The sequence below is a fragment of the Pholcus phalangioides genome, unplaced genomic scaffold (genome assembly GCF_987345545.1).
Source record: "Pholcus phalangioides strain wild (caught in Gottingen) unplaced genomic scaffold, Ppha-v1.0 ptg000017l_1, whole genome shotgun sequence".
Taxonomy (NCBI): Eukaryota; Metazoa; Arthropoda; class Arachnida; order Araneae; family Pholcidae; genus Pholcus; species Pholcus phalangioides.
The window spans coordinates 19,314,813-19,386,901 of NW_028301610.1; the positions used below are offsets into that span (position 1 = coordinate 19,314,813).

The 72,089-nt window shown below is 36.6% G+C and overlaps 2 protein-coding genes and 1 non-coding gene across 3 annotated transcripts in view; all 3 read right to left on the bottom strand.

Annotated features, from left to right (window-relative positions):
- Positions 1–5,008: 5,008 nt before the first annotated feature.
- TRNAM-CAU (transfer RNA methionine (anticodon CAU)) lies at positions 5,009–5,081 on the bottom strand. Its single transcript has one exon. It is a non-coding gene; the product is annotated as a tRNA-Met (tRNA).
- Positions 5,082–28,580: 23,499 nt separating this feature from the next.
- On the bottom strand, positions 28,581–53,752 carry LOC149072495 (uncharacterized). Its single transcript, XM_089247210.1, has 3 exons — positions 52,790–53,752; positions 46,905–47,012; positions 28,581–28,616 (listed from the first exon to the last, which is right to left on the bottom strand). Exons 1-3 carry the CDS (start codon positions 53,750–53,752, stop codon positions 28,581–28,583), a joined length of 1,107 nt encoding a protein of 368 aa, XP_089103336.1.
- A 17,227-nt stretch (positions 53,753–70,979) lies between these two features.
- Positions 70,980–72,089, bottom strand: part of LOC149072496 (uncharacterized) — a 2,904-nt gene continuing 1,794 nt past the window's right edge. Inside the window, exon 1 of the mRNA XM_089247211.1 lies at positions 70,980–72,089. This exon is cut by the window's right edge and continues 1,794 nt beyond it. Coding sequence (XP_089103337.1) covers positions 70,980–72,089 — 1,110 coding nt within the window.

A 72,089-nucleotide genomic window follows, 5' to 3' on the forward strand; every position in this document is an offset into this window, starting at 1 on the left:
CTTGCGTTCCTGGGATATTCTAGGGGGGCCACGGGAGAAAATCAAAAGAAAGGTGATACACGACAGGTGGTGAAGGGAGTCATAGAGAGCTGTGAAGAGAAAAGCTTTAAAAGTGAAACATGGTTGAAAAATATTACTACTTTCAGAATCCATCAGATTCGTCCATAGAAGGGGGCGTCTTAACCCTTGGGTCTATGTGGGCATGACCCGGATCTTCATGTCTATAATGGAGGGAGGGGGACTGCACTATATGGGATCTGCTACTGTGATTTTCATATGTAAGATGTTACTTAAAGCTAAGTATGGAGGGCCGCCAGAACAACGGTTGATGTGTTGGTAGGGTCGATTTATCGTGCATGTTCGTTGAATCGTCCCGTATTTCACACAGACCGTATTTTACAATATAATTTGACTCCTGGGAGAGATGATAATCCACCATTTGAATCCGTGCCTAGCCAGGATTCCAGAGATTGATCTGATTTATTAAAATTTCATTCATAATAAAAAATAGAAAGTATCTCACTCTTGGATGAGGGTAGAGGGGGCCCAGGATAGGACAGGGGGCCACGAGAAAAAAGTGTGATCCATGGGGGGCCCATGAGCTGAAAAAGGTTAAGAAACACTGGTTTAGACTAGTGTTTCCCAAAGTGGGCAATATTGCCCCTGGGGGGAGCAGGACCGCATCTAGATGCTTGGTCACATATTTACATCAGCCTACTCGTCCCCATACGATAAACTAAACGACACCACAAATGAACTCCACACAGTAATAAGAAGAGCTGGCACCACACCGACCATCATCTGTGCAGACCTCAACGGCCCCCGTACGGTGCTTGGATACAAGAAAACAAAACCCAGAGGCTCAAAACTCCTGGATTTTATAAGATCTTCTAATCTAACAATACTCAATGACGGAGGAATCACATACTGTCACGATGGAAAAACAGGGTCTCCTGACGTCACCCTTATAAACGAACACACCACACTGGAACACATCGAGTGGAAAATTCACAAAGAAGCAAGCCCAGGTCTACCCCAAAACAGAATCAATAACAAAATTCTCAAACTCAAGAAGGCGGATCGAAAACTTTCTCAAAAAGCTTAAACCACAGGTGAAGGGGCTGACACAAAAATTCAACAGGGCCAATACCGAAAATGAACTCGAGAAAACCGTCGAGGGAACCTTCAAAATTCTCAAGAACATCGGGGACGAGACACTAAAGGTCTCCAGAGAGACAGAAAAAGATCGCACACCATGGTGGAGCCAAGACCTCGAGATCATGAGGAAATGATATCGGGCCGATATCGGGCCAGCAAAAAACGATACAACAAAGCCAAGGAAAAAATCAGAGCCAAGGAAACATTCCACAGAACTAGAGAAGCTTACACAAAAGCCATTAAAAAAGACAAACGAGACCAATGGAAAAAGTTTTGCACGGAAGCATCGGACCCATATGGTGCAACATATAAAGGCACAGTAAAAAGAAGAGCAAGGCCAGCCCAACTTATGATGGAGGAGGGAGAAAATCTCACGATAATGGACGCAGCAAAACGCCAACTGGAGAGGATGTTTCCCGCAAGCAACACATGCAGGGAACCTGATCTCGAACAACTTTTGAATACCCCCAGGAACAATACAATGAGGGAAAGACCGATTTCGAAACCAGAAATCTCTGGAATTATTAATTGCTTTAATGACAAGAAAGCACCGGGGCACGACCAAATCAATAATAAGCTTCTCAAATCCATTAACTGGACGTTCCCCCGATTCCTTCACGCTATGTTCAACAAATGTCTACAACTGAGTGTATTCTCTCAGCATTTCAAGTTGGGGAAAATTTTCGTAATCCTCAAGAAAGATAAGGATCTACGGGAGTGTTTCACAACCACCGGGCCGTGAGTGTGTGATTCGCAGTTTCTTTTTTTCCATTCATTTCTCGTCAGTTGTGTGTATGAACGGGCCTTTAACTTACGGTAAAGCGATTTACCGGACCGCGAGCGTCCAAAGGTTGAGAACCACTGATCTACAGTATGTACAATAGGGTAGAACATCACTCATATTATTTCTAGTTAATTAGTTCAATTTGACCTTTTCGCTCCAGAGTTCTCTTTGTTTCAATTGGTTTGTAATAATTCTTTATCAAGTATAGACCTGAGGTGCACATGTGTACCTAACTCCAATGGTCCTAGTAAGGATATCGACCCCAATTAATTAATTAGGTTTTTTTAAAAAAAAGAAACTTTTTTAATGGGCATTTTGACATACAATAAACAAAAATCAATTTTTTAATAGCCAGTTTTGGCTCACAGGTGAAGAGGTTAACTTGATGAATGTGCTTCAATGGAAATTCAGTGACTTACTCTTAAAAAGGAAAAAGGAGTAAAAAGAAAAAGTGAAAAATTTCTAAATAAATCAAGTTGCACATGAACATGGATTTTTTTTCCTTCATTTTACATGAATAAAAAAATAAATAAAAATAAAAGTTATGAAGAAGCGCTTCAGAGAAGAATTGGATTTTTCCTTGCGAGATAAAATGTACCGTATTTTCGAGCGTATTATAATACGCAGATGCGAATTTCACTACTTTAAGATTTCATAATCCACATTTGCGAGTTTTATGCATCAATAGTGAAATATTAATTTTATGAAGGTGTTATGAGCCACATTCTTGTTAAAAAAAGTCGATTTTTCAACTTGAATTTATGCGCCAACTATATATATGTGTAAAAATTTATTTTTGCCAGTCAATTTTTAAAAATACCCAATTATAAGTCAGGAAAAAAAATCTATAGATTACACGAAAAGTGTAAAATCTGCAGTAAAAAATCAAGATAGTTTTTTTTAATTTATTTTTATCATGTGTATCTCGAGCCCATCCCTCTTTCGAAGCAAATTTCACTTTGCACTTTTTTTAAATGAATTTTTAAACTGATTTGAAATATACAAAATTTTGAACTTGGGCGCTGTTACACGGACTGTGATTCAATCTTCATTTCCTGTTCTTGCTGAAAAGAGAAATTCGCAGATGGCCATGGGTCAAAGGCCAACACGAAAATTCCTGAGAACGGAAAGAGATGAGAGGACCTAGATCCCCATCATCGTCCCTTAGCTGTCCCCTGCGGTATCGGTCGCAAATAAGACGACACGAAGTAGTTTAGCCCTCGGACGGTGAAACAATAACCACCTATGTCTAGAGGGCGTGGGACTGCTGGGTCAGTGAGTGACCTAGCAAGCAAGGGAGCAGGTCAAAGAGTGACCAAAGAAACACTGGTGCAGGGGCGGCTTTTTTGGGGGCGCCGCTCTTGTAGGGCCACTAAATCAGAGTTGAAAGGGCACCGTAATAGCTTTGTCGACTAAAGAAATGGTTGGTCGCACCAAAAATGAGTCCCGCATGGCTCGAGTGTTTTCTCAAGCCGCCCCTGCACTGGCGTCCCCCATGTTCCCCACAGCCTGGACCTTGGGTATGATGTTCGACAGGCTTTGGCGTGAAAAAAGAAATGACGAGAATCTTCCCGGGGCCCCCAGTGCAGCCCTGTCAGTCTCGCATCTCTCGAAATAGCTGTAGTTCGGACACGGTAGCGCAGACAGCTTTTCGAGCGCTATTTAAAATGTGTCTGTGTCGAATATAGAGGGCAGCTCTGAAAAATTTGTATTTAAGTCTAATTGAGGAATTTATATCGGTACTTTATAGCATATGTGGTCCCAATTTATGACTACGAGTTCATTTTCGGGACTAGGGTGGTTTTACGATATTGATGAGAGAAAATTTACGTAATAAGAGGGCGAGTAACATAGTTTACTTTCAACATTTTCGTGCTGATGCGCTCTCTGAAACCGATAAGGAAAGGTCATAACGAAGAGTTTGGGGCCCCCAATATTTACAGGTATTTCATGGGAGAAAAAAATCGGTACGCGTATAAAGGCAGACAAGCTGGAAAATAACTTCTGGGATGGGGGGGGGGGGGGTCATATGGTTTAGTTTATCACATAATTAACTTATTCGCGCCCTAAGGGGGCAAGTGATGAAGCTACTTGCTTATCACATGATCAAGTTCATTATTCTGTCTGCCCACCCACTCCTCCTCTTCGAAAACTATTTCTATCTGCGACCCTGGGTAATGGGGACACTGACAGCTGGGAAACAAAAATTCACAGGTAAAGAAATAAAGAATTCAAGTTACTTAATATTGAAGGAAGAAGTGAGATAATTACTTTTAGAATCCCAGACCTACCCGTAGACGTTCCAGGTCATATCCCCGGGTAGTCTCCAAAAATTGGCATTATTCATAAAAAGCATTTAAACTATAAATTTAGTCTGAAATCAATCTATAAAGTAGAAATGTATACGCAAAAATTCCTAAACACAAAATATTCCTAAATATCTGTAGCCTTGTTAGCCGCATTCTTTTGGGGTCATGCTAATAAAATTCCCCCCGAATAGATCAAATTTTACCCCCCCCCCCAATTTTAAAATATTTTTGCGGAAGGGGGGGGGATAGATAGAACCGCTCACAACCCCGGACTGATGCGAAGCACCTTACTTTCGTTACCTCAAAAGAGGCAGAGTTGTGTCGGAAAAGTTAGCAAAGATTTATAGTGGTGACTCCCAAGTTTCGAATTACTCGCGTCGTTCTCCCCACGAAGACAGTCATCAACTCGATGCAACATACAAGCCATTTGAAGAAAATGGGTGACTGAAGCCAATGACTAGGGAGAAAAATTGCACGTGCGCCCAGTGGCACATAAGGGCCGGACACCACAGACTGGGATTTCAAAAAGAAGTGTGGAAAGGACTTGAAAAAAGAAAGAAGAAGCTGGCATATGTTCAAGTGGGAGAGAGAATGGTCCAAATATACAGTATATACACATTACATATATTCAGCGCTTCGACTGTGATGAGAAACGTGCCTCCGTCCACAGTGCTAGGCAGTTTTGTATCCCTTCCCTTTTACAGAATATGCAATATATACACACACAGAGGCTGCTCTGCGGACGGGAAAAAAAAACCGTCCCTGCCGGGAATCGAACCCGGGACCCTTGGATTATGAGTCCACCGCGCTATCCATTGCGCCACAGGGACTTAAAGAGAGTTATGTCAACATTTAAAAGCGATCTTAATACCGTATTTACAAATGGGGGTCATTCCAATATTAACGTTAGCGGATTTTCAGCCCTTTTTTGACCCCCTTGTCAACAAAATTTCGTCAGCTCTGCCCCCAGCTCCTAACGGATATTGAGATAAGACGTACCCGGAAGGAGGAAGGCATGAGCCCCCTATGTTCCCCCCCCCCCAGACGACCAAAAATTTATTTGATGCAAAAAATATCAGAAAAAATAAATTAAAATATCGGAAGGAAATATTTTTGTGTTATTACAGAGTGTAATTAATTTTTGCTGAATGCTGTTTGGAGGCTAAGAAAAATAATCAAAATTTCTCTTGAAAAGAAATTCATTGCGATCAGTGATGGTAACTCGTGGGAAAAATTGCCCAAAATTTACCCAATTGGGAAATTTCTTAGCATTTCTGGGAAATTTTGAGAGTTCATTAAACCAAATATTTTTTCTTGAAAAAATAAAGAAAAATGAATGCCATGCAATACTTTTCTATTGTAAAATACTTTGCGTATTTTCCCCGCTAGATGGCAGCACATTTTTCATAATGCCTGGGAAAAATTTAGTCAAAAAGGAAATTTTTTGCTGGAATAGGTCACCATCACTGATTGCGATCCACTTCCTAAGCCTTTTGTGCCTCCTCGATCCTGCGTACGCATCAGATTGGGTTTTCTCTCCGAGAAAATGCATAGTGGGGTCATTCAAGTATTTCGTCAGCATCGATGGGGGGTTTCCGATTTGCTGATTATTGATGACAAGGGGGGGGGGGGTTTGAATATGATGCTTACGTCATCAACCACCCTTCATAAAAATATGAAATATTCTTAATGGAACTTACTGTGTGTACCAAAAACGAGAAAACCCTTTCCCTAGTTTGTGGGGGGGGGGGGGGGGCACCTGAACTAACAGTTATAGAATTAATTACCTATAATATTAATTGTTGTTAAATGTGTCAGGTGCCCGAACCGCTCAAGTGTTCTAGAAATATGTAGCGGGACGTTCAAATGCTCTGGAACTGTGCTGAGCATGTGTCCCCCCCCCCCCCACACACACATACATCCCGGAGCAGCGCCCCCTTCACGGGCCTCTTTAAAGTGAATTTATAGCGTGAAAAAACAAAAATGATAAGAATCATCCCGGGCCCTGTCATCCCCACCCTTATGAGGGCCATGGTGCCGCGCGTCACTCAAATTATCTGTAAGTATGCCACGGATCAGGGCCGGTCTTAGACCTAGTGGCGCCCAGTGCAAAACAAATTGTCAGCGCCCCGCCCCCCAGGCGATAATACAGAGTGATGAGTCGGAGGAGGCAATTTTTGCTAGTCATCACCGTCCCGTAAAATACGGGACAATTCATTCTACCATATTAACAGACTCTCGGTGTGGTGATCGTCCCCATCGCCCCCACCTCTTGGTTGGATATTAAGGGACGAAGTCAGAAAAGCTTTCTTCCTAGAATGGGATTACTGCTATTTAACTTGTAAACAAACATAAAAACCCAACTTGTTTGATTTAATTAAGAGATTTAAAAACATTAAAAAAAGCAAAAGTCACACATTTAGGCAGGGTACTTATCACAAAAAGGATCTATCTTCTTCATACTTATTTTAATTAAATTTTATGGTAAACTTCATGTAGTACACGTATTACGTACGGGCTAAGCTGATAATAAAAATGGTTAAATTAAAGTGATATTTCCGTATGATTTCTTCCATATTTATAAAATTCATGAACTTCACTTAAAATTATCCCTTTCAGACCCAGTTCTAAGAAACAGAAGGGGCAGGCAACAAAGCTGCATTAAGAGTTCGACATTAAGAGAGAACTTTCAAGCGGCTTTGGGCAGGCAAACACCAGCTAAAGCACCAGGCCCTGCAACTTGGGCAGGCCCGTAACTATTCTAAGGCAACTTGGGCGGTACCCCGAGCCGAATGGGGGCGGGGCGCTTGTAACTCCTCCTTTTTCTGAGCATACCCATTTGAAGGAGATTCCAAGAAAAGACTGCCCCCGAGAAAGCACGCTACGTCCCTGGGGGAAGGGCAGGACCATAGACTAAAGATATAAATTATTATATAATTATTATTCTTACTCTGTGGGCCGGACCGTCTGAAGACCATCATGGGTCAACGGGCCAAGTGGTTTCCCTGAAGCCCTACCTAGTAAATTCTAGAAAATTTCAACTAGATCTCATTTTCGTGAGGACCCTCTACTCTTGAGGCTTCCGGGCCTCGCCTGGGTGGGCCCATGCGTTAAGACGACACTGGAAAGGGATTGTCTTTTTCTCCCTGTAGATTTTTTTTTTAACCTGAGAGACATTGGCTTTAATTTAAATGTACAATTCTTGAAGTTTGGGCTGAATATCCCTGAGGGTAAATAAAGAGTATCTAAAGTGAAAACAAGCAACCCGGGTCTAAAAGGATTATGCATAATCTCCGGTAAAAGTGATAAATGTAGCGAAATTTATCCAACTTACCGAGACGATTGGTGGTTATGCATTACGGATGCTTTACCGATTCAACGCATTTACCGTATCATACATTTCATCAGCTTCAACAAACCTCATTTCAAATATACGACGATATATATCCGAAATTTCTCTTATTCGAAATGCTGTCACCTCAGACTCGGCACCTTTCCTACAGCGGGCACAAATAATTTTTCCTAAATTTTTTTTGCCCTTTCACTCCGGCCTTTTCCCCGGCCTCGGGGAGCTGCCCCTGTGTTTTTGTTTCTCCTCGTTGGGAACGAGTCCCAAGTGCAGGATCCCTATTTAAAATGGTCAGCAAATCATAGGTTTTGATTGATACTCCCCACAACACAAGAAAACACTTTGGCTCTCGTTAGTAGAAAAAGTGGGTGACCGAGGGCGATTATTGCAATATTTCTATTTTTTACAACACAACAAAAGAGAAAGAAATTGCTTCTTCCCTCCAAAATCTCCTGCATTGTAGTAAACTAAAATAGCTCGAGAGAGAGAGTGTGTGTATTTTTATGTGATTAAAACCGCTATGTTCTGTAAATAGGGCCTATATAGACGCACTGCCCATTGATCCTTTCCTTTTCGCAAAATAACCGTAATATTATAAACACTGAAACCTCCAATTTTTTTCCTCATCTGTCATTTTTTGTGTATATTTTAGTTATTTTTTTAAATACATATACATTACTAGAAAAATATCTTAGATATTTTTGTAGTAATGTATATCTAACGTGATTCGGCGCCCTTTCTTATTTGGTGCCCGGTGCAATTGCACCGGTCGCACTGCCCTAAGACCGCCCCTGCCACGGATCACTTAAATAATCTGGAAATCTCCCATGAAATGCAACGGGTCACTCAAGTGGTCTCTGAATGTGCCACTTTCCTACTGGAGTGATCTGAAAATGTGCCACAGGCCACTCAAATGCTCTGGAATTGTGCTATGGGTCACTTAAGCAATCTGTAAATTTCCCGCTTAGTTCATTTTTACAAAATTAGGTTTGAGGTGGCGAGCCACATCAGATAACCTCGAGGACTACATTTGGCCCTTGGGCCATAGGTTTAACATATACGGCTTAGTGGGATGGGTCGCAATGAATTTCTTAAAGGAAAATTTTAAGTTCTTAGCCTTCAAATAGCATTGAAATCAACAGAAAAAAATGATTATAATATATAACATATATAAAAAGATATTTTCTTCCGAAATTTTTTAATTTGTTAATATTTTTTGCATCGAGGGTGCATAGCGGGGCTCGTGGTCCCCCCCCCCCCCCCGTGTACATCTCTGATCCCAATATGCGTTAGGAGGTGGGGAAAGTGCTGACGAAGTAGATGATTTCCCCCCCCCCCCGATCACCATACACATTTTCGGTGAACCACACCCCCCACCCCCATTAGAAGAGCTTGTATCCACTTATTTACGGGAGTCCAAAATCACATTCAAGGACAACACATGCGACAGACTGAGTGGACACCAAAATGTTCAGCCAACCCCCTCCCCCTCCCCCCATAAGCGAGACAGGAGGACATGGGAAGACATGTCCTGTCACACACCTTCTCTAGTAGACACTATACTAGTTCAGTGCAGAAGGATTCATGAAAACGAGATATAGTTGAAATTTCCGATAAGCATGTGAATTGATGAGTAGGAATTTCTAGTCAAGTATAAGAGCCTCAGACAAATCTTTTTTGCCCGGTCACCCACGATGATCGTAAGACGGTCCTGGATCGCCCCCTCTCAAAAGCCGGATAATTTGGGGGAAATCAGTTTGTTCCACAAAATACGGGATGATACTATGAACCTGCATAGTTAGGCCCCTCTGTTTGGAAGATACTGAGCCTTTCAAACGAGCAGAAATTCGCCCGCATCTTCGGGGTCCGGACGTCGCAGTGGTGCGTTTTGTGTAAAACGTGGTCAAAACTCTTTACTCGCCTTGAAATTTGTTGCATATCCTTGAAAACTGTTTGGAACAATAAATATTGCGTTTTTAACGGCAAAGCGCAGATTACATGATTAAAGGATTTTAAGGATATGAAATGGATAAAATATATGTTTCTATTATGGCTATTGATAGAATTGCGATAAAAAACATAGCACGGATTTATTCATGATATCTCATCATCATATATATGACATTTGAATTGTAGTAACATGTAAGAATATTGCTGAGATGCATTAAAAAAACTTATAATAACATAGAAATGCTGCATAAAAAAATTGATTAAGAATTCAAAAACAGGAAGTTAAAAAAAAGCATAAAACGTAATTTAAACACAGAAATTTATAATAAAAAGTTTGTAATGGATGAGAAAATATTTCTGATCGTAGTCTGGGTGTAAAATCTTATGATCACTTCTATATATTAATTGTGTATCATATTATAATCATAATTATGATTTATTAACAACTAGCTATAATAGCCGGTGTTGCCCAGGTTTTCTCAACATACTGGGAGCATTGAAGAAGTCCCAAACCACCATTGTAAAGGAATAAACATGTCTGAGGTGCATTGTTAAGGAACCGCGGTGAACAAAGTAAGCATTCCGAAAATCATTGCTGAAGCCCAAGAACCATTGTGGTCCGACAATTTCGGCCATTTGACCTGTTTCGACGAACTTCTACAGGAGCCTATCGTTCAAGTCGGGTCCTGTTTCGTTTACGAGTATATGTAAAATTTGGTAACGATCGATCTAAAATTGTGGATTTGTTAGAGAAAACACATATACAGAAGCATAGAAAATCAATTTTATACATATATAGATATCGCTCAAATAGTCAAAAATAGTTTTGGGTTATTGTGAAGACGTTTTGTGGCAATACTAAATATTTTTTTCGTTGTTTCCCCTATGCTATATATGAATGGATGAGAAAAGTTCGCGCATCACATCTTCAGAATTTTTGCAAGAAACGTTTTCGAATTTATTTAAGTTTTTGATGTATTTGCGCTGTTTCCTTAATGAATCAGTTGTTGTCCTTCTCTTTGTTCTTTTATTAGTTTCAGCAAATTCTGATATGTGTTCACCGCCGATTCTTTGTGTGTACTTCGCAGAAAATGAGAACGTTTGTTAAGACCAATCAAGATTTGCAATTCTTTTTTTTCATAATTTGTTTTGTTTTGTTTTCTGTACACACTTCAAATTTCACTAAATTTAAGCATTTAAAACGTGATTCTCTGTGTTCATTTTTTTAAGCGATTTTCTAAATCGGTGCATTGCTGCCTAAAATTTGAGCTATGATCTTTTGAAAGTGTTTCGTTCAAAATCTAAATTTTTTTCAGAGTGGAGCACCCTGAGTTTGAAACTAAACAAGACAAAAAAAAAAAAAAAAACCAATCTGAAGCATGTTTTGCAGCTTTCAATGTTAAAGCTCAAATAATCTGCAGTTATCAGAGCAATAATCTCTGCCATTTTTAAAGAAATTTTCTCAAATTCAAATCTATTCCGCCTTTGTATAGGCAAGCCTCAGCTATGGCGTGTTGAAGAAAAGTCGCCGGGGTCAGCGGAGTAGCAGATATTAGCAGCTGATTTCACCTTTTTCATAAACTAAACATGTTAAAGTAAGTTGAGAAATAAATTTCAGGAGGTCACATAACAGGTCATTTTTTTCTACCGCCACTCACAAAAATTAACATTTTAAAAAATGACACTGTGTATTAAAAATAATTTATTTTTTAATAAAAATATCAAAAACAATTCAAAAAATGTATTTCTGAATTGCTAACACACTTGAAAGAAAAGAAATAACTGCCTAAAATTCCCTGGAGGGCTACGAAATTTCTGAACGATAGCGGCTTTGTAAAAGGTTTAGATTGATGTGCGGTGTACTGTTACTTTAATCTCCATATTGGAGCTCCTTCTGGGCGAAAACTAATAGGTGATGAACGAAAAAATACATCGAGAAGCCAAGGGTTATTCACTCTCCATCTGTGAAAAAATCAGGGTCGAACGGCCACTGCGTCGTCCGCATGTGTCAAAACCTAAGTGCGGGCCCCTTATCCGCACATACAAGTTTTGACAATTAGGTTTTCGGAGCTATTCACACGATGCGGAGCGAATTCGGCCGCATTCTTGGCTACTTTTTAAAGGTGATTTTGCACGGACTTATTTAATTATTTGCCATAAATACCCTTAAAAACACCACACGAAGGTCCCTGTTCATCAATGTTATGTACCCACATACGTCTATCCCTCCGTTTCCTTCCAAGATGGAGATATAGCAACTTTAACTGCCTTTTGTCCATATTTCACAATTTTATACAATAAAACCTGCCACTGACGGGACCAAAATTATAAGATGTTCTGTTTATTACGAATATTTTATTGATTACATACTTTAATAACTTGTAAATTTAAAAATTTATTTTCTTTTTAAAAATGTTTAAAATTAAAAAAAAAATATTTAAAATAATTTTAAATATTTTATTTTTAAATACTTTATTAAATATAATAAATAATTGTAATTACTTTTAAAAAAAGTACTTTTATTAAATACGTTATCCACGTACGGCGTTCACTCAGAGCCGGATTAAGACGTTTGAAGGCCCTAAGCACTTGAATAGTTTTGGTTTTTCCCCCGATACCTGCAAGTATGTTTTACTCGATATTGAGTCTAATAAACTAAAAAAAAAGTAAAATTTTATATTCCAGAAGTGAGAGACTAATCTAAGGCCGGTATTACACTATAAAAGTTTGATAAAATCCATTTTATAAAACTTGAAAAATCTAACCAATAAGGTCATTGGTTACATTCTAGAAAATGCAACCGTTGACCTTATTGACTGTATATTTCAAGTTTTATAATAGTATTTTCATCAAACTTTTATAGTGTAATACCGGCCTAAGGATGGGACTTCACTCTAAAGGGTTTATGAAAGTTATTTTACAAAACTTGAAAAAAGCAACCAATAAATTTATCGGTTGCATTCGAGCAAATGCAACCGATCAGCTTATTGGTTGCATTTTTAAAAGAATTATTGTTTGTAAATGTTTATAGTGTAATCCGGGCTTAAGGCCGGATTACGTACTTTTTACACTATAAAGTTTTAAAAAAGATCTTTCATAAAAGTTGAAAAATTCAACCAATAGGCACATCGGTCGCATTCAAGCAAATGCAACCGGTGATCTTAATAGCTAAATTTTTCACGTTTTATCAAAGATCTTTTACAAAACTTTTATAGTGTAATCCCGGCCTAAGAATTGTGATACGAATATTTCTAAGCAGACATTTTGAAAACATCCAACCTCCCCTTTTTTTCTACTTGTAAAGTCTGTGATATCTCCCGATATTTTTTTTTAACATCGATGTTTTGGAATTTTTCTTTCGTATTTTTTCCGAAAAGATAAAATATTTTCAAATGATTTTGAAAAAAAAAATTCCAAGATATTTTCCCCCATCGACTACTTGTGAGGATCGGAATGAAGGCATCTTTATATCCATATTCTATGGGGCTCTAGGCTGCCTATGGGCATTGAATCAGGAGCGAAGGAGAAATAATAGTTTTTATGCACGAATTTCAAACTAATGATGCGGGAGTTTTGTCCTGGTTTTACTGCTTACGCGAACGAGAAGCCTTCCAGCTATTGGATGGCTTCATTTGATGCAATCATGGCGGAAGAATTAATCAAGAACGTGATTACTGAGTATTGATTTAAAATACCTTAGTGAATTAATTACGCTGACTGAAAAACTATTATATACTTTGAGTTATTTATTTTATTTTGTAAAATATCGCTTTTACATTATTTCCATAAAAAAACGTTTCATTTTACTTAAATATTCGAAGCAATAACCATACTTTTAACGTTTACAAACAGCTCGATAGATGGCGCTTTAAAAATAAAGCATACGTACTCAAATCAAATTTGGCCATCGGAATCATCTTCTGTGGCCCGCGACCTCAAAACTTATTTTAATGAAGATAAACTAAGCGACACATTAGCATTTTAGTGACCCACGGTGTGATTCCACGTCATTTAAGTAACCCGCGGCACATTCCCGGATGCTTTGAGTGACCTAGGGAGCTCTTGCAGATCACTTAAGTGGCCCACGGTACATTTCCACCTCACTTAAGTAGCCCGCGGCTCGTTCTTACTTTACTTGAGTGGCCTAAGGAACATTTCCAGATCACTTACCTGATGTGGAATTCTGTGCGATCACAGAATGTGGGTCAACTAACTTGAGTGACCCACGCTACATTCTCACTTCACTTTCGTGCCCCGCGGCATAGTTTCTGGTCACTCAAGTGACCCGCGGTGCAATTCCACATCACTTACGTAGTCCACGGCACATTCCCAGATCACTTAAGTGAACCATGGTGTGATTCCACATCGCTCAAGTGAGCGGTTCCCAACCGGGGGTACGCGAAAAGAAAATGGTAATGGCGGCCATCCATCTAAAAAAAGAACAAAATAATTAAAAAAGATTAAAAGGAAATTTTAAAAGTAGGTAGAGGTTTTTACTAATATTGTCAGTTGTAATATATTGACCTTTCCCTATCAATGAAATCGTCTATAACAGAGGGGTTGCGTCCGCTGGAAGGGGTTCGGTTTTCCCTCTTCCCGCCCGCGCCCAACCTATGATCGGAATTTGTGAACTCCTTCCTTCCGGCTCACTTTTCTCCGGCGTTTTAGATTTGATTGTTGACACATGCCGGGCTGAGCATAAAAGTGAACAATTAATTCGCGTTGTGTTTAACTTTTGCTGTGGGAGTTTGCATTGAGGCGTGTGCGTGTTAATCCCACAATTTTCTACGTAAACTTTTCTACCAACTACTACTCGAATGATTTGCGCTATGGATTAGTGACTAAATTCTAGATCTGCGCGGAAGCGGACTGAAACACAAAAATAAAATACCTTGCACCCGTAAACGTGAAAACATATTTTGAATCTTCCAAAAGTGATTCTGCCAAAGGTACCGAAACCTCCTACTACATTAGCTATCGTATGGCGAGACGAGGAAAAAATCCCACTATTGGTGAAAATATGTTGTCAGATACATGTGTGCAGAACAAAGTGCTCTTATAATGAGTTTAATACCTCTGTCAAGTAATACGGTGTCTCGAAGAATATAGGACATGTCAGACGATGTTGAGAGCACAGTCATAAGCCACGTCAAAGGTTGTGAATTTTTTGTCTATCGAAGTCGACGAAAGTATCGACGTTTTGCACAATATTCTGTGCTACTTGTAATTGCTAAGTATTTGAAAGAGAAAAGTAAATCTTTTTATTTGTCACCCATCGAAGGGGTCGTGCCACTGTTAAACACTTATTTGAAGCAATTAATCATTATTTCTTTAAAAAAAGAATGCAATGGCCAAAATGCATTGGGCACACAACAGATGGAGGAAAATCCACGGAAGGTTGCTACTCAGGCCGTCGTGTACGCGTGGCAGAAGTCGTTCCCAAAATGAAATGGACTAACTGCACAGACAAATCCCTGCATCGAAACCGTTATCTTCAAATTTGCGAAACGTTCTTGATGAAGCGGTCAAGGTTGTCAACTTTGTCAAGGTGAATCCTACCAACTACAGGTTGTTTAAATTGTCTGAAGACATGGACATCCTTCACAACGCTTTACTTTTGCACACCGAAGTTAGGTGGTTGTCCCGGGGTTAAGTCCTGACGATGCTGTTTCGAACTTCGGCACAAGGTAGCCCTTTTTTAGGAAGTGTTTAAAACACTTCACGATTTCTTGTCACAAGCTGGGCTAAATTTAACAGTCGGTCACATGGAAGGATTCAAATCCTCGTTTGAAAAATATTTTTCAGAGTCGGAAATAGGTGATCGGTGGACATCTAATCCTTTCAAAGAAGAGTATTTTGAACCGGCTTCATTGTTGATTGCAGAAAAGGAGAAATTGCTAGAGCTCGCATCAGATACCCCTCTGAAGATTCTCTTCAATGGTGGAATGGTGAACCTAGTTAGTTTTTGGGCTTGCCGGGGTGACGAATACGTTGAACTTTCTAGAAAAGCCATAATGTTTTTGTTGCCGTTTATTAGCACGGAGCTTGCTGAACGGGCGTTTTCTTCGTATACTTATATAAAAATAAATATAGAAGCAAATTGAACGCAGCTCCGGATTTCAGTTTGCATTAATCCTCTTTTGAGCTTCATTTTTCAAAACTTTGTAATTCAATACAGTCTCAAACTATTTAATTAATTTTTTCCTAATCTTTGTGGTAATTTGTTTGCTTACTTCAAAAATAAAAAAAGCTGAGTAATGAATTTATTTTATTCAACATGTACCTTTTTTTGAAGTTTTTCGAAAACTGTAATGGTCGAAACAGACTGGGGGGGGGGGGGGAGTCTGGAGGATTCGGGGTTGGGGGGTACGCGGAAAGGAACCGAGCCAGTACGTGGACTGAAAAAGGTTGGGAACCACTGGCTTAAGTGTTCCGCGACACATTTCCAGATCATTTAAGTGACCCACAAAACATGAACAGACTTCTCAATTGACCTAGGGCACATTTACAGATAACCTAAGTGAACCCACGGTGAAGTTCCACATAACTCAAGTGGTCCGGGACACATTCCCAGACCACTTGAATGGCCCACTGCACGTGGCCTTAAAACTAATTTTGTAAAAATAAACTAAGCGACACATTACCAGTTAAGTGACCCCGGTGTGCAACTCCAATCACTAAAGGATTTTTACATCACTTAAGCAACATTTACAGATCACTTAAGCAACATTTACAGATCACTTAAGCAACATTTACAGATCACTTAAGCAACATTTACAGATCACTTAAGCAACATTTACAGATCACTTAAGCAACATTTACAGATCACTTAAGCAACATTTACAGATCACTTAAGCAACATTTACAGATCACTTAAGCAACATTTACAGATCACTCAAGTGACTTGCGGTGCAGTTCTAAATCACTCAAGTTGTCTGTGGTACATTCTCAGATTACAGGTGGTGCCATCTATCTAGGGTTGCAACTAGATACTTTCTCAAATGTGGCAAGCACACACATTTTGGCACCCTATTTGAACGTGACTGCCATTTAGTCTTTTTTTTTTCATGCATTCCATGCTGACTCAGTAGAGACAGATGCTCACACTTAGCCTATGGTATCAACATTACTAGTTTCTCGAAAACGGGACACCAATCGGAAAATTGTTGTCTTATTGGACACAAAACATTTGGGAATTTATTTTTGAACACTTCAATAACGGCTTCGAACAAATGAGTTGAAAAATATTGTTCAATCATAAAAATTTGCTTCTGACGAAAAACCATCTTGATCATTCAACAAACAAAGAGCTACTGAGAGTATTAGTGCACATAGAAAATTAAAAAAAAAAAATTTAGATCTTGAACAGTAGTGCTGCCGTCTATATTTAAAAAAACTTTGCATTTACAAGCAGTAGAATTAATTTTGTAATGGGTTGCGTGACTTTTGGATCACCCTGTATAAATAGTGGCTTTTAATTGACAAAAAGTATATATATTATCTGTAATCACAACGTCTGTGAAGATAATTGTTGTCCCACTTATAGTCAGGATTTAAAGTAACTTAAAAAAGGTATAATTTAGGTATTTACCAGTGGCGGCTCGCATGTAGGCACTGTGGAACTGCAGCACCTCCTATTTCCACTTGATATTATAGATAACATATAATATAATGAGTTCTTTATACTTGTACAATATATAATCCTTAAGCTTAGTGTCAGTAGACATCCCCAGTTTATGAAAAAGATACAAATACAAATACAACAATACAAAAATATTTGCATGGAACTGTACACTTCACAGTGCCAGCAGCATGGTGTTTGACTGTTGTGCACACATAGGAAGCTGCACCATCGCTCCTGCAGTGCCAACCCTGACGAGCTCTGGTGGAAAGTAGTTTTTTTTTACTCTGCGTGTGTCGTGCTTTCCTTTTACCCAATTTTAAAACAAAGGCTAAAACTTTTCTGGAGCAGCACTCCCACTAATTTTATCTACGAGCCACCACTGGTATTTACGACCCCCCCCCCCCATAGAAAGTTTAAAAAATATTTGATTTATTAGCAGGTGCTGTGTAATCTAGGACAGTGTTTCTCAACCTATGGTTCCTTTTGCAGCCCTGAGATATTACAAGGGGCCGCAGATGACAAGCTGCTGGGGAAAGGGTCATAAACCGCTATGAAAAATTCAGACATGAAGCAAAGAAATGAAACTTTAAGTGAAATATAATAGGAAGAAAATGTGACTACTTTCACAAATGAAACAAAACTGCCCAATTGAGCTAGGGTGGTCTTAACACATGTGCCCACAGCCTGGGGCTTTGATCGCATAGGGGAGGGGCCTACGATGAGATTTGATACTGTAAAATGGTGCCACTTTTTGAAGAGTATCTCCTTCAATTATGTACTTATTTGCTGAATGTTTTACTCGTTATACCTACATCCCTCACCTATTAAATGATGTGTTGGAAAAAAAAAAAATGTTTGATAAGAAGGGAGGGAGAATTTTTTCCATGTGGCACGATCCTGTACCCCTGCGGGTTACAACTTTGGGCCAGCCTTTTTCTGCCTTTAAAATGTATTATTAACTCGTATTCTTAGCATTGATGGGGGAATGGGGTTTCTAGTTTGCTGACTTATGATGAGAAGGGGGAAAACCAACAGAAAACCAACTTCAAGGCACGAATGCGAGCCGATCTCCCCGGTAAAAAGTCTCGCCACAGAGAGCAACAGACCTACAAACAGCACAAATTCAATCATAACACATCACTTCTGAAATATAGATGGCAGCACTGAAAAATCAAACAAGACACTACATATGCACTCAGACTGTTAGGTACACACACACAGTTACACCTCCGGCACAACTCACTAGGTAGTAAATTGCCCATAAATGGTGATAGACCTGAGTTGTGCTAGGTTTGAAAGAAAGATGACAAGGGGGAGGGGGGATTGGAAGATCCTTACTTCATCAACTACCCTTTATAAAAATATGAAATATTCTTAATGGCACCTTTACTGGGTGTGCCAGAAACAAGAACAACCTTTTTCCAGTTTGTTGGCAATTGAACTATTAATATGTCTTCTATAGAGCCACTTAAGTGATCTCTAAATGTTTCGCAGATCCTTTGAGTGATCCGGAAATGCGTCTGGGCTGCTTAAGTGTTCTAAAAAAAGGTTGCGAGCCACTTGAGTGCTCTGGAACTCTGCCACAAATCACTTAAGTAATCTGGCTTTATCACACATGATAAAAGGTTATTATTACCCAATAATTAAACGATTTAATTAAAGCCTAAATCTTCAAGTGATTTTTAGTGTTTATACTCTGAGAATGAAATATATAGCAGATATATTTTTCCACAGCCTGTTCCTCGTAAGTTTGGGACCTTGGCAAATGAATTTTTGAGGCACCTTAAATATAGTCTTCTTTTGCACAGGCATATGCAGGAGAAGGGGGCATGTGGGTTGTGCCTAATAGATATGGAACGAATATTCTGCTACTATTCTGTATTCAGCCAAATAATGCTTAGGTATTCGGGCGAATATCGGTGTGAATCTAAGTAAATCAGACTCATTTTAAAAAATTGTATTACTTGAAATTTTTCCCATAAATTAAAAATTTAACGATTATATTTTATTTTGTTTGGTGTCTATCCCTTTCTTTGAAAGGTTATGTCAGGGTGAATTTCTAGGATAAGGAAAACATGAAATTGAAAATAGAATCCTACTGCAATAAACCGGAAGTGAGCATGAATTACTTGAATTCACTAACTGAAGGATATACCTAGACAAGATGCCTATTGAGCTACTGAAAGAGGCAAAAGGGACAAAGAACATCTAAAGAGGAAAAATAAGAAAATAGGTCAGATTTTATGTGCATTACTAGTCGAGAGTAAATAATGGTCGAGACATTTTCTTAATTAAATGTAAAATTGTAACAAGTGTTGAAAAAAATTGATTCTGTCATTATTAAAATATAATACAGTATATCATTGTTAAATTTGATTGTCCTTATCATCGCAATAAAAATCTTTAATTATACAATTTATATTAAAATGTAATTGAAAGTTTAATATAGTTTAAAATTACCAATAATTTTATTTACGATGACAACCCCAATTTTACTTATAGTTGCGATGAATTTTAAGAAAATTTATTATTCTGCCGCTAAATATTCACTATTCATACCATTCCCTAAAACACAAAAGGCAGCAAATATTAGGACCCTGAGCACGTGCACCATTTGCCCATGTCAGAAACAGGCCCTGATCTTTTCCATGTAACATGCAATAAAGGGAAAAAAAAACATTGAACGTGGGTAAAGTGGTTTACCCATTTTTAATGCTATTTTTTCCCCCAAACTCTGCTTTATTTTTCAAATTCAAATATCTCAGCGAATATTAGTTAGAAACATGGATTTTTTTGTATCGGGAGGCAGAGCAACAACTTTGTTATTCGGTTCGTGAGCATAGGGTATCCATATAAAAAAGCTAATATTTTCATCTTAATATTTATACACCTTGCAACATGACTGACATATCTCAGTACTACACATTATTTGGATACTTCTTCTAACTGGAAATATGCCTCTGCGATCAACATTGGTTTGTCAGTAAAATACCATATGCTCTGTTACTTACGCACCCTGTATATAATTTTTTTTATCATATAAACACTTGCTTGACGTAAACAAATGAGCGAAGTACCAGCAGATGGCAAGATAAACATAGAATGAGGAATTAATAAAACTATTCTATGTATTTCCTTCACCTGCTAGTGTATTTGCTGTTGTGAAAAAAATCATCTGCTGCAACGACATACAAACCTGAGTGACTATCATTAGAACATGGCCAAATACATAGAAAGGATTCAACAGCAAAGGAATTGAATATCACACAGTGTGTGTGGAGACACTATTCTGCTGAGTACACAACCTGTCTAAAAGAACGTAATGAATCCTTGATTGCAAGTTACATCATGGTCACTGTGTGCAGCGAGATTTACAATTCAGCACAAAACAGTCCACGGCTTGGCAAATCGAAAAAAAGAATCTATGAAAAAATAGATCCAAAATAATGTTTCATTTGACTTATCCAGGTCATGTAACCCTCTTTCACGTTGGTAAAAATATGCCAATATAAATTAAAACATTTTGTGCTCTTCTCATATTCCAATTTAACCCCTATACAATCACGGATGAAATATTTCATCCACGTGCCAGTGGAATAAATTCAATTCAGTTTTGTTTTCTTTCCTCTCATCACTGTAACCCTTTACAAACCTAAGTTTTTTTTCCCTCCCTATTTTTTCTATACTCCTGTGTTGGTGCTTTTTTTTTCTCACGGATGTATCTTTTATATGTAAGAACGAAAGAACACATAGGTTGAGGGTGAAGAGAGAAATCTATTATACTTCTCTGATCTATAATACTGTTTTCATTTTCTATTTTTCCTTCCTTTTCTAACATCTGGTTAGGTTAGGACAACATTGCCAGATTTATCGTGATTTTTCAAACATATCATCCAAATTTTTTACCAAAAGCTTGTACGTGAAAATGGTTAATAACTACAGAAAGAAAATTTTAGGAGTCAATACCAATTTTTCAGTCGATCTGGCACTTGTCTAGCCCTGACTAATTAGTTCTGATTCTAATGACAGAAAAATACTCTTTTTAGTCATACAATAAAATTTACCATTGTTGTAATGATGTATCCTATATCATCAGAAAACAAAGTAAAATGAAACAATTTCTTCACCACAAGCAATTCAATTACCTTCAATAAATTATTTCTACATTTTACAATCATAAACCTAATTTCCATATTGAATGACAAAATTCAACAGAAAACATTTCTGAACAAGAAACTAAATAGATTTTTTTCACCAAGGTCTATCATTTCACCTTTCACAGTAATATTTTGTCCAGGCTAATCACTATGGCGCATTTTGATAGGTCCCAACTAGAGTTATGGACAGTGCTAGTCACACAGCAGACAAACTAACAGAAAAGCAATTCTTGAGCTGACCCAACATCCAAATACATAACATTTTTAGAATTTTTGTTAGAAATCATGACGATAGAAACATCTAGCAGCAAACATGAAGTTATACAACCAGGGCCGTCTTACGAGCATCATGGGCCCCCGGGCCAATTGATTTTTTGGAGGCCCTACTTGGCGAAATCTCGAAAATTTGAACCGGTTCCAATTTTTGTAGCCCGGGTGGGCCCCATGTGTCAAGACAGCACTGTATACAACACTGATATTTCCCTCAATCGAAGTCATCTTATCGTGTATCACGACATCGTGATAATCATCACATCTTAGACAAAGGTTCCTTAAAGAAATCTGCAGCCCTTCTACCCAAGGCAAGCCCAGGAGGGCCCATGAGTGCAAACACCAGCCAGAGGCACCCTCGATCACACCCCCCAGTGATCTGTGTCTACAATTTCCCAGGTCGCTTTATTTATATTAAAAATATGCATTCAGATCACAGTACCTGTTCGGAGCTGCTTGAGGATTGCCTCTAAGGGACGCTGCTTTCTAGTACTTGTATTTTGTCTCGCAACTCTCAGCTGGTTGGCTCTGGTGAGCCCAGGTGCTGGGACACACAAGAGAAACTGGTTTTGGAGTTGATGAGCAATCCATCTAGGCCAAAAACATCTCCACACAGATATATATCATGACAAACATGCAAATTAATATACAATCTCAGTAGTTCAAATTAAATTCAACAATACCTCAAAATGACAACATTCCAACAAAATTGGCTGATCGGCGGTTATTACAGACATGCAATCATCAGAACCAATCGTAAGTGAAACTGAAGATATTCATTCACAAAAAACAGTGACTACAAATGAGTCACCTGGATCTTCTTGCCGGGTCGGTATGGGGTAACACTCAATAAAATTGTCTCATTGCCCAATAAAAAAAAAATATCAGCATTAAACCCAAAAAGAAACACTTTAAAAGAAATTCAAATAAACACAGAAGTGTTTGAGGCTATATGACGAAACAGGGCTAGAAGAGATCTTGCAAAGGGCCAAGTCTGGTGGCAGAGTTTCAGCATTCCTGTCATTAGGGGCCGTTCAAGTATTACGTCATCATCGATGGGGGGGGGGGGGTTTGGATAATGCTTACGTCATGAACTACCCTGTATGAAAATATGAGTTAGGATTCAAAGGGGCAGAGATGAGTACAAAATTTTGCTGACAAGGGGGGGGTCAAAAATGGCTAAAAATTTGCTTACGTAATACTTGAACGGCCCCTTACCTGAAAATCTAAGTATTTATGGAAGTGAAGCTAGAGTTTAGATAAATTACACAAATACATCCAATATTCCTGAACTGGGATCCAAACACACTAACTACTGATACAATACTGATACATACTGATAAATCTGCAATTTAAAATTATGACAGTAAATGGAAGCATTATGGAGAAAGGAAAAATGACTTAGGGAAGAAACACCACGGGCCGCCGCTCGAGAAGGGGCAATAAATTAAAAGAAAATTTGAAAAAAATGTTTTGTCTGTAAAATTCAAACTGTAAATATATTTGATAAAATAATTTGAACCCACTGAACAATGATTAATAAGTAAAACACTCTCTCGCTAACACAGCACATATCAGACCAGGGTGTGCTGGATTACTGGGAGTTAATTGTAAAATCCCATTTACATAGTATAAACTTCTGCATAGACATGTTTTTCTTTCTATGCTTTCTATACTCACTTAAAAATGAGGATTACTGGATGGGCTGGACTAGCGTATGGGCAGATTATCGAGAGTCTACTGCAGTATAAAGTCGACGTTCAAGCAGAAGTCACTAAGTCCAGTTTTGAGATTTTGTTAATTTAAACTTTCAGGTTATGAAAAATCTTGAAAATAATTTTTGCTATTTTAACTCTTACAGTAGATTTACTGATGTTTAGATAAATGGTTTGTGATTTATAACTGTTCATATCATGAAATAATTAAATGAAATTTCTAAATCAACTGCTAAAGTGTCAAAAGTTTTTGTTGACTTGTTTGAATGCTGATGATAGAAACAGAAATATTTATACAAATACAACGCCACAAAAGGCAAAATGCCCAATGAGGTGGCTGAGAAAAGATACTTAATCATTTTAAAACCAGATACCAAGATGACATGATAAACATGTTGGGGTAAATCGAGAAGCTATCCATACTTAGATTAAGACAACCATAAGTATTCTTTATGGGCATTATATAATATTTTATCATGTATATATATTGTTTACAATTTTTGTTAATTGCATTTTTAATTGAGTTGCTGTATTTTTGAAATATATGACATCCGTATTTTTATGGGCATCTTTTTATCAGCCACCTTGTTGGGCATTTTGCCTCTTGTGTTGTATTTGTATTGTATTGACTCATTGAAGAGAAGGCAGCTAATTCATTGGTAATTTTAGATGGAATAGATTTTGGAATAAATAAAGTAATCTACTTATTTATAAGCAAAATACAGTGATACCACGGCTAACAAAAATATTTCATTTCCAAAATAATGTTCATTAGCCAAAACACTATTTTCTATAGAGTAGTCCTTTGTTTAATTCATTCTAAAAACTGCCCAAAATTTCAAAGTAATTTTCTTAAAACACTTAAGAAACACAGTAAAAATGACAAATACTGACCAAAGGCTGATATAAATAACTTCAAAATTTGATGGCAAATTTAAAGGAAGATCAAAACTGAACATGTTTTTATTTTACACTATGTCAGAGAATGACAAATCCCAAGTGCCAGGTCCACATAGCCGTTAAAAAATTGACATTGGCGTACCTATTTATCTATATATATGTTATTACTAGGTCTGGGAAAACAAATAAGCTTGGCTCCTAAAATATTTGGTTGGTGCCTAGATATTTCTCAAATTTGTCAAGCCCTGTACCATGCAGCTGGGTTCCTGAGCCATAGTAAAAACAGTGAGTGAGATGTAGCACTAGCGCTAGTCATGAGGCAGCATGTTTACAGGGGTGGCATATTTTATGAGACTTTTTATGACAGTCTTTTCACTCCCGCAGATATTTACACATTGGAATAATTTTGAAAGGAAAGCGTGGGTAGGTAAATAAACACAGGTGACTAAAATGCTTTTTAAATGTTATTCAATGCTCAATTGATCTCAATATAGCTCCTTTTCTGCACTTCCAAAAAGTACCGCCAGTCTCTACAGATACGTCGGACCAAATCTTTTCTTGTTGCCTCTATCCTTCGGTAAGGTTCAAAATTGCTTAAGTGATGGGAACATCTGGTTTTTTGGGTTCAGGTTTCTGATTACGTTGATAATTGCTGTCCTTTGAAATGTTTTTTTTAAATTATTCTAGAAAGCTGCTGATAAATGTCGCGGCAAGCGAGCCACAAGTGGTAAAAGTTCTACTTAAGAGAACTACTGCCTTAAATTATCAATGTGACCCCACCACTACCCAGGGGAGCCACTGTATTAACATAGAAAACGTTAAGAAAGACAACTTTTTCCAGATAATTATATCTAAAAGACAGCAAAATTTCTAGTACCGGCCCTGGTGAGGTGCAATATGTGATATAGTCAGCTCATTTCTCTCACACATGCATATGGAAAAAAATATGTTCCTAGAATGCCTAGGCTGTACAGTTCCAGCAGATGCACGAGTGCAAGATATATACGTTCTCTTTTCTTCCACTTATCTCCTGCATATGGGCTCTAGCTGGATAGTTAAAAGTCTTACCGTATACAATGAAACCATTCAAGTAGGAGACTTTCTTTTTTTTTAAGTATTTTCTCTTAGTTTAATAATTCATTTTACATAAAATGGCTCGAAATCTTTCTGAAAGAGAAAAAGGTATCTGTAAAGTGATTCAGAAATGGAAATAAATTAGTCTGGCTCGAGTGACAGACACAGTTGCCCACTTTCTCACAAGGTTCCTGTCTATAATGCACCATTTTTTGATATACACATTTCTCTAGGATTTCCTTGATCGTTCTCTGACAATAGCAACAAAGTCAAACACAAAAATACAATAAAACGGAAAAATATTTTAAAATAATGCTTGAGTAAGAGAAAAAATACAGTTCACAGACCTTTATGATGTTGCTCCTCAGATCAATTGTTGCTCCTCAGATCAATTGTTCCTCACAGAAATAAGCAGGTTGGCCGACCACCAAGCTTCAAATATCCTAGATACCAGAGATGGTCTGCAGCACATTTCAACATGGATTCTATTTCAACTAACAAACAAAAAAAATCAATTTAAAACATAAAAAAGAGAAACAACACTGTCTTTATGGGTAATGCATCATAGCAGAAGAGGGGAACTCCGAGCAATGCCTACTTATACAGGGTGCACAGGTAACACCACACACAGCATTTTACTGGCGAACCATTTGATCCTAGATATAACTTGAAATTAGAAAAGTATCAAAATAACATGTAGAACTTAGATAAGTCTTTCATGTTACAAGGGGTTGTGTATAGTTATTGAAATAAAAATGTCAAATTTTTACACGGACACCCGTGCCCAAAAAACCAATTACAAAGTTTCTCAGTCTCTCCTCAGGTCAACAAAAATATTCTTATGTTTCCAAGTGGATTATTGATATTCGCTGAGATATTTTAATTTGAAAAATAGAGGAAAGTTGGGGTAAACTGTTTGCCCCACATTTAATGCAGTTTTTCCCCCAAGTTTCCTCTATTTTTCGAATTCAAATATCTCAGCGAATGTTGCACTTAAAAATGTCAAATTTTTGTTGTTGGCATCAGAAGACACAGGGCAATGACTTCTTAATTTGGGTTTTTGGGCACTGGGTGTCTAACAACTTACGTCCAAGGGACAAAAACTTGCACTAGGCCAAAAATTAACTCCATTTTAACAAGTTTCTTAATCTAAAAATAGACTAAATATGCCTTCTGTTTCTGCTTTAGACAGTTTATCTTAAAGAGGATTACCAATAATTGAAAAAAAACATTAATTATCCACAAGACTGTTCAAAACGGTTAATAAAATATCAATAAGGTCTCGTAAAGTATCCACAAAAAGAAACCATGGTCCAAAAGTGGTCATGGGCAAAAAAGTTGGAAAAACCCCTATCTATATCTACATAGCAGCGTAGGTGCCGGAACCTAAAAGCAAGGGTAAAAGGCTTATATCCCGGGAGGGACGGAGCCTGGGTCGTGTCTGGTCTGTCGGAACCTAAAGGCCGAGGACATTTGAGCACACCCCAATAAATTTTGTAAGAGGGCTGCCCCCCCCTCCCAATAATTTCAGAAAAACAATGCAATACACCCTTTCTCTCCTGTATACAGGCTTTAGTCCTGTATATATGGGACAAACCAGCAACTTTCAGCCCCTTCCCAATCTTCATGTCGACATCTTTGCATGGCAGGTCACCTTCTACAGTACATATCTATGGACTAGTTTTTTTGTCTCGCTCGTGCTGACTCTGCCGCCACATCTATACCTGAGATAATAGCATTTGGGAAGACTGTAAATAGCACTGTGTGAGTACGATGGTTAAATAATCATGTATTTTTCAACTTTTCAGCAGTTTATTTAAAAAAAAAACAAATATGATATACTTGTTACAAGAAACGCATGAATTTCACAAAAAATCCCTTTTTCTCTTTCTCTCAAAATTTGCGACCCCCTCTGAATTTGCCACCCCAAATGGTATATTTAGTGGTCCCACAAATATACCATTACCTACAGGGGTAGCTTGTCGTAAAAGATTGAAGGTGCACACCTCTGTAGGGAATTATAAGGCATATGAAGTTTGTTATCTCAAAAAGCCGAAATGTTGATTTATACAAATACAACGTCACAACAGGCAAAATACCCAACAAGGTGGCTGAGAAAAAAAAGGCCATAACAAATATGGATGTCATATATTTCAAAAATACAGCAACCCAATTAAAATTGCAGTTAACAAAAAATGGTAAACAATATATACACATGATAAAATATTACACAATGCCCATAAAGAATACTTATGGTTGTCTTATTCTAAGTATGGAAAGCTTCTCGATTTACCCCAACATGTTTATCGTATTTCTTTTTAAACGTGTCAATTGTGTTACAATTTACTACTTCCGGGGGTAAGCTATTCCATTTATTAACAACCCTATTAGAGAAAAATTCCCTGCGACACCATAGCCTTGCATTGTCCCTCACCAATATATCCATTTACGAAAATGGATATACTGGCCAAACTAGGAGAAATCTAAATATTCGAGTTCTCGAACACCGAAAGCATGTTGAGAAGGGACGGACGGATAATTCGGCTATTGCCCAACACTGTTGGCAATGTTCACATTATTTTGATTCTGATAAAGCGTTTGTTTTTAAAAAAGCAACACAATTCTCAATTGAATTTTCTCGAGGGATACTTCATCAGAACATGACAGAATTTCCTCGTTAATGATGGAAGAAACACCCCACCTATTTCGTCAGCTTGGACAGGCTTTATCAACTTCAGTCGTGACAAAACTTTCAACACTTTGCAACAGATGGCTCCCCAATTCACATCCAAAGACCACTCGGACGCAGCAAATACAAAGGCGAACTCTTCAGACGACCAGACGTAAACATCACCCCTCCACGACTGATTCGTGTGAATTCTGACCACAAGGTCCTGATGACGGCTCTCCATTGAAGAGCTGAAACACGTCAACCATTCGACCAATTGAATTTATTTGTCTTAAAAACGTGGCAATTTTTATATAAATTAAAACCAGGCAAAATTTCTCATTTTTGTGATAAATTATAAACTGCTACTGTATCTTAATTATATTTTTGAATTACTTTGAAAAATATTTAGTAGCAAGCTTTTCAATGTAAGCTTGACTAAAGTACAAATACAAAAACACCACCACAACAGGCAAAATGCCCAACGAGGTGGCTGAGATGAACAATGCGAACACAAACTCAGACCCTGACCACTGAAAGTGGTCTATTGCTTGGAAAGCAAAATAATCCATTGATGATTCATGCCAGTGCCACCAAAGAAAGGTTGGTAACTAAAGCACAATCACTGCACAAAAACTACGGTTTTCAAGACAGATTCCTACAAAAATAGAAATAAATCTTTAAATACAGATTTCTGAATTTTCAGCAAAAACTGATAGAAAAACTAAAAAAATTAAAATGATATTTAAAAGGAGGCTAAAATTTGAATGTAAGTTGTATTGGAAAAAATGACTATCCGATAGTTGTGGAAAATGAATTTTTCTGCTACACACATATTTTATTTGTCCCTACAATTGGTGGATTGATGTGTGAAAAGGTGGATAAAATCAAACATCTGACGGGAAAAAATTCAAAAACATGCAAAAAATTGAACATCTCAATGCATTGTTGTTAATCTTTCATCCATCAGGCAAAATGAAATTGTTTCCTGCATTTGGATCTGTGGTGAAGGAAAATTTGAAAAAAAGAATATTCAAGTGACTAAAACCTAAAAAATAGAGACTGTGAAACTCCTATATAATGATATACTAAAAGAAAATTTTTATTTATTTATTTATATATACATACATATATATATATATACACATACATATATATATATATACATACATATATATACATATATATATATATAGTATCTTAGTTATTTAAAGTTATACAGAAACCAAAATTTCTCATTCTTACCACATTTTCTAACCTTTGGCTACATTCTGATGCTCTATCTTTAGCAAATTCATGAATAAGGATTGCATCACACATCTAAATGTAGTGGTGTATTATCTCACAGGGTTTCTTTTTCCCTTCACAAAGAAGCAGCAACAGTAGTGATACTATCATGCTAGGGGCAGGTGGTCCTATAACAGGGCTCAGCACAGATCATGGCCTCAAAACTAGTGAAAATAGTGACCAAAATATTTAAAAAGGTGACCAAATAGTGACCAAAATGTTTAAAAAGTGACCCAATAGTGACCAAAATAATTTTAGAAAGAGACCAAATGGACAATGAATTTTGATTATTACCAAATTGAATGAATTGAAATTGAATTTAGTTTACACTAAACTTTGTATTTCAATGGAGCTCATCGAAATTGCTTTTTTTACATATAGTAGTGTGAAATAAATCAAACTCGAATGCATTCTGCTAACCAGAAAAGTTTTGAATAACTTATCAAATTTGTCAACAACTATGTGTGAGAGAGTAACATTACATCCTTTCTAAGTAACAGTAGCAATGCCTTTCCCCCCCCCCCCATAGGGGCCGTTCAAGTATTACGTCATCATAGATGGGGGGGGGTTTCCGATTTGCTGACTTTTGATGACAAGGGGGGAGGTTGAATAACGCTTACGTCATCAACCACCCTTAATGAAAATATGAGTTAGGATTCAGGGGGGGGGGGGGCAGAGCTGATGACGAAATTTTGCTGACAAGGGGGGGGGGGGAGGGTCAAAAATGGCTAAATTGAATGGCCCCATATTGCTATCCACAACCCATCTTAAAATCAATTTAAGCCGGAAAAACTTCAAAAACTGGAAAAAATTTTCACATTCAAAGGAAGAAAAAAAAAAAAAAAAAGAAATAACACAAAATTTGATGAGAGAGAATTTGTCCCATCTACATTCTAGTGGATTTTTCATTCATGTTATGCTATGAATGACAGTATACAAAATGTACTCAAACTGTTTTTAACTAGTACAAATTGATTTACATACCTAGGTTTGTATAATATCTTCCAACAAATTTTAAGAAATTTACTATAATGATTGATTTTAAAAAAAACTAAAATTACATTTTTAACAATATTTTAAATTATTAAATTAAAATATTACTTAAACTACTGAATTAAATAAATTATTTAAATTATTAAATTAACTAAATTATTTTAATTGTTAGGGGCCATTCAAGTATTACCTCATCATCGATGGGGGGGGGGGTTTTCTGACTTGCTGACTTTTGATGACAGGGGGGGGGGGGTTTCGATAATGTTACAGGACGGATAATTCGGCTATTGCCCAACACTGTTGGCAATGTTCACATTATTTTGATTCTGATAAAGCGTTTGTTTTTAAAAAAGCAACACAATTCTCAATTGAATTTTCTCGAGGGATACTTCATCAGAACATGACAGAATTTCCTCGTTAATGATGGAAGAAACACCCCACCTATTTCGTCAGCTTGGACAGGCTTTATCAACTTCAGTCGTGACAAAACTTTCAACACTTTGCAACAGATGGCTCCCCAATTCACATCCAAAGACCACTCGGACGCAGCAAATACAAAGGCGAACTCTTCAGACGACCAGACGTAAACATCACCCCTCCACGACTGATTCGTGTGAATTCTGACCACAAGGTCCTGATGACGGCTCTCCATTGAAGAGCTGAAACACGTCAACCATTCGACCAATTGAATTTATTTGTCTTAAAAACGTGGCAATTTTTATATAAATTAAAACCAGGCAAAATTTCTCATTTTTGTGATAAATTATAAACTGCTACTGTATCTTAATTATATTTTTGAATTACTTTGAAAAATATTTAGTAGCAAGCTTTTCAATGTAAGCTAAGAAATTTACTATAATGATTGATTTTAAAAAAAACTAAAATTACATTTTTAACAATATTTTAAATTATTAAATTAAAATATTACTTAAACTACTGAATTAAATAAATTATTTAAATTATTAAATTAACTAAATTATTTTAATTGTTAGGGGCCATTCAAGTATTACCTCATCATCGATGGGGGGGGGGGGTTTTCTGACTTGCTGACTTTTGATGACAGGGGGGGGGGGTTTCGATAATGTTACGTCATCAACCACCCTTTATGAAAATATGAGTTAGGATTCAGAGGGGCAGAGCTGATGAAGAAATTTTGCTGACAAGGGGGGGGGGGTCAAAAATGGCTAAAAATTTGCTTACATAATACTTGAACGGCCCCTTATACGTTGAGGGAGGGCAATCCATCCTCCCCCCCCAACGTCAATGGCAGAGCCTACTGATGTATATCAATTGTCATCTGCCGCACCTGTAAGACCTTCAAGTCTTATCTGCACCAATGGCTGGACTGGGAAGGGTGGGTGGGTCTACTCTTTTACAGGCGGAGGGGGCTCCAAAATAATACCCTCCCTTGGGTGAGGGAGAAAATAAAATCAGTTTTGAAATTGGTTTTTGAGAGAAAAATTTGTAAATACATATTTTTCTTTTTTTTTTTACACACAACATACACCCCCAGCAAAAAAAACATTTACTACTTTACCCAGAAACAATATAATTTTGGCCCCCCCCCCCGTAATTTTTAACAGAAAAAGACTCCGCGGTCTTCCCCGGTAAATTTCCCATGAACCTTGTAAGCACCAACGTGGCGATTTTTTTCCGCGCCAACCAATCGCCGTTTTGCGGCGGTCAATTCAAGATGGCTGACAAAGGCCACATAAAATTACAAAAAAATATATAATTTATAACATGAATCAACCAAATATGCGAAAATCGATAGAAATATATCGGGAAATACGGAAAATTAGGATAAAATGAACACAAAATTCCAATCAACGACATACGGGGTTTATAAATGCGGTTGATAGAGTTTATGGATGCTGCTGTCAGGGCTACCTATTTTAACGCGAAAAAAAGTCGCCACGTTAGCTCTGACTCCTCCCGTAATTTTCAACGAACAAAAACAGTGAATTCGCCCCCACCCGGGGCACCCGATTTACCATGGCCGTAATACGATATTTTTTCTGGAGGGGAAACGTAATTTTACTGCCCCTTGACTGTGAAATTCGATAATTTTGCAAAGGAATTTATTTCCTTTTCTTAAATATACCATTCCATCAAAAATTCCATTCGAGGCATTGCCCCCCCCCCAGTTTTGGATTTGATCACGGTATGTAGCAACCCGCGCCGCAAGTACGAACGAAAATTTACTATCGCCCGGGGCCGGTATCCATTTTTTTAACGGAAAAAGAGTAAACTCGGCACCCTTCCTCGTTCAACACCCGTGGAACCAGACCCCGCCCTCTCCTATTGCGGTCATAACAGCGACTCGAGACAAAAACGTTGTAATAACTTCCGAGGTCTAAAAAGGATTTTTTTACACAACACCGAGAATGGAGCGCAATATGTCGATATTAAGTCAACAATCAGCATCGTGAAGATGCTCTAAATTAAGTTACTGCCACAGGCGGATAAAGGTCAGTTGTTGACGGCCCCGGGCATAAAAAAAAATTAATATTACGCCCCTTAAATTAGGAAAAAAGTATAAAGTAGGGGCCAAAGGCGCGGTCGCTGTACCCACCGTTAAATCCGCCTCTATGTACGGCTCGCATGCACATTAACTGAGTTTTCATCAGCCTGATGACCAATTTTCATCTTATTTGGCTCTTTAAACTAAACGTTTAATCCGAATGTTTTAACAACTGGCTGTTGCGAAGATATATTTTGGAAAGAGAAAATTCAACTGCCCCTGCGGGGAATCGAACCCACTAGACTACAGAGGCAACGAATCTCTCAATCTTTCCTTGGAGCTCGTGTACACTGAAAAGGACCGTACATGGACGGCCAGACCAGACTCAGGCCAAGCTCACAACTGCTGACGCTGCCACCAGATGGCGACTTATGGAAGGATGACGTCACTTTCCGCTACCACACGAAGGTTTTTAACAACTGGCTGTTGCGAAGATATATTTTGGAAAGAGAAAATTCAACCGGAAATGGACGTGGGTTCGATTCCCAGCAGGGGCAGTTGAATTTTCTCTTTCCAAAATATATCTTCGCAACAGCCAGTTGTTAAAACATTCGGATTTTAACAACTACTTTGTAACCAGCTACAAGAGTATTCTCCAAAGCGTACTAATAATACGCTTAATACGTATTAATAGTACGCATCTTTAATACGCGCGCTTTGGTATTCTCCCGCTGCGCGTAAGTTAGTTTCTACACGGGCTCTCTTTATAAACTCGCTCAATGTAAATGAGCCTTTAAATCGTCATTTCAAATATTAAAAAAAATTAATAAAAGTAACGATAGAACAAAAAAATGTAACTTGCTCGATGCTCCAAGAAAGGAATTCGGCCCTTAGGACTAAAACTTTTTAAAACAAAATAAAGGATCAATTTTAAAATAAGATGAAAATGAAAGAACGAGTGGGGAAATAAGAAAGAATGGTAGTAGAGGAGGGGAAAAAATTCTTTGTTGTAAATACGCCTTTTACGCTATTTTTTTCCGACCGGCTTTTCCATAAAATGACGACTCTTTAACTACAAGTATAAGGAGCTTTCTTTCCAAGCGCCTTGAAATCAAGTTATGCTGACGTCACACAATATGCTCCCGGGAAGATAAAGACGACGCCATATATATATAGGGGTTCCTTGTACGATCGTAGTTCAATGAAGGGAGGGAGAAAATTAGTGACCTTGAACCGGTAAAGTTCCTCCTTGAAGAAAAGAAAAACACTGACAGCCGAAAAGCGCGCGAGACTGAGGTTTTTTTGCTAAAAAAAGTGGAAAAAGTGACCTGGGCCCGAAAATAGGTAATAAAAGTGACCAGCTTCTAAAAAAGTGACTTTTAGGGAAAAAAGTGACCCGTGCCGAGCCCTGCTATAATCCAATAAAGACACCAGCTGTCCCTAAAGACCAAAGACTAGTGTACTAGTAGTTACATCACCTCAGACATTTTAATTTTCTTTCCCATAGGAAGTAGCACATCTCCTACTGTATATCTCCCAGTCTTAATATTCAATAGTTGTTTTTTTATACTTTCACTGTTAAGCCCAGTTAATCAAGGTTCTACTGTATAGTAGCAACAGATTTATGAAAAATAATCAGCTATATACAGGGTGATTATAATTTAAGTTTTGATTCCAAAACTATACAATAAGTACTGATCAGAATGACTTGAAAATTTGCATGGATACTCCTGAAGCAATGAAAGTTTCTTTTGCAAAAGGAAAAAAAGCACAAGTAGATGCTGTACTTGGCCAGCAGTATAATCTATTTTGTGCAACCACATCATTTCGGCACTTCTACAAGTACATCTATCAAGATGTACATTGAAATACCAACAAAACCGCTGCTGAAGACCCATTTTGACAGGATGCACCTTAACCCTTGCAACTTCTGGCTGTGGGGGTACCTCAAAATGTTATAAACAGCGGTCAGATTGCAAACCTTGGTGAATTGCAATCTCCAGCACATTCCCTATATGTTAGAAGTTCCTCGGGAATATTAACGGGGGGAGGGGGGGGGTGTTTAGTTTAATAAAGCTGAATTGCAAGCACATCCACATCATGACCATAGCATACTCTGATTCTGTTGTTGAACAAGAATTTTTGTGCTTTCAACCTCATAGCCAGAACACTGTGTACAACATATTTAACATTTCTTAAGTAAATCGTAGTTATTTGTTCAATTACTTTGTTTTTTGTGATGTTTCCATGAATTATGAAATCATGCAATACTATAATTAAGGTATCATTTTGCCATGACTGGCTATCATTTCCATTCTGCGAGCTAATTTCCCACATGTTGGAGGATGTCATTAATTTTACATTTTTAAGTATTTTTTCTCCTTTACCAAATAAAATTTATGCTTCATTAAATACATTATATTCACCTAATTTTTATTACTTTTTGCAAAATAACTTCCTAATTAAGTATACTGAAAGTAACTGAAGAAAAACCTTTATATATTATATGATTAATAATAACATTAAAAGAATTTTCAAACACACAGTAATCCATTGAGTTAAGCAAAAAATAATTAAATTGCAAAAGTTGGTTTTTGTTAAAATGTAAGAAATATTTATCGATTAATTAGTATGGGAAGAGCGTTAATTACATTAATAAACATTTTATTTTAGTTAATTATTAGAAGTTTGAATGATTTTTCAGAAATTTCATTGTTTTTAATGTTAATACTATTTAAAACAAAAAACCGGTTTAAACCAAAAAAACCTGGTTTTTTTACCAACCCTGCACTGATGACTGACTGTTCTCAACCATTTTATATATACACTAGCTATAATACCTGGTGCTGCCCAGGTTTTCTTCAATGAGGCTTTTTGGATCACGTGATCTCCCTCTTTGTTTGAGGAACATAAAAACCATGTGTAAGTTAACCAATATGGCGACTAAAGAAATAAACAAATCTAGATTTAAAGTAACGTAGAAATGAACATTTTTTTTTTTACTTTAAGGGGTGCTAAGTATTTCGCTCCCCCCCCCCCCGAACTTCAAGTTATCCATATGCCTGTTTCAGCTTCCAAAAATGCTTAATTGAAGCTGTGGAATTTCTTCGATGGACGTTATGGGCCCATAATTTTCAAAACATCCTAATCTATATGAATTTATGCAGTTGAATATCAAAGGACAGTACAGAGATAATTTTCATTCTTGAGAAGATATAAATAAAAAGTTGAAATCAATGTTATTGCATGAATATCCAACTCAAAAGTGGGTCCGGCTAATTACTTCATATTCAATTTTCTGGGCTTCGTATAAGCGAACTCAATATTTCCAAAATCCAGAATTCAATACAATTTTTTAAATTATTGAAGTGACAGAAAATCCCACAAAATTTCCGCATTTCTACAGTAAAATCTGCAGTTTTAACACTGATTTCTATGAGGATCATTTTCCGAACCCTCAAAGCGATGCTGATGATTATTATGATGTCTATTCAAAAAGCCTCATTACTGAGAGTACTGAAAATGTGGCAAACCATTATGAAGGCATAAACTATTTTACATACACTAACAGGATTAGAGAAGTGACAAACCATTGTAAAGGCATATACCCATCTGAAACACATTGCTAGGGAACCACAGTAACCAAAGTAAACATTCGGAAAGTGATTGTTGAGACTCAAAAACCATTGTTGTCCGATAGTTTTTGCCCATTTGGGGCATTTGCCCTACTCTGGCGAAATTTTAAAGTAGCCTATCGATCAAGTCGGGTCTCATTTGGTAGCCTATACAGTCAAACCTCGTTAGTGCGTCACGCGGTTAACATGTCACTCCGCTTACCGGATCACTCTTTGAAAGTCCCAATTATCCTCAGGCAGGAACTGGCACAGCTATGGCTAACTCCGTTTAACGAGTCACTCCGCTTATCAAGTCATATTGTTGCTCTCCCAAGAGTGACTCATTATCGTGGTTTGACTGTATATGCAAAATTTGGCGGCGATGAATCTAAAATTGTATAGAGAACATACACACACACAGAAAATCAATTTTATATATAGATATAATATATATGAATTGGGATTTTTTATTACTTGCTAGCAAATTTAGAAATCATCAAGGATGAATGGCTAGGTATCCCATTTTTGTTACAATAGTAAAAAGTCAGATATGTGACGACTTGATACTGTTTGGCTTTGAATATCGTAAAAAAAACCTTTATCTCCTCCCATGGAATTGATGCATGCTAGGAAGTGTTGCACAAAAACCAAAAATGTCCTTAAAATATTTATTTTTGTTTGGGTGTCATGTTACATGTCAAGTCTGTGATATCTTTAGATTTAAAAATAGTGTTTTGAATCTGCTCTCTGTGGACACACTTCTAAATGGGAGACCAGCTCATATTCATGGCTTGAAATACTAAAACCAACTTCAACTGATCAACCATTGTACCACCTGCAAGGATTAAAAACCCAGATTCTGTGAAGAGACACTGCAGATATAAATGAGAGTAGTGTGTAGGGGAGGTTCTCACCAAGTACAGGGGAAAAAGCAATCATCACATGCATCACAGGTATATTAAGTTTTAGTCATGAATAACTAGAAAGGCTAAACAAAAGACAAGGGAAAAAGTAAAAGCTCTGTTTCATAATCAAGGCATTGGTGGGGTTCGAACCCACGATCTCCCTATAGGGTGCTATAACCAACTCAGCTACGATACCAACAATTTATGAAACAGAACAGAAATCTGGTGAGAGCAAGAAAACAAGTACAAATCAGAAAAAAGAACAAAATTTCATAAAATGAAATTAAAAAGAAAAAAAAAGTGAAATGGAAGTATAGGTGCCAAGACTTTAAATTGCATAAAGGTTGCAACCTGACAAAACAGGACTGAATCGAAAGCCACTCACTGATCTGAAATTCCATACAGCAAATGCATCATGATCCAGCAATCCTCTGGTGATATCAGGACATTTACTATTGGCGCTGGATGCAAGTGAACCTATATATATTCAAATACAATACTTTATTAGTCAGAAATGAGGAATACAGAAAAAAGGGGAGAAAAAAAATTACCAAGGAGCCAAATGGCCCTTACTGGCAATCACAATTTACAATTTGATATGAAACTTATAAACATAAAAATAGATAAAAAATAATTGACAGAACATGAGTGAACAGAAAGTAAAAAGAAAACAAAAAAAAAACTAAACAATATAACATGATAGGTCATGGTGGCCGCAGGCATGTGGTGATATTTTGATTGTAGAGAAAAAAAAATAAGTAGGGGGGGGGGGAGAAGTTAATTTAAAATGTAAAGTAAATCCAAATGTAATAAGGGAAAAGAAAGAAGTTATAGGTGGGAAATTCATCCAAAAAAAAAATCTTCAATATTATTTATTGAAAACAGGTAGCATTTAAATTTTTTTTTAAAAACTAATAATGAAGTATTATTGTTAAGGAGTTGATTAGGCAAAGAGTTATAGAATTTAGGGATAAGATGAAAAATGTTTCTTACCAATTGTTTTAAAGATTCTAGGGAGTAAATAGGTGGAGTTGATTCTTGCAGAAGAACGAAAGGTGTTCAAAGGGTAAAGAATGTTGTTTTTTATATAAAATAACTATTGATTTGAAGAAATAGAGATGTCGAAGTGGTAATATGTTTAGAGAATGGAAAATTTTTAGTGAGGGAGTACAATAATCATTAATTATCACTAATTATTCTTTTGTGCAAAGTGACAAAAGGATATAAGTTAGTAATGTAGTCACTACACCAGGCGGATAGACCATATATATTTATTGTAAACCCAATCTCCCCCACTACACCTTCAAATTGATCCACAATTACATTTCATTTATAAATATATATCTTGTGCCCCCCCCCCCAATTTCTTAAATTCCTATTTTTATTTCACTAAGCAGAAGGCCAGGTTGGCAAACAAGATAGTAAAAACCAGTCAGAGCAAGCAAGCAGAGAGAAAATAAACGTAACCAAGGTGCCACATTTGGCACGATAGTGTTAGTCATGTGTATGATAAGTGAGATAATGTGAGTGTGACATAGTAAATGAGTGCAGGGAGGAAAATACTGTATTAGCCAGCACGCCAGGATACAGTGAAGATTAGAATGCCTGGAAATTTCAATAACAAATTCTGAAAAAAATTCTTAAATATCTTTATTTTAAAAATTCATTGAATTGGCTAAATGTGTATTGTATTGTGATTCTTTTGAACTTTGCTTTTCTCAGCATACTGAGAACAAACTAGAGACCTCAACTTCCAAAAAACCTGAAATCCTTCCAGTTTTACAATATGCCATGTAATGCAAGGGAATACAATATATGTTTATCTATGATTAAAATCAGAATAAAATCTGTCTATGCAATAGCTAAAGTTTAAATTTTTCAAAGGAAAAGTTTAAATCAACCCCAAGATTATCGAATCGAAAGCCACTCACAATTACAAAAACACAAAATTCACCCATATGCCTCTGCCCTCTAAGAACGTGGCAATAAATATAGAACGTGGTCTAGTATATTACATAATATTAATTTTAAACTAAATTTCAAAGAAAACTGAAGCAGTTCGGCAGAAGAGAACTTGACCTCCCAACCCAAAGGGTTCCAGCCAAGTCATGCAATTGGTCAAATCGATCATGCGACAACTAGTTCAAGCGCAAGAAAATATTTAATATCACCAACGTATTAGAATTATTGTGACAGTAAAATACCAAGACAACTAAGTTTTTGGCACATAAGTAAACGAAAGAAAATGTTTTTCCAGGTATAGCAAGTACAAGTCAAAAATTAAATAAGTTACATAGTGAAACAAAAATATGAGTGGCAACATATAATACAAAAATATAAAGGGGAAAAAAATCAAAAACAAAATTAATATCTAAAATTACTGTGTGCAGTCTACATGTTCAAATCGATATGGTAAAACCGAAATGCAAACAAGAAAAGTGATATAAAAGTTTAGGGTACTTATCTCTCAATTGACATTGACTGGCAAGTCTGTAGTAGAAAAATACAATCAAGACTACTAAGAAATAGAAAAACAAAACAAAATTAACACACAGTCAGGTATCAGTCATAGGATCCACAAAAACAATCAAGACCCCTCCCAAAGCAGAATGTTTTGCATTATTCTGTAACGAGCCCTCGGCTGATTGGAAATATTCTGTGGTAAAGATTCCCATAACAGTGTTTGCTGCACTTTTCTAAAAATTCTTTCAGATTGTTCTATAGCAGCTATAATTGTTCTGCGACATACGTCACAGATTTTGGGATATTTTGATTTGGGGATCAAGACATTAAAACACATACACACAATCTTATTCTTAACATGAACAAAAAAAATCTATTCGATCATCCACATATCTAAACATATCTAAGCCGCTGTGGTGGTCAAGTGGTTATAGTGCCGGACTCGTGATGCGAGGATCTGGGTTCGAACCCCACAGTGGTGGTCGGCTGAAGTTGGTTTTCTGTGGTTCCCAACTTCAAGGCGCAAATGCGAGCCGATCTCCCCGTTAAAAAGTCTCGCCACAGAGAGCAACAGTCCTACAACGGTAAATCATTCAACCATAACACTTCACTCATAGTTAGAAAAACTGGGGGCAGATGACAGCACTACACATAACAAGCACTACACAGAAACAAAACTTTACGTCAGGTTGCACTACACGTACACGCACATTCCCGCAGGTACCGATTCGTTGGGGGGTTCCGCGGGGGGTGGGGGTGCATGTGTAGTGTAGCAGTAGTAGGTGGGGCCTCCAAAAAATGGCTCGGGGATCCATGATGTTCTTAAGTCAGCCACCTCGTTGGGCAATTTGCCTGTTGTGGCGTTGTGTTTGTATTTGTTGTATTTGTAAACAAAAGCATCAACTGAAGGGTTCGGCCAAACAGCGGTCTACATTGGTTTTTTTAATTTTAGAGATGCAATAAAATTCATCACTGAATTTGGGAAATTTTTTTTTGCCTGAAAGTAAACATATACTATTACAAGATTCATTGAAAGACTGGTTATTTGTGGAGATGAAGATGTCAAGGAAGAAAATTCATCACTGTCACTACGGGGACTCGAACCCCGGTCTCTCGGTTGTCGGACAAGTGTTCTACCATCTAAGCTATGGAAGCAGATAGAATATTTCAACCTGGGAGAATATATATATGTTGAAAGGCACCGTACATGGACGGCGTCAACAATCAACTAATAGCTCGTGAATGACAGGCCAACCAGATGGCCACATGCATATAAAAATCTTGTATTGACAAGTGGAGAGGATATTTCTGTGTCTACATTTCTCCAAGGTTGAAATATTCTGACATAGAAATATCCTCTCCACTTGTTAATACAAGATTTTTATATGCATGTGGCCATCTGGTTGGCCTGTCATTCACGAGCTATTAGTTGATTGTTGACGCCGTCCATGTACGGTCCCTTTCAACATATATATATATACACTCTAAGGTTGAAATATTCTATCTGCTTCCATAGCTTAGATCAGTGTTTCCCAAAGTGGGCAATATTGCCCCCTGGTGAGCGATGGAATGGTCCAAGGGGACGATAGAACCTATTGATTTAACATAGGATCCTATGGGCTTATTTCAGTTGGGGGGCGATGAGAGGAAAAAATTTCTGATGAAGGGGGCGATGGAACAAAAAGTTTGGGAGACTATGGCTTAGATAGTAGAGCACTATCTAATAGAGCGGCAAGTGAGAGACAGAGGTTTCATTCCCCGTGGGGGCAGTGATGAATTTTCTTCCTTGTAATCTTCATCTCCACAAATAACCAGTCTTTCAATTAATCTTGTATTGACAAGTGGAGAGGACATTTCTATATGCATATATTATTATCCTGTCTGGGAAGGGAACTGAAGAAACCAATGAACACAATGGTTATACAGACTGTTCCGATTACAGTTGGCTCTTTATATTCAGATTTCATAATAATAGTTAGGAACCCTGGTAGAATTTTCCAAATCCACCTCCATCGTTTCATTTTTTCAACGTTATAAATACAGAATTTGTTTCTTTTATTATGTACCTTTGTACCAACTTGCCGGATTGGAACCTGGGTCATATGCATGGTTGTTGCAATTTCATATTCAGATTTTTTATTCTCTTTCCCAGTTTTTTGTGAAAAACACTGTTGAGGTAATAATTCTTGTATCAGAACAAAATAGAAGTTGTGCGTGTTAAATAAAAGTTTAAAAAATATCCTTCTTAAAGGTTTTTCTGGTGCTTCTGAAAATATTTATACAAGACTGTTGTTTAAATGTTTCTAAATGTGAAAAATGAGAACTTTTAAACTAAAATATTGGCAAAGGTTAACTGCATAACTGCAGTTTCTTCATTATTACGGTGTCTTGTTGAAAAACCTTTTTTATGACTGAACAAGCCGCTCTTGTTTCGCTTTGTGCCCAAAAAATGAAATCCAACGAAATATAAAACTAGAATTAAGTACAGTGACCCACACAAAATATCACAATTCTCATAATATCACAAGATAATCCTTAAAAATACACAAAATATCTCAAATTCACATATTATATATTTTTAAAAATCAAGTGCAAACAGTAGCATATTTACAGGAAGCTCAGTGGGCAATAACACAAGACAGTAAGTATGGAGAAACTTAGCGAATGAGCGACCAAGAAAATGATCAGAATGAGAGAAAGGCAGCAAAATTTTTATAACCCACCATAAATCTGCCTCTGCCCAAAGAGCGAGAAACTAGATCAGTGAGTGAACAAAAGTGTGCAAGGACATAGGTGAACAAAAGAGAACCTAGAGCATGTGCGAGCACCTGAACCGTCAATACGATGACCTAGAGAGCAATGAACCTGATCAATGAGTACCCAAAGGGCAACCAAAAAGACTGCAGTAACCAAAAGGGTGACCTAAAGCATGGGAATCCCCCAAAAACGTGACCTAGACCAGTATATCTCAACCACCAGGCCCTGACATTAATCGAACCAGGCCACGAGTGATACACTTTCATTTTTCCTCATTTATTTTTTTTCATTAGTCGTATGTGACCAACAGGTGCACTTGCACAGGGCCCAGAATGGGTCTGAATACAAATTCTTGCACAGGAATGGCTAGTTACATCACTGGTGACCGGACCTTTCACTCACAAAAAAAGAATCAACAGTACCTTGGGCTTCCCAAGGTTAAGAACCACTGACCTCTAGACAGTGTGCAAGCACAGTGCTATCTTAAGAACATCATGGGCCCCGGGCCAAATGCTTTTTCTGAGGAGGCTCTACGTACCAAATTCTTGAAAATTTCAACCGGTTCTCATTTTTGTGAGGCCCCCGGGCCATCATACGTTAAGATGGCATTGTGCAAGCATGGAGGAACGACTTAAAGACAAGGGTATTTTTACGGGGTATTCTAAGCGAGATATAGCCCAGGGCATCGAATTTGAGGAATGAGTGGTCAAGAAAATTAGACTAGAATGGGAAAAGGGCAAAAAACCATATATGGTTTTTGGGAAGCCTTCTCTAGGTAAGAAACCACTGTAGAGACATCATGTTTATCGAAATTAGAGATGTGAGGTGAGAATATTCTCGGAGAACGAGAATATTCTCCTGGATGTAAAAATTGGAGAATATAATTGAGAATATTTATTTTTCTTTTAAATAATTTACATTTTTTTACCAATTTTGTTTACATTGTGAAATATAAATCAGTTTTCATTACCTGAAACATTTATAACAAAACAATTTTTGGTATAATCACCCCCAATGACAACTTTTAGTTCAGGAATATTCTCAGAATATTCTCCGGGTCATGAATTCAGCCCTGTTGGTTTAAGTTTCTTGCTTTCAAACTTTAATATTGTGGTCTACAAACTTCAAATGCCCATCTTAATATTCCCCAGTAATTTATGAAAGTAGTCCTTCCAGAGAATATTCTCAAGGATATTATATGTAACTATATTATAAATAAGAGAATATTCTCAAGTTATTTATAATAGTAGTCCTAGCAGAGAATATTCTCCGAAAGATTATTCTCGAGAATTTTACATCTCTAATCGAAATAACTATTATTGTTTACAATTATCAAAACACATGCACTGCAGAGGAAAGAAAACTATTCTATAAATTTGTAAAATAGACAATAAATACTCACTTATCTTACCCAAGGCAACTGAAATAAGCATCAGTGGCTATAAACTTACCTGCCTACACACGCATCAGTGAAAATTAAGCAGATATCCCAGAATCCTTCACGTGAAAGGTTCCGTCATGAAGGATTGTGGGAAAATACGTGAGGGATTATGGGCTTTGTTTACTATTTTTGAAAAGAGAAGAAAACGCGTCAATCCATTGGGTTTGTTAGACATTTCTAGTGAATAAATATTTTTAAATAATCAATCTCTGTGATTTTTACAATTCACATTGAAGTTTATGAATGAAATGTTCAATGCGAAATTTTTATGTGTATGTTATAGTTATTGTCTGTCTCTTCTTTTATCGGAAGGAGATGTGCTTATTTAGGTAGGATACTTTTAATGGCTTGGAAAAATGTTAAATTTTACTTTGAATCTGAGGGGGAGGGGGGTGACGGAAAGATACTTGTTTTCATGATATTAACTGTTAAAAATGTTGAAAATAATAATATGCGTTGGGTCACTATGCCTCTAAAGCAGTGGTTCTCAACCGGTGCTCCGTGTATACTTCCTAAGAGCTCCGCGGCCGCTCGAGGAAGATTAATTGAATGAGTAAATATGACGGAGAAATAAAAAAAGAGGCCTACATGGGGCTCCAAGATAAACATTATATACTGAAAAGGACTCCACGATCGCTGTTTCAAAAAATTGGTGTTTGTCCCTAAAATGTTTGATTCCTAAATTGGAGTCTGAGAACATGAAATTTTCAGGATATATGTGTGTTTACAAACATGGAAATGAGTCAGTAAGTCCTCAAAAAGTCTAAGGTTTTCTGGACCATTTTTCTCTGAAAAAAATGTGCATGGCTCTTACAAAATTTGAATTCAGCCTAATTTTATTTTAATTTGTTAAGTCCTGATGTTCTTGATTATACATTTTAAAGTACTGTATTCTTTGTATATTGTCCATTCTAATAGTTTTTTTGTAGGATTTAGCATCTTACAGGGCTACCCTTACCAGATGTGGGGCCCGGTGCAAAAATAATAGTGGGACCAGAGGTAATCTTAATACATAATTTTGGGCTCCTCTAGCCTCATTTTATATATTTTGTGGGAGAGGGAAATTGGGCATCATTATTACAAAATATACAAAGGTGTTGAAAAATATCCATACAAAAATATATACGGTTGTAGATAATTAATGCTTTTTCAATCATGAGAAACCTCTTTGAGATGGAAACTGTCTAACGTGGAAACAGAAGGCATATTTAGTTCTATTTTCAGATAAATAAACCTGCTGAAATAGAAAGAATTTTTGGCTAAGTGAAAGTTTCTGTTTTGTTCTTTGAATGGGTAAAAATTAAGTCATACAAATCCCCCTTTTGTTAGGGAACTTGTTTACTTCTTGGAAAAACTGAATGTTTACTATTATATCTCAACTGGTTCTGGAAGTAAGGGATCTGATTTGAATGGAAGCAGATTTTTACTAATCAAAATTTAGCGAAAGCCTGTTTAGCATTTCATTTATGATGAAAATGATAACTTTTAGTTAAAAAAATGCTTGTTTCTTAGAAAAATTTTGATAATTTCCATTTTTAAATTAGTTTGGGAGAGGAATAGAGGAGGGAGACAGTTATTATTCTCAGTGTAGAGATGGTCAACAGCTGCAAGGAACTAAAGAAAAGCAAAATTTAAGTGTTACAGAGATGTAGAATCTTTATTTCACAAACGTTATTGCTTGGATCTCATTGTGACTATTTTTAAAAAATTATGCAATTTCTTCATTTTTTATTTTAAGCATTAAAAATTTTCCTTCTGACAAAAGTAATTTTTTATTATTTTGATATTCAGGAAAATGTTTTGTATTAAATTTTAACAATTAGCAATTTATATATAAAATTTCAAATGTATAAGAGATTATAATTCACTGCATATATTTTTTGTGCACCTTTATAAAACAAATACTTGTCTAAAATAGAAAATAATTTCAGTTTTTTTCATTTTATAAAGGTTTCAACTGTATTATGAAATATTTAATTCAGTTTTCATTGCTTGCGACATTTAAAACAAAACAATTTTTGGCATCATGAAAAATTTGTTCGAAAATATTATCTAAGTCATAGTGAGAAGTTTCAAAAGTTATTGTTATGAAGATTTTGGAAACCTTAAAAAAAAATTTTGGCAACCAAGGGCTTCCCCCCCCCCCCGATAAATGATTGCCGATAAACGCTACATAAACAGTCACATCTTTGCCAGTTGCTTCAATGCGGTCACCAACACTTCTTTTTTACAGCTGCTCCATGGAAATGACCACAGCTGTCCTCTATGGGTGCCCCAAAGCAGAATGTTTTGCGATGTTCTGCAACGAGCCCTCAGCTGACTGAAAATGTTCTGCGGTAAAAATTCGCATATACATAATAGCGTTTTTTTACACTACTCTTAAAATTCTTCCAGATTGTTCTGCAACAGCACTGGTTGTTCTGCGACGTACGTCGCACATTTTGGCACATTCTGCTTTGGGGTATTGTTGTTTCCCTAACGACAATGGCAGTCATTGACGTCACGATAACGTGAAATCTAATTTTCTGCCAAAATCTGGAGAGCAGGAGGAAGGATGAAAAATTTGGAGTCTCCCACCTAAATCTGGAGAGTGTTGGCAGGTCTGAGCATTGCATTTGATGAAGATTATAATCAAAACCAAATAAATTGATTTGTATTTGGCAAGTTAATGCAATCTTCTGACTAAACTCTAGAAATTACAGTACTAAGATTCATCTCAGACCTCAGGGTTGGAGCTCTGTTAGCGTTCCCATGGGAAAGCATGCATGGGTGAATGATTCTAAAGAAACTGCAACCATAGGTTTCAACATACTATCACCAAAAGTTTCTGTCTTTCCGCTTTTGAATGGGAGTGGGGGGGGGGGGAGAGTGACAGTCTGACTCAGCTTTTCAATCTATGCCACTAATCATTCCCCTTCCCCCACATATCCACTTATAGTTAATAGTCCAAAATATTTGTTACTAAATCCTCTTAACTCACTAGTCATTTTACAGTTAAATTTAGACTGAAATTCAACCTTACCTGTTGAGGAAGTTCACTAATAAGGTACTGAGCGAATTTCTGAAGCTGAACCCGATGAAGTCTTGACAATGACTCAGATACAGGAGCACGAAGACGAACATGATTGGGCTAAGAAATAAGTTGCATAACATCAATATACAGTACACATGGAAACATGTAAATGGATAAAGGGAAATTTAAAGATCTTAATTGGAATTCAGTTGTATAATCTCCCACAGGTTGTCAGCCAAAAATAAACCTGATGCAAACATACCAGTGATGCCATTTCTTCAATTTAAAAGTATGTTCTTATTGAAGAGCCCTTATCATGATATAACTGGTCAATAAGGCATTTGACTATTGTATCAAATGATTTTCAAAGGCTCTGTCACTTTAATATCCTGATTTCATGTTACAAGTGCTTGTCTTTCCATGCACAAAAATAGAACTTACTGGAGGAAAGATGGCAGCAAGACCACTGCACATTTTTACAGCAGGAAGTTCCCACACTGAAGTTCCACATCTGTTTAACACATCAACTCTTAATGAGGAAAATGGAAAAAAGCTAATTTTGTAACAGCTCGGAATTTTCTATAAAATGTAGGTTCCTTATTGTAGTTAGTCCTCATGTGCATAAAATGATTGCACACTGCAACAAAAATGATTGAGGATGGAATAGCCTTCTAAAAAGATGCTAAGTTGAAAGTAAAAAATAAAACCAAAGTTTATTTACAAAGGAAGCTATTCCTAAAATCATCATCATTCTAAGAGGATACAAAACTTTTCTTCTTCAACGAGCATACATTAAAATTCTGTATCGCTCATGTTTCTTTGTAAAGTTGTTCAATTGAGCCATGTTGGTTTTGTTTACTTACATTCTTTTACATACACCTTCAAGAATGATTTTCACTTCATTAGTCAAGAGTGAAGTTAATGGAAGCTTCTTGAGTTTTTTTTGAGTCTAAAAAAATTGCTTCCACAACTATACTGTCAGTTTGACAGATTTTAATACATTTCACAATTAGACAGCAAATCATGAATGTTTTAGAGATGCTGCAAAAATATATCTTAATCTAGAATGTAAAAATCGTGAGTTAGTGCCCATTATGAACAGTTCTGTCTCCTTTGAGAATGGTGATGTTTGACTTAAATGTTTTGTATAGTCGCAGAAAAATCAAAGATAAAGTTTTTTTTACTAATCTAATCAGGTTACTATTAATTGATTTTTTAAATTTATTCCCAAACATATTTTTTAGATATAATTCAAAAAATGTTAAGATGGAAATATTTATTCTTGTAGCCCTTTCAGAGAGAATATTCTTGTATATTTTTCAAAACATTTATTCCAGAGAATTTAAAATTTACAGTTGAACCCCAATTTAACAAATAGGAAGAAATCAACAATTTTATTCGTTAAATCAGAATCAAATTGATCAAAAGCATACACACACACTCAAAATGACAAATTTTAAAGGCTACTTACTTGAAAGGGTTACATTTACAACTTATTTCTAGCAACAATTTAAAAAAATAATAAACTTAAGAATAAAGTCAGGACGTATGGTAAAACTGCTTGATACTTCCAACATTTTATCAATTTGTCGAAATTGTCATTTCTTTGTTAATCGAAAAACGTTTTCTCTTCAGATGTGACCCACCATTCTTTACTTGTCAAGACAGCGCAAACTTGAAAAAAAGTAACTTTATTTCTTTACTGAAATCTAAACATGCAGACACCACAATGTTTTATGGTATTGGTGTATACCGATAGGCCATTGAAACCTTCCCATGTATATTCTGAAAGGAATCTGTTCCTACAATAAAGCCAATCTTTTTTGTTTGTCTGTAAAGAAGGAAAGAAGATCAATTCCTGGAAAGTCTAATCGGATTGCAGTTTTGCGTGACAAGTAATAAAAATTTTAAATAGTTCAAAAAATATGTTATAACAAGGTTTTTTATTCATTAAATAGGGGTTTAACCTTTACCTTCCTAACCTTATCTTTGTTGCGGGCTCATGATCCCAGTCGGTGGGCTATTTCTACAGCGGCTGGCTATTCAAATCAGCAGTGAGAGATATCATTTTTTTCTCGCACTTTCGCCACTTACTTGCTTTACTGGTTGTTCTCCAACTCCACCTGGAGAGTTATGATCTCTGAGTTATGGGGTAGCTCTCTTTACTTCAACTTTTGTTAAATTCCATTTAAGGCCAGGTACATACTGAACAGATAAGGTAGGCTAGGGATCTTCAACTAAAGGCCTGCAGGCTGCATTTGGCCCCTCCAAGCTTCTTGCTGTGTAGCTGCTGACCAGTTTGAGAAAATAACTCCCTATAAAGAAACTACCAAAAAAATCGTTAAAGAGCACTGGCTACTGAAATCGGTGCTGCTGCATTTAGAACTATGAAATACTTTCCAGATTCAATAGTAATGCAGTGCATTTGATAAATTAAAAGGGCCCTCATAATGAATTCAGAGGACCCGGAACCAAAACACTTTGAAACCTATAATTTTATACACAGTAACTTGAGAGGCAAAATTCAGCATCAAAAAGGTATACATATTTACAGAATTTATGAAAATGCTGAAAATAACCTCGATGAAAGAAATCATTGGTTAAAAACATGAACATGTTTTTTAACCAATCCGTGTCAAGTTGCAGGGTGTATTACTTATGTGAGCTCAAGGAAATGAAGGAGCTGTCGATGCGGAATGTCCGCCCTGACACGTATGTATCTGATGACTATGATAAGGGTACCATACATCCAGTAACCATGGTCAGCAACGATAGAGGTGTGCTTTCTGGGTGTATGCTTACACTTTCCTTTACTCGACCATCAACTGCAGATACTTCTCAACAAACTCCTGCATCCTGCAGTAGACCTACTCCAGTGTCCTACAGTACTCCTGTGTCCAGCAAGAAATATACACCTCGAAAGGTAAAGCTGGCGTAAAAACTAAAAAAACAGAAGGATTCTGCAAGAAGATTGAGAGCAAAGTTTGCCAAATACAAGAAGTCCATCCAGATTTATTTATTTATACAATATTGTTGGCCCTTGGGCCTATACAAGAGGATGCGATTGAGAATGACAAAGATATTGTTTGATGTTGGATAAAAAACTAGTGATAGAGGGAGATTCAACAATAGAGCTTGGGAGTTTGTTCCATTCACCAATGGTATGAGGAAAGAAGCTGTATTTAAAGCAGTCAGTGGAAGCAAAAATAGGTTTTATTTTAAGGGAATGGTCGAGTCTTCTAGAGATATAGGATGGTTTGGCTAAGATACCAGAAGTATCTATGTTGAACTGCCATAGAAAATTTTATAAAGCAATGTTAATCGAGAAATGAGACAAAGAGTAGAGAGAGGGATTAGATGAAGTTCATTTATAAGTTCGGACACAGAAATGAAAGATGACCAGCAGTCGTGAACAAATCGGGCGGATTTATTTTGAATTGATTCAAGTTTGTCTGTATTACTGGAGGTGTAAGGGTCCCAGATTTCAGCGGCGTAGGAGAGGACGGGGGATATATAAGTTTGGTAACAGAGAAGTCTGATATCCCGAGTAGAGTGTTTAAGATTGCGGCGGAGGAAGAAAAGTTTGTTAAGACACTTCTGGTAAATGTAGTCGATGTGTTTGTTCCAACGTAGGTCGGCTGAAATAATGACACCAAGGTATTTGATATGTGAAACTTGGGATAACGGTAAATGATTGATGGAGTAGGAGTATTCAAGAGGAAGAAGTTTACGGGTAACTTTCATGTGAACCGTTTTTGAGATATTCATTGGCATTTGCCATAGGGAACACCAGTCGGCGATGGAAGCCAGGTTATGTTGGAGAAGTTCTTGATCAGATTGATGGTGAATGATACGGTAAATTACACAGTCATCAGCAAAAAGTCTAGTGGTGCAATTGAGGGATTGAGGAAGGTCATTGATGTAAATTAGGAAAAGTAACGGGGAGAGGACCGATCCTTGAGGGGTCCCAGACTTTACGGAGGCGGACGATGAGTTATGATCATTAAAATGAACAAACTGTTTACGGTGTTTTAGGAAAGCCTCCACCCAATTAAGTAATTGAACGTTAAGGCCAAGGCGGGAGAGTTTGAGGAGAAGTTTATCGTGGGGAACTTTATCAAAGGCTTTAGAGAAATCTAGGAATACGATATCAGTTTGTAGGTTTTTATCAATGGCTTCAGAGAGGTCGTGGATGAAGAGGGCCAGTTGGGAGGTAGTAGAGAGAGATTGTCTAAAGCCGTGTTGGTTGGGGAAAAAGAAGCTGATGGAGTCTAAGTGGATACAGATTTCTTTTGCTACAATATGCTCGAAGATTTTACAGCAGGAGGAGGTGATTGCTATTGGCCTGAAGTTAAGGGGATTGGAAAGTGAACCCGTTTTGTGGATAGGAATAATTTTATTGATTTTCCAGTCGTTCGGGAGGGTAGCAGAATTTAGTGAAACATTGAACAGGATTAAAAGATAGTCGGCGACTTCATCAGCACAGAATTTAAGAATAGAATTTGGGATGTCGTCAGGGCCAACAGAATGGGGTTTCAGTTTTTTCAAAAGTTTTAGGATACCTTGTTTGGAGAAGGATATAGGGGGTGAGTTGTGGATAGAATCAAAAAAAGAGTATTGGGGAGGAAAGGGGTCTATTGAGAAAACCAAGCAGAAAGCTAAATTGAATTCGGTAGCCATCTCTGAAGGAGAAAATGTATATTTATTTGAACTTCTCAGGGAAGTGGGACCAACAGATTTAGGTCTAAGGTAACTCCAGAATTTTGTTGGATTGGTTTTTAAGTAATGGGGTAGAGAATGAGGAGGTATCTGGACTTTTGGACGGAAATGAGGTTTCTGAGGTCTCGGGTGGAGGCTGAAATTATGGATTTGAGTGAATTGGATTTGTTGGTTTTATATTTGAAGGCGATTCGGCGGATTTTCCTCTTTAAATGAATAATATCTCTGGTGATCCACGGATTAAAAAAAGACTTAGGAGAAACATTTTTAATTGGAACTGTAGTTAAGCATTTGTCTATAATACATTTAAAAGAGGTCCAGAGGGTGTGGAAATTGTTAGAAGAGGATATGGATAAGAAATCATTGAAGTGAGAGCGAAAAATATTTTGCATAAGTGGATAATTTGCCTTGTTGAAATTACGTTTAGGGGCGAGTTTGTAGGATGGGATAGAGTGGCGGAGGGAAAAGTTAATGACTGGGATATTATGGTCGGAGCAACCCTCAAAGATGGAGGTGGAAAGGATTGGAATTCGATTGGAGGTAGCAATGAGATCTAAGGTAGAGCTGGAGTGGAGGGTGGTTCTTGTGGGTTCAAAAATGGATTGGACCAAGTTAAATTTAAGGTTTTCTTTGTTATTAATTCCGTGATTGCCGGACAGGGATTCCATATTTTTCCAGTCAATGCCGGGAAGATTCCAGTCTCCGGAGATAAGAATAGAATGTGTGTTATAAAATTTTTCAAGAATAATTTCCAGTTGTTCAAAAAGGTGGAAATCAGGAGAGGGAGGGAAATAGACAGAAAAGATGGCAAGTGGGGGACAGTTGGGTTGAAGCCATTCGGCTCCAACAATTTCGAGTTCGGAATCTAATAGAATTTCAGTTAAAGGGATAGAATTTTTGAAAATAAGTAAGACCCCCCCCCCCCCGAGAGTTTCTATCCTTTCGAAAAGCATTGTAATTGGGTGGCAAAATTTCGGAATTAGAGATTGTATTATTTAGCCATGACTCTGTAACACCAAGAAAATGGGGATTATGGATGAGTAAGAATGATTCTAGAAAATCAGTTTTATTTTTCAGGCTGCGAGTGTTAATAGTTCCCAACTGGAAGGTATTTTTTAATTTGAAGGTTGTGTAGACGGAAGGGTTGCTCGGGGGGAGTAGCCTAAAGGGGGTACCGAGGAAATATCGGAGGAGAGGGAGGGCATAGAAAGGTTCGAAGCAGCATGAGCGGGGAAGATGGGGCGGATATCATTAATATCGGGATCCCAGACATATTTGATATTATTTATGAGTGCAAAATTGTGGATAAGTTTTACTTTAATGCCTTCGTCACGGTATTTTTGACTGGCTCTCCAAATTTGACCACGAAGCTTGCGTGTATCGAGAGAGAAATCTTCTGAGATAGATATGTTGCTGTTTTTAAGTTTCGAGGCATTTTTTAGAATCTCACTTTTGATTTTAAATTTGTTGAATTTTATTATGGTAAGTCTGGATCCGTGGGTCTTTTTGGAACCTAATCTGTGACAGCGGTCTATCTCACTAGGTGAAATATTTATGTCAAGGTGATCAGAACAGCATTGGATGATTTTGGATTCGAGGGTGGAGGAGGACTCGAAGTCAGATTCTTCAGGAATGTTTCGGAAAATCAAGTTATCCCGTCGAGAACGATCCTCAAGATCGATGACTTTATTGGTAAGGGAGGATTGGAGTTCAGAGAGATTAGAGGAGAGGTCATAGACTTGGCTTTGGAGTTCCTCTACTGGGGAAAGTTTCTCCTCAACTGCACTAAGACGGTGGGATAGATCACTTAGCTGATGACTGAATGAGTCCTGTTTTTGGGTGAGGAGGGTAAGTTTGTCAAGAATGGCTACTTGGGTGTCTTGAATATTACGGAGAATGGATGAGTTATCCGAAAGAGTCGAAGATTCAGACGAAGGATTTGATCTATTTTGAGAGCATGTTGGGGAGTGGCTGACCCTAGGCCCAGGGTTGGATTCGATATCTCCTGCCAGTAGAAGCAAGCTAGCCAAGTGGGTAAAAAGGACAAGAGGGAAAAAGGGAAGAGGTTTTGAATGGAACAATTTCGAATGGTGGTAACAAGGACCGGAGCGAAAAGGGTTTTTCTTTAAAGCACACATATATTTTAAATAAAAAATTGATGGTTGAGCAAAAAATAGAAACACACAGTACATAATAATTTTAAACGTCGGATGCAGGATCGACACAAAGAATATTAAATTTATAAAGATTAAATAAGTTGGTATGAAAATGTGAAGCGAACTAACCTGTAAAAATAGACTTGAATATAACATTTTTTTTGACGAAATGTCGATCCTGCATCGTGAAAGTCCATGGGTAGCGACACTTAAATACAAGCGGTGAAACGCCCACATCGACAGCGAAATCCAGGTGGCAGCAGTAGTTGCGAGACGAGACCACTCTTGGGGAGGGGTGGCTTGGCGGCTACGTTCCGAATCGAATGGTGACATCATACGGCTCTTGTATCGGGAGGAAATGGCGGAGAAAAACCCAGAGACGGCATGACGAGTATTTTTTCCTCCCAGAAGTGTACAGTAGAGTAGAGTCGATGGTTCCCGCAGGTTTATCACCAAGAAAATCTGTAAAAATAGACTTGAATATAAAATTTTTTTTGACGAAATGTCGATCCTGCATCGATTGCTACACAACGCTCTCTGAAGCAGAATCTTGTCGAGCAAGGTGTGAGCGATAATCTTTCAACTTTCACGGCCCGGCAAGTGAAACTCAGCACACAAAAATTGAAAGGCAAGAGATATACGCAATATGATAAAATTAATGCATACCAAATTTTCTGCAAGAGCCGTTCAGCATATCGTATGCTTCAGAGTTTTCTGCAACTGCCATCACCACAGACACTCCAGCGTTTTATTTCATCACGTTTGTCTGTGCCTGGAATTAACAGATGTTTTAACTGCATTGAAAGACGTTTTGCAAAGAAAGGGAAAGCAAGAACGATTGTTTGCCCTGGTTTTTGATGAGATGTCAATGAAACCATTCTTGGTTTACTATAAAAGTGCAGATAGCATTGTTGGGTTTGAAGACTTCGGAAATAGTGTGAAGTCTAAAAATTTGGCCAAACAAGCACTTGTGCTCATGTTGCGCAGCCTGACGAGTAAAAGAAAACTGCCTTTGGGATTTTTCTTCTCTTGGCAATGGCATGCCTGCAGATAAACTAAAAGAAATTGTTTTGGGTACTCTGCAGGCGTTATGTCAAATTGATGATGTTGTGAAAGCTCTGGTTTGTGATCAAAGCCCAAATAACTCACGACTCTTCTCCATGTTAAACATTTTACTTTTAATTTACATTAACATACTTTTTTTTCAATGGCCAAAGATTTTATGACATTTTTGATCCTCCACATCTCCTGAAAAACTTGCGTCGAAATCTCATGAAATACAATCTGGACACAAGTAAAGGACTAATATCTTTCCAACATATAAGAGACTTTTATGAGTTGGACAGAAAAATGTTTGTAAGATGTGCTCCAAAATTATGTGATAGCCATGTTTATACTTCTGGTCTGAACTCAATGAAGGCGAGTCTTGCTGCTCAAGTGTTCAGTAACTCTGTTTCAGCAAGTATGAATTTATGCCTATTGGGCAGTTTGATCCGTGCATCCACTGCACCAACTGTAGAATTCATGAAAACTATGGACAACATTTTCGATTCTACAAACGGAACCCGGCAGAAACCTTTTCGTGGCAAGCCGTTACATTGAGCTGTTTCCTTTGACAGTAAGCATTTACAGGTCTAGGAGGAAACCTGTAGTTTCATTGAGTCGTGGAACTTCGTGAGCTCTAGTACTTCCAAGAAGCCATAAAAAAGACCCCGCTCCAAAGCTGGTTGGACACTAATGTTGAAGGCATTAATGATGCTGTCCGAAGAACTGTTGCTAGACATGCAATTTTTCATGCCCGGTCGTTGCAATCAGGATTGTATTGAAATTTTTTTTAGTGGAGTGAGAGGCAGTGGCGGTAACAATACAAATCACAATGCTTTTGAGTTCCACACTGCTTTTAAATTAGCATCTGTGAATTCCTGCATGGCAAGTAAGGCTTCAAATTGTCAACCAGACGATGATAAATTCATGTTTTATTTATTGTCATCTGGTTCGCAGACAGTGGTTGAAAAGGAGATTGAGCAAGCCACTCATGAGCCAATGAATATGACAAATCCAGATTCGGAGGATGAAGAGCTGAATGCTTCATGCATGGATGTGCTAGATTTATCAGAGTTGAATACCTGTGGTTATTTAGCTGGGTATCTCTCACGTAGAGCTCTATTGAATATTAATTGCGATACTTGCGAAAATCAGCTCATAGACAAAACAAAACTGCTAATAAATCATTCCTTCTTCCCACATTTCAAAGAATACACATACAACAACAGTAGCCAATATGACTTGAAAGGCTTGAAGTATCCAACAGAAGACTTGAAGTATGTAGCAGCTGGTATGGCCATTGCTGAGACAACTATTACAACACTTTTAGTCAAGGATTCTGTGTTGGAGAATCTTAAAAGATCTATGGATGAAACTAGACTTTTGAACTTTGTGAACTGTGCTCAACATGGTGAGGTACTTAAAGGCAGAATGTGACGTTTACAGCTAAACTAGCCTTAAAAATACATCTGAGAGAATTAAATAAAAAAAATCACAACTACAGATCTGAGTGCATTGCAAACCTCAGCAAAGAGGAAATTATGAACAATAACCACATTGTAATTGTTTTTCTATAAGGTAAGCTATATGATAAGCTTTTTAATGAAATATTACTATAGAATGAAAGTAAAAAATCTTCAAATATTGTGTTCAGATTGGCTATAATTGGTCAAGTCATTGGCTATAGTTTGAAATAGCTTTGAAAATTCAACTTAGAATTTCCCATTTCAAAAATGTGGAATGTGCATATGGGTTTATTTAGAGTATGCATGGTGGGGCATCATGGTCAGGTTTTTCACCTCGGAAGCCAACTCTGTATTGAATGAGTCAATAACTTATTTTATCAATGTTGTTGAATAGTTTTTTTAACCTGATAGATGTTAAATAACAAAACATTTTTATGCAGATGGAAGTGTTTTAAATTTTGTGAATTATAATTACTGAGAAAAATTATCGCATCTGCCAAAATTTTTATTCTGTATTCGAAACTCTTGATCAAAGGATCCTATAGGATCCATACTGGTGGACACCAATTTCATAAGAGTGCAGTCATTTTCAATAGTTGAATCAAGTATATAAGTTATGTGTATAATACATCCATTAAAATAAAAACTAACGAAGAAAAAAAAGCTATAAACGACACAAACAAAAAAAGGGGAGACGGGAAAGAAAACGAATATCTATAAACATAATAGGTTGTTATACGAGTCATGATTATAAGACATGGTGAATATGGTGTATGCAACGAAATTAGTGTGTAATCATGATTAGCAAAAAAAAAAAACTTTGTGGACTGCTGTAGTACCTTTCAGCACAGGTAGCCTATATCATCCAGAATAATTTTTTTACACCTTTTTTATTTCTTCATTTTTGTGAAAAACTGAATAGCATCTGATATGTCATTCCCACATGCAACCAGTCTATCAGCTGTCCTTTTCAATACAGCACCAACACCATCAACTACTCCTCTGCCATGGCTTGCTTCAAAAAGATTCCAAGTACACCACTTGAAATATTTTACAACATATGTTTCCAATAAGTAAAAAAATTTCTTTTGTTTGTACTGAGTACAAGGTCCATCAGAAAAAAAGTGAAACACATTTATTTCATATTCTTTCATCACTTTCAAAAATTGGTTCCAAATGAGCCCAAATAGATGAAGTTCCATGCTCCAAATTCGGTGACTGAGCCAGGGTTGGCAAGGTTTTGGACAGTACGGTAAAAACCATGGTAAATACCCTGGTTTTTACCGTATGGGGAAATATTAGCTTCTGGCCTAATAAGAGCAACAATTTCAATTTAACAAAAATTTTGGGTCTTGAAGTCTTTTATTGTCATGTAGGCGTAATCAGTGTTTGTGAAATTGTGTTCTGTTAATTATGTGTAGGTGCTACATTTTCTAGTGTGGCCTCATTTTCTTCGGATATTTTCCCTTTATTTATAATTAGTTTTTGAAAATTGAGAATGTGAAATAGAAAGTTCACTTGAAAATTTAAATAAAAAGTTTGAAAAGTCAAAATAGAACAATTTGCATTAAATAAACACTACACCATTGATATTTACTCGCATCATTATATTGGTATCCAATAAAAAATATTTATGTTCAGTTTCACAATAATGCAATGATTATAACTGTGACTATGCATATTTGGTACCTTCAATAATACATTTTTTAAAGATAAACGTTTTTGAACAGATTTGGCAGGGTTTTGGACAAGCACTGTCCTAAATACAGTACCTGCTTCATAATCCTATATGAAACAAAAGATGTGAAGTAGAAATAACATTTACAAACAACTAAAAAATTGAAAACAGTGTTTATTTAAACAGTTATGAGTGATATTAACTTACTATCAGATTTCTAGCTTAAAACCATAAATTTGGTAAAACAATTAACTTAGAAAAAAAAACCAAATGACACCTTTTAGAATTATTTTTGATTTAATTTTATTTTCTGCTTGTATTTTTTTTTAATATGTTAGTATCATAGGGGAAAAAACCAAAAAGGTTTCCACATAACATTTTGAAACTTCGAGGTTTTGGACAGTTTCAGACAGTTTTTCCCTCGCGTCCTGTCCAAAACCCCAATCCTGCACTGAGCAGAATGAAATTGGCTTCTCACATTCCGTAACATACAGCACACGTATGAAGACACGATTGATTTCTTGACCCACAGAAATAATGATTTTGCACTTCAGATAATTTGCAATTATAATTTATTGAAATACACATGAAGAACATGTCAGCTTCATGTTTTTATATGTTCCTAATGCACATTTGGTAATTGTTAAAAATGTGTTTCTTGAACAATTTAATTTCTTTTTGAAAAACATTGATCAATTCTGTTAAGTTCCACAATCGCTGCTTTTATTTTTGTAACTTCTATCATTTTGCCATTCTTTTCCACTTTTCCTTGTCTGCACTGTTATTCTTCACACTGTACAGTGCTATTCTCATCCAGCCATTTACAAATTTCATTCACAGATACCATCTTGTCATGACAATTCAAACATTTGCCGCACACATACAGGATTTACTCTCTGCTACACATATCATCAACTATGGTTTCAAGAGATGTTTGGATTAATCTCAGTTTATATAGTGAAATCAATTTATATTTCAAATTACTGTGCTGCCAACATAAGTCTGTTTTCCTATTTCCAACTTTGTTTTACTTCAAAATTTTTTGTTGAAATTGAATGGAAATTTGATGTTGGTATAAATCTCACATTTATGTGTCTCACATTAGTGATCTAGAGTATATCCAGTGAGAATTGGGGGGGGGGGGGGGGGATAGAGCCAGGAAACAAAAATAATATAGGGAAATAATTGTTGTGTCCCATAAAATGCAGAATGTACTGTCATATAACAACCTTTATTCATGTTAAAATGCCCCTTATGTCACATCTCCCTGGATCTGTGCCTGGCAGTGATTTTAACGATCTGTACTATTTAATTTTCATATTTGACTGAAAAAATATGATGGGGAGAATGTGGTAAAGGGTTTAAATTGAATAGAGATAACTTATTAAATTTAACTTAAAACTTCAAAACCTCTTAACTAAGAAAACTACTTTAAATCATAGTTTCCATTCTGTTGCATTGGTTGAATTTTAAACTCTAGGGTCATTCTATGTCAAATCACCCGGCCATGACACCCATAGTTTCAGATTTCAATGATTTTTTTTTTATTTGTTGCTTTTACTATCCTTATTAACCGTGTGAAATATTATTTGCATATCTCTAAAACTTTTTGAGAAAAAAATGTTGAAATTTATCAAAAAATGATGCAGATGACTTTTCCAAGGCTCAATTTTTAAGCGGCATTGTTTGAGAAAATCATAACTTTTTCAATTTTCAATATATTCAAGTGAAATTTTCACTGAAGTGTTCACAAAAACATACAGAATATGAATAAAAATAATTCATACATTTGCATTTGAAATTTACATGCAAAAAAATTAAGTAAACTTTGTTTTTGTGGAATTTTTCATTAGAAAAAATACAATTTTTCAAACATATTTTTAGACCAGAGGCACAGCAGTTACCAAAACAACTTTTATTTTAAATTTCTCCTAAATATATGAAGTAAAATACTGGAGAAAAAAAATAATGGTTTTTTGACCGTTAATATGTTTATTCTGGCTCGCAACACAAAATTCATCGAAATAAGACTGGATCGCTCCGATTTCAAATCATTCAACTAGATACTGAAATGCAACCTATCATCCCAGATTCAAATTATTATTTTTTGTTTATTACTTCTACCATCATTGTTGACCATGCAAAATTTCATGTACATATCTCAAAAATATTTTGAGAAAAAATGTTTTCTAACCTCACGAATGACGTCTCTTAGGCTAACCCCATTCAAGCAATATTATTTGTGAAAATATATCATAACTTTGCAGATTTTCAATACATTCAAAAGAAATTTTCACTGAAATGCTCACAAGAAAATGTAAACCTTAGACGAAAAAAGTCATTTAAATTTAATTTTTTTTATTAACTTTATTTTTAACACAATTTACAAAAAAAAGCTTTTTGGATGCACAGCATGAATTTTTAATTTTTTTTAAATTTAATCCTATTAATATATTAAGAAAGAAGACTAGAAGAGTGAACATTATTTTGACAGTTAATAACATTTGAGTAACAAAACACAATTGTACTTATATGACTACATTAATTATATTCGTAAATTTTGACTTAATATAGTGATTCATGCTTAGCAATAAGAAATTTATATTTAATTTTTCATGTACGCTTATACATTAATTACAGTATTCACTAAATTAAGTTCCATGAGTAGTTAATGCAAATAATTCAACACAATTAAAAAATTTTAAAATTAAATGAATTCATGAAATAATTAGAAATGTTAATGTAATGTGCCAAATCAGAGTTGGTGAAAAAAAAAAAAAAAGGTTTTTGGTTTAAATTCATAATTACAATAAATTCATTTATTGTTGAATAAAATAATTTTTTAAATTAAACCTTCACGTTCAGATTCTTAGAAAAGTGTTCAAATTCGAAATAATTAAAATAATTAATTTCACTTTTAATTGATCTATAAATATTTCTTATGATGTAACAAAGTCGAACTTTTGCAATCGGATATTATATTTTTGCATAAAGAATTATTTTGTATTTGATAAATCCTGATAATATTATTAATCATATATATAGATGTATTTTGAAGTTTTTTTAACATGCTTAATTATAAAATTATTTTACCAAAACAGTGTTAAATTTTTTTTAATTGCTTTGATTTTTACAGCATATATTTTAATAAATATATATTTAATATATATGATAAATATGAAATGGTAATACTTGTGTAGCAAAAAAATCTACAGTATAATATTCAATACAGGCCTATAGATTAAAACCTAATGTATATATAATTCCTGGTGGTGATATATTAGATGTGATGTTTCTTGTTGTGATGATTGTAAAAAAAAAAAAAAAAAAATAGCTTCTGTGAAGATATAAACTATGGCACACTGGTCTTTGTCCTTCAGAGGGCAGCTGGTGTCTTATTTAATTATAAGACTTTATCATCCCAGCAGGTGATGATAAAGTCACTGCCCCTGCTTCATTGAGAAAACTAAAACAAAAGTGTTGGAACTAAAATGCCCCCCCCCCCCGCCCATCAAATAAGTCTCAATTATGATCTTGCTGAAGTCAGAGAATGTGCTCCATAAAGTAGCTTACTCCTGGGTTAGCAAATTTTTGTTATGATAACACAATTTCCACTTGAGCTAAATATTTTATATCATTTTGGAATTCAAAGTAAAATGTTAGAAAAGACACTTGAAATTTATAGCGTTGGAAAAGAAACGTGATGTCATAAAAAAAGTTATGCAAAAGTGAAAAATCTGTTACCCATTACATCATTGGACCCATCGGACATCAATCTTTTGATCTTGAGGAGTGGAGCAAGTTCTGAACATTATCTACTGTGTGTAAGCATCAGAGCTTTTTTCTCAAAGTAGTATGAAATATACCCGAAAGCATGCTTTAATCCTTTTAAATGTCAAGAAAAAATAACAGAAGGTTTAAGGATAGTAAACTTGTATTTTTCACATATAAATGAAATAGATGGTTGTACAAAATCAATTCCAGGGCAAAAAATATTTCATGCCAGTAGGGATAAAGTGAATATAAACATCAATAAATTAGGTGAAGAAACTGAATACTGTGAAAAGATGAAGTGATAGTAATGTAGAGATAAGTAACTTGGAAATGTCAATTACTAAACAAGAAGCACTTGAAGAAATAAATTCATTTCTACAGAACATAGAAGTCATCAGTTAAACTTCATAGGGTAAATTGTATTTTTTCTAACGAAAAATTCCACAAAAACTAAGTTTACATAATTTTTTTGCATGTAAATTTCAAGTGTAAGTATGGATTATTTTTTATTCATATTCTGTATGTGAAAACTTTAGTGAAAATTTCACTTGAATATATTGAAAATTGAAAAAGTTACGATTTATTTTCTCAAGCAATGCCCATTGAAAATTGAGGCTCGGAAAAGTCATCTGCATCATTTTTTGATAGTAAATTTGATAAATTGCAACATTTTTTTTCTCAATAAGTTTTAGAGATATGCAAATATTTCACACGGTTAATAAGGATGGCAAAAGCAACAAATAAAAAAAAATCATTGAAATCAGAGTATGGGTGTCATTTTGGCATTTTGCTGGGTGATTTGAAATAGAATGACCCTCTAATTAAATCATGATTTTCATGACACTTTTCTAACATTTGACTGTTTGAGTCCTATTAGTAAGGTAAGAGTTAAAAAGATTATATGTATTTTCTCTAATGCCGTATGCATAATTTGTCAAGCACACTAATATTGATTACACTAATTATGACTAATATTGTCAAAACATTTGCGAATGTCGATTTTAGCAGCATTGCTAAGGACCACCACAGGTCTAATTATTAATTAAATCATTATTATCACCTGTTTTATAGATAGGGATTATTATTGCATTTTTCAGTGAGTCTGGAAAAATCCCATTTTCTAATCAATTATTAGCAAGTTCAGAAAAAGTCTGAAGAACACCGGGCAGATTTAAAAAACTGCACTCATTGAATCAGATGTAGAGACAGAATTATTAAAGTTATTGATGTTTTTTTTTTATCTCTATAACATCGATTGGGGGAAAAAATATAGAATTATATATATATATACACAGTTATTTGGCAAATATTGTTTGTATTCTTGTTTAAAGTGTCGAGTATTTACGGTAACATTGATGAAATGGGAATTAAAATTATTGGCAAGAGTTTAAATTATTGACAAAAGGTATCGGAGAAAATATTTATTTTATTTTGTGGATTTTGTAACCAATATAGTTGCGTTATTATCTAGTTGTGAAATGCTCCAAAACAGCCCATTTATAAATATAGGTTTTTTTACATTGTAATATTAGAAATTGGTATTGGTGTAAAATATGAGACCCGTGTTTTGCGTTAACATTCATTTATACTACACCCATTTTTTTAGCCACTGAAGTTCTTTTGAAACAGGAGGCATGGTAACAAGTTAGTGCAATATGCAACTAGGACAACACTAAATTTTGTATGTGCAATCACAGTCTGATGAATCATCAGTAACTAATCAAAATTGAATTACTGAATTTAATGTCATAGCCAATGTGTGATGATAGCAAGGTTTTTTTAAATGTATTTTGTCATTGTTATTTTTTGTGATTTTTATTAGTTGATGAATATCTTAAAGTTGGAATTATGTGAAGGACACTACTACACAGCCCTAGATATTTCGCAGTTTGCCCATATGATATATTTGTATTTCATTGAAATTTTTAAAACTGCTATCAGTCATGAAATACAAGTCTTATGTATAGCATTGTTTGTCATCTGAAGGCGAATTTGTAACTCATTCTTTATAAGACTACTTTTTGATGGAACAGAAGCTGGTAAAATAAATGAGTTTTTTGTTACTTTGCTTTATTTTTAATTTTTGCAGTAATTCTGCAACTGTAACATGGCCTAACAAATCACAAATTTATGTAGATTTGTATCAAATATTTTGATTAGAATTTGGGCTCATTGTGTGTCATCCTGTAATCAGTATTATACATATTTTTGAGGCACAAAATAATTTAGTAAATTTCGCAGCTAACTTTCGTTTACTAAGCAACAAAATTTACTTAAATTTTGCCATATTTCATCCCAAACAATTTGATATGTATTTTCTGTCAAGAATTTGTTTTTATCTAATCGTGTCTACATAAGGGATTGACATTTAAAAATGACCCGGGATGGGGTTCGTAGGGAAATTGCTTTTTAATTCGGGAAAACAATATTTACCGTTTGAATATGACAATCTGGAAATCCTACCCAAAATGCATGAAGCATTGGAGAAAAATAAATATTGTGGAGTGGAACTGTCAATCACAAATGGGTAAGGGCGTGGTCAAACCTAGGTGCTAACCCCATTCACCAGATGGCACTGTAGGCAAAATTCCCTGGACTAACAAATTAATATCTCTCTCTCACACACACACACTGCAGGATAACAAGACATTTTTATGAAATAGTCGGGATGATAAAAATAACAAGAATGTCAGGTAAAATTCAGGTTATATGATCACCCCATATAGATCAGTTTCTGACATGCTAACAGCAACAATATAACATATCTGAACTGCAGGCTGCCATATAGTATCAAGGAAATATACCACTAATTGTCATTATCTACAAGCATGGCACGATTTAACTAAAGGTGACTGAACACATACAAAAGTAACACCATGAAATGAATCAGATGACAGAAATTGAACCTGTTGCTTATGAAACTACATTAAAAATAACACGCTTTTAAGCTTTAACAAGCTTTAGAACCATACTATAGACAAATGCATAGGTTCTTTTGCTCTCAGGTTTTAAAAAAATGGCTAAAATTACTTATAGAAAATGTGAAACCAATGTTCAACTAAAGGACGATATAAAATGTATCTTGTGTTGCCCCTCTTTCCATAACGCTAGTGTTGATTGTTTGAACTGCGTTTTGCCTGTGAGAGAGATGGATGGAAGTGTGCTGACCATGACAGATCGGTATTGCAGCGTCCCTAAGATTATTTGACTGACAGTCGATCAAATGTCAAATGTATCTCACCAGACCATAAACCCGGGTCAGGTAACTCCATGTACAAGTAAAAAATAAAAAGATTGTTCCCCCCCCCCCCATAGCAGCTTATAACCACTAATTTGAAAAAGAAAAAAAAGCAAGAGCTACATGCAAGAGATGAAAAATTTGCAGGAGTAATCAGATAAAAATTTTGACATGAACAGGGTGAGAAAGCAGTATAAGCACCCTTCTTGGCACTGCTTTGGCGCCAAGCAGTGCCGAGTCTAATGTTACCCTGAGAAAGGGAAATAAAAAAGGGTTTTTTTTACCGCTCATCTGTTCCCCCCCCCTCTTGAACGGCACAGCAATAATCCATTAGAAACAGAAATTATCCTTAGGACACAAACACGTAAAAAATCCAAAATGCGCTGTTGTTGAAGTTACTAGGCCTCGGCCCAACAGAAGCCATTTAACACAGTCAAGAATTTTAAAAAAAAAAAAAAAAAAAAAAAAAAAAAAAATAATAATAATTCAGTGCTGAAACGTGACTGCAAACAGAACAACCTGCAACAACACGCGATGGAAGTGAAATGACATATAGTTCAGCAATGCATTAGCGCAGAAAACGTTTCATCCAATTGCTAACAAGTGCATGCGAATATGCAAATCAGCGGCTGCACCTGCAGGCCGAACTTCGTTCACGCGGGCCTATGGCCCACAAACGGCTGCACCTCCGGCCATTAAAGGGTGCCCCTGCCTGTAATCATCAACTGTTTGCACCACAACCAGAAATATGGCAATATTATTTCATTAAGCAGGATACATGGCAAGAATATTTCACTGAGCAGGAATAAAGCCCTAGCAGACCGAGAAAACAGTATAATCTACTTGAGGCTGAAGGTAAACAAACGTTTCTGAGGTGCCACAGTTGGCGATTTTCTAAAGGGGTCTAAACTGCATCCCACCCGATAACATTTTTATGCATTGCACAGAGAATTTATATAGATAAAAAGAAAATGGAATTCTTACCTTTCATCCACCCAAACATATTCACATACAGAACATGTCCAACTTTATGTTCAGAATATTTATTCTTCTTATAGACAGACACTGAAGTATCAAGAAGGTTAAACAGCTACACTTCCATAGAAATCTTGCCTATTCACTGAAAGGAAATGTTTTAAGAGTCTTGAATTGAAAAACACAAAAACTTTGAAAGAAACAAAACAAAAACAAATAGCATGAATAAATGTCAGAACTTTGCCACTGGACTTATCCCGTTGCCGAAATCTCTTCCAACCCAGCCTCATAACAGAGTCCAGAACACTTTGAGTCAAAAAAATGAAAAAAAAAATTTTAACAAATAACAAACAAAACACTGAGATATTGAAAATAACTATTTCTGCATAACAGGAATAGAAAAAAAGAAATGTATTAGAACAAAATACACCAGACAAGTAAATCAAAACTTCATAGCCCATTTTCTAATAGTTTTTACATGATGGCAAATATATACTTTTTTAGATGCACTGATTATACTATCACGGGTGATCAGATAAACAAGTGATGACTGAATATACATATCAACTTGGAGATATCATTGTTTTGAAAGCTGATGCATTTCCCCCTCCGTTTGCTGGGACATGCAACAAAACACAAGCAATTCCATGATGTTTGTGCATTATCCTAAGATGCAGGTGTTACAAGGTCTCGCAATATGCCTGACTGTTTATGGTAAATAGATGGAAAATTTTTTAGTGCCAAGCATAAATATCAAGTTTGTACCGAAATCGACAAAATGCCTTGTAGGATTTTCCTTCTCTCATTCTAGTCTAATTTTCTTGACCACTCATTTCTCAAATTTGTCACAATTGCAAAGCCCGTTTAGCCCCTCCCTGTAAATACAGTTAAACCTCTTTTCTTAAGTCACTTAAAAAATTTTGTCCATAAGAGAAGAGTGACTGTTTGTTAATCAGGGGTTCGAAATAAATACTTTTATGATACAAGGGGAAAATATATTTTTTAGTTATAAAAGTGGCGTGACTGTATCTGAGGAGCGTCAGTTAAGAGGGGGTTTTACTGTACACATCTCTTAAGTTATTTCTTGTCCACGCACATGCATGCACACTTTCTTGGTTGCTCGCTGACCTGGTCCCTCACTCTTTTGATCACACTCTCTCTACATAGCTCTTTAGATCATTCACATGTTTGCATACTGCTTTAATCACTCGCATGCTAGTACACTGTTTTGGTCACTCTGCTTGCACATGCTGTAGGCCACTGTTTTACCAACCTGGTCAATAATAAATAAGGTCACTTGAATAATCACAAACTTTCTACACTCTCCAGCATGGTCCCCACAAGGGTGGGGCTGACAGAACTCCAGCCCTGGGACCCAGGACAAATACCATCATTTTTTTTTTCATGTTATAAATTTACTTTAGAAGAAACTGCCAAAGATCCCAGTCTAGGGACCCTGTAAAAGATGTGGGAGCCATGCTGTCCAGGTAACTCTTTTGATTACTCTCATGCTTGCACACTATTTTGGTGACTCGCTGATCAGATTCCTTGCTTTACGGGTCACTATTTTGCTTGAACTATCTCTAGGTCAATTGTTTGGTCACTCATAGACCTAGTCCAAAGGATCCCAAACTGTGTGCCGCCAATATTTGTCAGGGGACACTGCAGAAACGCAGCCTGAAAAAGATTTCTCTAATCAATTTTTTGCGAAACTGCTCTGGGACGCTGCAGGTGAAAAAAGTTTGATAACCCCTGACCTAGTCCCTTGCCTTCTAAACAGAAGTGAATTTATGGTTTTATATACCACCCTTCTCCCATTCTACTGGTTTTCGTAACCACTCATTACTAGAGATATAAAATTCTTGAGAATAATCTTTAGGGCAATATTCTCTAGAAGGACTACTATTATAAGTAACTTGAGAATATTCTCCCATTAGTAATATAAATAATATCCTTGTAAAAAATACTCATTTCAGAAAATATTTTCAAATTACTGGGAAATATACTTATCAAAATTAATAAGAATTATTCTCAAGTTATTTATAATAATCCTTCCAGAGAATATTCAAGAATATTTGTAATAACATGCATTATAATAAATAATCTCAATAAATAACTTGAGAATAATTCTTTTTATTTTACAATAAGAATATTCCCTGTCTCTCATCTCTCTTCCCATCAAGACAGAGAATATTGAAATTTGTAGCCCACAATATTAAAGTTTAAAAGCAAGAAAATGAAACCAACGTGACTGAATTGCATAACTTGCAAAGAAATGAGAGCGATACAGAATTTAAGTGTATGTACATTGAAGAAAACAACAGTACTGTATCTTCTTAGAATGAAGGTGATTGTATAAGAATAGCTTCCTTTGTCAATCAACTGAGTTTTAAGCTTTGCTTTGAACTAATTTCTGAAAATTTATCTAATTTTAAATAACTTTTTACAGTTTTAATCTTTAAAAGGCTTTAAAATCTTTATACCCAAACTTTTAAAACCTCTTATCACGACCAGGAAAATATTCTCGAAATAAAAATTGTCATTAGGGGATAATTATACCAAAATTGTTTAGTTATAAATCCATTTGCCTGAAACATTTAAATTTCATAATATAAACAAAATTAATTTTAAAAAAAATGTAAATTATTTAAAAGAAAAATGAATATTCTCGATCATTCTCCATTTTTTTAAATCCAGGAGAATATTCTCACCTCACCTCTCTACTCATTCCTCAAATTTGCCGCCCTGGACTAAAGCCCACTTGCAGGGCCGCAACTATGGGGAATCTGACGGGTCTCGTGCCCCGGACGCTAGGCCCCGCCCCCCGGGTGACCAAGCATCTAGTTGCGGCCCTGGCCTCTTGTAAATGATTTTTTTTGACAACTGGTAAGGAGGTTGACACTGGAAAGGAGATTATACACTTATATATCAATCATGCTGACGGTGAAGGTAGATGTTGAAATATTAGCTAACAACATATTCTCAATGCTTACCTCATTTTTTTATATATCACACCGAACAGCGGGCCCGCCTTGGTTAGGGTTAGCTGCGTAGGAGTAAGACAAATGGATGAAACAATGCAAGAGAAACTTTTAAAAAAATACAATTTCAACATAATGTGGAATTAAAAAAACAGGCTAAAGTGGGAAAAAAACTAACTTCAAATTCAAGATGAAAAATTAGGCCAAAATAATCAAAAATTAAACTTATTTACGGAACAGTAGCTAAGCTTTCGCTCCTCCCGGCCTGATGAAGACGAGCAATACTCAATACTATTACCCGAGGAACAAAATGTAAACAAATTCTGCGTTTTTACTTGACTTGACTTCTAGCTCGAGGTCTGGAACAATAACAGCGTTAGCATTCTTAATCAGAAAAGAAGTACAGTAAAACAAAACTATCCCCATCTTCTTAAGTTGTTAAGTGTTGACATTTCAGGCGACCGTCGGTATGTAAACAGAGGGGTAAACGAATTGACCTCAGACAGAGACGGATTTAACGGCGGGCGCCATCGGGTTTTAATGATAATTCGGCAAAATTTGTATAGCCCACTATAAATCCACCTCTGCCAAGAGCAGTGCTTCAGAACTGCGGCCCAATGCCAGGCTCTGGTCACAGTCAAACCGGGCCGTCTTAAGAGCATCGTGGGCTCCCAGGCCAGATTTTTCCGAGCACCCACCTGGAAAATTCTCAAAAAAATTGAACGACTTCTCGATATTCTAAGGCCCCTTTCTTGTCTTGAGGTGCCCGGGTGGGCTATGCGTTAAGACGGCACTGCCGGGTCGTGAGTGTGGTTAACTCATTTTTCTCCGTTTGTTGCAGATTAATTATGCGTATGACTGACTGGACGCCCCCCCCCCCCCACAAAAATAATTAAAGGGGCCGTGTTTTTCCAAAAGCTGAGAACCACTAGCCTAGATAGCGAGAAACCCTGTCACTGGGCTACCAAAAGAGTGACCTAGAGTTTAAAAGCATGGCAAATGACCAAGAGTCACCTGGAGCACTTTTTCTCAACCTTTTGCAACCCATGGCCCCCTTTGGAGAATATTTTTTTCCTCGTGGGCCCCCCCCCCGTTTTCTCCAGGGCTCCCTACACTCATCCCAGATCGGGACCCTTTCTACCTATTGAATTTAATCACAACTTAATGAGCAGTAAACAAAAACTTTACGTATAAGATCGATATCTGAACCCCTGGGCCAGGCACGGTTCCAGAAGGTGGGTTTACGTAATACAAGCGAGACATGCGTACGCGTAGGCGTCGAATGAACATATACATACAAGGGAAAAGAAGACACAAGCGAAAAGTCATGTAACGGATCAGCTTCGCCATCTGGAGGTGACCAGAGGGATTACAAACGTAAGATCGTACTATTCCCAACATCCTCCCCACCCTGGTCAACCTCCAGAGGAATTACCAACTGAATTGGCCGTCGAATTTCTGTTCCACTGGCTGTACGTAGAATACACGAACGAATGTTGCCGTCACGACCTTTGACGAGGGATGATATGCGTGCCTTCGTCCACATGTGTCGAGGTCTTGCATCTTCCTGTAGGAGGACGACATCTCCAACTCGTAGCTGAAAACCTTGGTCTTTATTTTTCACTTGGTGGAATGTCTTCAGCTCTAGTAGGTATTCTTTCCTCCATCGGTTCCAAAAGTCATTCAGTGAATCTTGCTGCAGGACGATTTCACGATTTCTTGACGTCGGTAGCTGCAGGAACCTTTTCGTGAGAAGGAAGGGTTGTCAGTCGTTGTCCAACCAGGAAGTGGGCAGGCGTGAGAGGTTCTTCGAAGCTATCATCCAACTCGATATCAGCTGTCAATGGTAGGCTGTTGACTGCGGCTTCAATTCCAGCCAACGTAGTCGTCAGTTGTTCGTCATCGAGAGATGCGCGACCTAATGTTTTCCGTAAACAACGTTTGACGACACCAATCATGCGTTCCCATCATCCTCCCCACCAAGCCGCTCGAGGGGCTATGAATTTCCAAGTGATTCCGTGGGAGGCGTAGTACTGGTGAGCAGAAGGTGAAGTCATGGCATCCCAAAGGACGGAAAGCTCACGATTTGCGGCGTGAAAAGTCTGCGCATTATCCGAATATACAGTGTTGGAACACCTCGACGAGCAACAAAACGTGAAAATGCCAGCAAAAACTTATCTGTAGAGCAATCCGTGACAAGCTCAAGATGAATTGCTCGAGTGACAGCACATGTAAACAACAAGATATACACTTTCACTGAGATAGAGCTTCTACGAACGTATAGTGGGCCAGCGAAGTCTATCCCCACGACACTGGATGGTTTCGACTGTGTGACTCTATCCGAAGGAAGTGGTGCTTCAATTTGAACCGGTGGCGTGTTTCTAAAAATTTTACAGGGAAGACACTGGCGTAGGACACTTTTAATAATCTGTCGCCCTCGAAGAATCCAGTGATCATTTCGCAGTTCAGATTGTACCACTCTCGTGCTCAGATGATGGAGACGAATATGTACGTGGCGAATGAGCAATTTCACAAATGGGTGTGAACCATCGAGTACCAAAGGATGTTTTGAAGCAACTGGAAGTGATGCAAACTGTAAGCGACCACCAACTCGTATCAGATTGTCACTAAGAAATGGATGGAATTGTGCAATTTTCGAGTCTTTTGGAAGTTGTTTACTATGTCGGAGAGCAGCATCATAGTCAGACGGAAAACAATCTATTTGAACTTGACGAATCCAATAACATTTCGCGTTTTCGAGTTCTTTTGCTGTCAATTCGCCATGAAGTTTGCAAGACGTGCGACAGTTGTATATGAATCGTTGAATCCACGAGGTAACCCGAATAAGTTTCGCATAAGAACTGAAAGGAGAAATGTCAATCACTGGGAGAGACGTAGATACCAACATTGAACTTTTCACAGTCTGACGAATTTCTGTCGAAGGTAGATTTGGACCAGTCTCAAGAGCATCATTCGGAGATGGGTGTTCGTTGACATGAAACGATGAATCAAATACGTTACGACACTTTTCCGACTCAAGAATGGTCTTCTTCACTGCGTGGTGAGGGAGATAATAAATTCTAGGACTTGACGATTCTGGCGCGATTTCGACGTGGCCGTTCTGGATGTAACGTTCCATTTGCTGAATGTACATTTCCCGAAA

Coding starts and splice junctions, on each gene's coding strand:
- LOC149072495 (XM_089247210.1), bottom strand. CDS start 53,752: ATGTGTGCTTTAAAGAAAAACCCTTTTCGCTCCGGTCCTTGTTACCAC. Junction 47,013..52,789: donor TCTCCTCCGATATTTCCTCG/GTACCCCCTTTA, acceptor CTTATTTCTTAG/CCCAATCATGTTCGTCTTCG. Junction 28,617..46,904: donor TTAGTGAACTTCCTCAACAG/GTAAGGTTGAAT, acceptor CTATTTTTGTAG/GAATCTGTCTTGAAAACCGT.